The sequence below is a fragment of the Coffea arabica genome, chromosome 6e (assembly GCF_036785885.1).
Source record: "Coffea arabica cultivar ET-39 chromosome 6e, Coffea Arabica ET-39 HiFi, whole genome shotgun sequence".
NCBI classification, from domain to species: domain Eukaryota; kingdom Viridiplantae; phylum Streptophyta; class Magnoliopsida; order Gentianales; family Rubiaceae; genus Coffea; species Coffea arabica.
This window is the reverse complement of record NC_092321.1, coordinates 16,002,443-16,074,531: the sequence shown is the minus strand read 5'-3', so window position 1 is coordinate 16,074,531 and position 72,089 is coordinate 16,002,443. Positions and strand designations below refer to the sequence as shown.

At 36.1% G+C, this 72,089-nt stretch overlaps 4 protein-coding genes and 2 long non-coding RNA genes across 7 annotated transcripts; 3 read left to right on the top strand and 3 right to left on the bottom strand.

The window, feature by feature from the left end:
• Nucleotides 1-1,800: 1,800 nt before the first annotated feature.
• Nucleotides 1,801-2,097, bottom strand: LOC140009548 (uncharacterized). Its single transcript, XR_011816994.1, has 2 exons — nt 2,046-2,097; nt 1,801-1,941 (listed from the first exon to the last, which is right to left on the bottom strand). It is a non-coding gene; the product is annotated as an uncharacterized lncRNA (long non-coding RNA).
• Nucleotides 2,098-2,235: 138 nt separating this feature from the next.
• On the bottom strand, nt 2,236-5,560 carry LOC113694844 (uncharacterized). 2 transcript variants are annotated; one of them, XR_003449488.2, is made up of 5 exons: nt 4,942-5,560; nt 3,212-3,328; nt 2,791-3,004; nt 2,417-2,529; nt 2,236-2,325 (listed from the first exon to the last, which is right to left on the bottom strand). It is a non-coding gene; the product is annotated as an uncharacterized lncRNA (long non-coding RNA). The 2 variants fall into 2 exon arrangements; XR_011816993.1 differs by lacking the exon at nt 4,942-5,560 and having other exon boundaries at nt 3,212-3,640.
• A 9,893-nt stretch (nt 5,561-15,453) lies between these two features.
• LOC113696452 (uncharacterized) lies at nt 15,454-17,802 on the top strand. Its single transcript, XM_027215863.1, has 2 exons — nt 15,454-16,292; nt 17,589-17,802. Exons 1-2 carry the CDS (start codon nt 15,454-15,456, stop codon nt 17,800-17,802), a joined length of 1,053 nt encoding a protein of 350 aa, XP_027071664.1.
• Nucleotides 17,803-24,103: 6,301 nt separating this feature from the next.
• On the top strand, nt 24,104-30,107 carry LOC113694841 (magnesium-chelatase subunit ChlH, chloroplastic-like). The gene is made up of 5 exons (XM_027213734.2): nt 24,104-25,927; nt 26,243-26,325; nt 26,885-28,687; nt 28,894-29,370; nt 29,483-30,107. Exons 1-5 carry the CDS (start codon nt 24,520-24,522, stop codon nt 29,858-29,860), a joined length of 4,149 nt encoding a protein of 1,382 aa, XP_027069535.1. The 5' UTR covers nt 24,104-24,519; the 3' UTR covers nt 29,861-30,107.
• A 664-nt stretch (nt 30,108-30,771) lies between these two features.
• On the bottom strand, nt 30,772-35,746 carry LOC113696074 (probable glycosyltransferase STELLO2). The gene is made up of 3 exons (XM_027215405.2): nt 33,689-35,746; nt 31,782-31,908; nt 30,772-31,567 (listed from the first exon to the last, which is right to left on the bottom strand). The coding sequence occupies exons 1-3, from the start codon at nt 35,401-35,403 to the stop codon at nt 31,100-31,102; spliced, it is 2,310 nt and encodes a 769-aa protein (XP_027071206.1). The 5' UTR covers nt 35,404-35,746; the 3' UTR covers nt 30,772-31,099.
• A 9,407-nt stretch (nt 35,747-45,153) lies between these two features.
• Nucleotides 45,154-52,258, top strand: LOC113696451 (uncharacterized). Its single transcript, XM_027215862.2, has 9 exons — nt 45,154-45,290; nt 45,399-45,582; nt 46,222-46,610; nt 47,156-47,222; nt 47,313-49,319; nt 50,931-51,047; nt 51,255-51,468; nt 51,730-51,842; nt 51,934-52,258. Exons 1-5 carry the CDS (start codon nt 45,154-45,156, stop codon nt 47,319-47,321), a joined length of 786 nt encoding a protein of 261 aa, XP_027071663.1. The 3' UTR covers nt 47,322-49,319; nt 50,931-51,047; nt 51,255-51,468; nt 51,730-51,842; nt 51,934-52,258.
• The last annotated feature ends 19,831 nt before the right edge of the window (nt 52,259-72,089 follow it).

The window sequence follows — 72,089 nt, the reverse complement described above, 5'->3', positions numbered from 1 at the left end:
AATCAAATATCTTTTCCTTTTGTATGCAATAGTTATGCTTAATAGAAAATTATTAAACCATTTTTACAGTACATAATTTCTCCTAAAATTTGTAACATTTACCATGACCTCTAACCTTGACATTGTTATTTAATTTACCTTCTAAATTTAATTTAATTTTCTTATATTAATTGTTATACTAAATTTATAATTTTTGTTATTATATTATTTCTCATTTTGTTTAGGCTTTTACTCTTATTATTTCTTGTGTCTCAGATGTAAATTTATTAAAACTTTATCATCTTATTATATTCATAGGTGTTAATTTATAAAAATTTTGATATATAAACAAGTAATATTCTATATATAACTAGGAAGATTTGTTGTTATTATTATCCAAACTTTCAAACTTTTCAAAAATTGAAAATAATTAAAAACTTATAATACGACAAAATTTTATTACATATTTTACGAGATTATGTGAAAAGTCAAACTTTTTTCCATAGTATTTTAAAATATGTAAATAAATTTTTTTAAATGTTAACTATAATCTTGTATTATACAGGTATATTATGAGTACTTACTAACTAAGGTACTAAAAATTAATCATTAATAAAACATCTTATCGTTATTTCAAATAAATTCCCTAACACTAGTTTGAAATATGTTTTAAAGTAAAATAGTACATGTGTCTCATAAATCAGTAAATTTTGATTATTAATCAATTTTACCATGTTATCAGTAAGAATTACTATTTATGTATTAAAACTTACTATTACATGAATTAAACTTACACTATAAAAAGTAAGTTTGGGATATAAAGTAGTAATTTATTTATTTAAAAAGTAAGTTTAATATTTATTCCAATTTACATTTTGAAGTATAAAAGTTACTAATTTATTACTGTCAACTTACTATTTTAGATGGAAAACTTACTTTCTTATTTTTAAGTGTTATCCTATTTAGGTGGATAGGCCTATCAAATAATCAAATGGCCGCTAAAAGTAAATAAAAAATAAATCGAAAATGGTCATATAAGTGTTATCCTATTTATGTTTCAAAAAGTAAATCGAAATAAAAATGAAAGTTACTTTTTTAAAAAATTAAATTACTACTCTACATTCGAAACTTAGTTTTGTGGGGAGTAAGTTTAGTTCAAGTAATAGTAAGTTTTTATAGATTAATAGTAAATCTTGTTGAAAGAATAATAATTTGGTTAATCATCAAAACTTACTAGTTTGTGGCATAAATTTACTATATTACTTAAAGAAACTTATATGAAACAAGTATTAAGAAGTTTATTTAAACTAGTGCTAAGATTTTTTTATTAATGGTTGAAACTTAATATTATAGTTAGTAGTTGTTGGTAACATAAATGTATAATAATGATTGTATGTTTCATTCATAAATGCTTTGTGTTTTAAGCATTTTAATAAATGTATGCATCATTTATAAATGTTATGTGTTTTAATAAATTTATTTTCTAGGTCACAAGTATAAAAGGTAAAGTGATCGTATCTAATGTAGCGTAATCTTTTAAAATTATAGTAAATTTACCCATATATTAAGTTTCGTGAGTTTCAAATATATTTCGTATCATTCACAATATGGATTTACATGCACATTTTTTATGAAACTTGCTTTTAATTGGCAAATAGTATGTAAATTATTATAAAATGTCATTTTATGATAATCATAATTTTTATAGGTGAATGGAATAGGTGCAAGATCTTGATACTGTACTACAACACAAATTTGGGGATAAGTACAAGTTTCAGGTATCGTCATTTCAATTTGACGAATCTCCTAACATTCCTAAACAACCGAATGGGTAACTTTCATTAATGACGTTTTAAAGCCTAAAAAACCGTGTGCTGAGTATTGTATAACATGAGTATTTGAGTTGCTTTTCGAGTTCTGCTCATCAAGTAAGCCAGTCCAATTTGAAGTAAACAGCAAAATCTACATGCACAAGACATTTGATATGAAATTGGTATTTCAAAATAGGAGAAAACGGCTCATTTTGAGCATCAGAATGAATCTAACTTTTAATAATTGATACTTACGCATCAAAATTAAGCTGGCAGGACACTAGATATAGCTATCTAAGCATGACAAAATTACATGGCCAAGAACTGAATTTAGAGCACAAAGACTTTGGCTTCAGAAATCTGAAGCAATCAAAAGGCAAGTAACTTGATTTGAGAATTTGATCACCAGCATCAAGGGCTCTGATATCACTATCAAAAGCTTCAGTTTGGATTGACATTTCTGGTTTACAAACCCAAGAGCACTTGGATGCTAACAATATCTGAAATTTGATCACCAAACTTTTTTCCAAGCAAGCTGAAATTATTCACATTAAAACAAGTAAACACCAGAAATTGCAAACTAAGGAGATTATGTTCAGATTTACAATCAAAACGCATTAAACTACCTTCGAAGAAACTTAAATCATCCTAAAAGCTTTGAGCAAAGACGTGCAAAAACATTTGTACTCTCTCAAGAATAAAATTCCTTAATGGTCTTGGCTGAAATCTGGTTCATTCACTACAAAACCATCACAAGATTTGTATTAAAAAAAGGCCACAACAACACATAATCATAGCAAATAAATAACATAAAACTTAGGCGTGAAGAAGGAAAAATGTACCTGAATACTTTTCATCTCCTAACAAGCTAGTGTTTTGTACATGACTTTGGATTAATGAAGGATTGCATGCCCACATTAATGCCTATACAAATGCAAATAGAGCACCATTATATTTCATGCCTTCACACAAAAATAAATAAAAGCAAGCTATACATTACCTGACCAGGAGGAATGATCTGAAACCAATTACTATCCATTAATTCCTTATTGCATCCATGCTGTGAATCTGATTGCAATAGGCCATCGGATGATCCTATCAGATTCAAATTTACATTCTCAACATTATTGGGTGCCCCAACATGATCATAATTGTGAGTTTCATATGCATCTGTGCACACTTTAGTACATTTTCGTCTATCATGTCCAAATGACCTGCGGGAAAAAAATTGCCAAGCACAATCCATAAACAATAAGATTGAATTTATAAAGGCGTATATGAAGTGTACATATATAACTAACATTTTTGGCCTTCTAACATAAAGCCAATGAGTGGATGAAATTTAGCATTGCTCATTCATATCTGGTTTTACAAAGCTATTCTAACCGTAGAATAAGTCAATTTTAAGAGTAGGTGATTACTTGCAATTTTTGCATCGTCTTCGCTTTCGCTTGTGAGTGGACTGTTTTGCCTTTTGTCCCTTTGTAGCAACAACAATTGGACCAAGAGAAAGTATGGACCAAAGTGGAAACCTTTGCCTGGGAATTCAATCGTATCGTTGGAATTGAGAACTAAATAAGAAGAAGACAGATGACTTTAAAGAGATAGGTGATACCCGAAAGTGTTTCAGGAACCCAAAACCGTTTTCAGCAACCCAAAATCATTTTTAGAAACCCGGTGATTTTTTCACTTAAATATGTAAATTTTTTACTTTTAGTATTAGTAAGTTTAGTTTAAACATAAGTAAATTTTGTCAAATAATAAGTAAATTAAATTACTCAAAGTGTAAATTTCTATTTCTGACTAAAACTTATCTTTCAGGCATATACTTACTAGTTTGAATTAAAAACTTACTTATCTTCTCGACTTGACAACCCGTTTCTTTTCTAGGTATTTTATGATTAGAACTCCATTCTCTCTATATTACAAACCATCATCAAACTAATTGAAAACCTCAATTCTCATATAAACCATTCATCTGAATTTTGTTCCAATCAACCCATTCAACAGATTTATGTTCCAGTCTAATCGTTATGATATAGCAATGGCATTAACAAGCTATTTTGACTCTCCCGGTAAGGGTTTACGTATTAGTAATTTTTTAGGAGGAAGATGAGTTATTCACATGTCCAAAATATCGAAACAACCAGCATAATCTAATCCTTAGTTCAATGAAAGTCACAAATTTGCGGGTAGGTAGATTAGATTATGTTGAATGCCTTTGGCTCTTTACAATGAAATTCAAAATTTTTTCTCATGACAGAGCAAAGACGGTGATATAATTGATTGTGTCTATATGTATCAACAACCAGCATTTGACAATCCTTTGCTCAAAGACCCCTGGATTCCGCAGGTTTGCCCCATGCAACACCATTCAAAAGAAAAATAAACAAAAAAATGCAAAAATATGAAGTATGTATAACACCATAATTGATTGATGGTCGGAAACTGTTCTATGAATTTTCTCTCATTTCCTGACTGAAGAAGAGGGAAGATGTGATTCTACAAAATCTACATGTATCATAGGATGGTAATAAGAATTGCTTCTGCAACACAGATTTACAAGAGTAATAATGGCCAAATTTCCGTGGCATTGCAGACGTTACAATGGAGTAAAAAATTCAAGAGGCTGATAATAAATTTCCATAGAAACAACAGATTCGCAACAATGATTCTAGATCAGTTCAGTTCAATAACATATGCTCCATCAAGCGTATCAACTTAGAATTCCAAAACGGGAGAAACCTCTCTTGCCTGAAGAATTCAAGTTATAAAGCTCATGTTGAGTTACTAATATATTAGTAATTCTCACCCGCACAGAGTAGCAATCACAACATACAAATTTCTCTTTGACATTTCACCAAACATCTTATATGCATTCACAAATTAATCACATTTAACTTAAACGTCTGGTCTCAAGTCCTTTCCTAGATGTTTCACATGGCTATTAAACATATTTTACCCGTAGACAATCAAAACTACAACCATTTCCTAGATGTTTCAACGGACATTTTCAGCCTCAAAATTGCAATAAAATCTTCAAATTCTCAGCCTTGATTTCCCAAGAAAATCTTGACAAACAAAACAAATGAAATATAAATAAATTACAGCAATATAATCAAACGATTTCAAGAGAACATGATGATCTAACCTCGTCACTGCTATTTTTCATATGCTCTTTGGCTGGCTACCACCGTCGCTAACCCTTTTGTTGTGTTTGCATATGGCAGCACTCAAACCCAACCGAACGATGAGAAAGGATAGAAGCAAAGTGTGAACTAAAGATGAAAATTTTGAAGTGAGAAGATTTATTCAATTGTAACAAAGAGAAAGTGTGGATCAAAGTGGAAACCTTTGCCTGGGAATTCAATCGTATCATTGGAACTGGGAACTGAATAAGAAGAAGGTAGATAACTTTAAAGAGAAAGGTGATACCCAAAACCGTTTTCAGGAACCCAAAACCGTTTTTTTACTTAAATATGTACATTTTTTACTTTCAGTATTGGTAAGTTTAATTTAAACATAAGTAAATTTTGTCAAATAATAAGTAAATTAAATTACTCAAAGTGTAAATTTCTATTTCTGACTAAATCTTATCTTTCAGGCATATACTTACTAGTTTTAATTAAAAACTTACTAAAGTTAATATTAATTATTTTAATATAATATTTAAAAAGTCACTAAAAGATTTGATCTGTCACTAAAGGTAATAGAAACCTATAATAGCAGGTTTCCCTAATATCGTTACCATAACTATAGGCACTGTAGCACTGTCCTACCTCTATAATGACAACAAAAAAGATTAAAAATCTAGCAATCTCATCTATCTCCCTCCTCGGAATCAAAGTAGTTGCCCAGGGTAAATACTTGGGACTCCCCCTTGTTATAGGACGGTCAAAAAATCAGATTATGAGTTTCATTCGGGAAAGTGTCAAAAAGAAAATTCAAGGTTGGGAAGGAAGATTGCTGAGCCAAGCAGGAAAAGAAGTCCTCCTGAAGTCAGTAGCAATGGCCATGCCAGCTCATGCTATGTCAGTCCTCAAATTGCCAAAGGGATTATGCAAGGAGTTAAGTTCCATCATGGCAAACTACTGGTGAGGTAGCGAAGGCAACAAGAGGAAAATCCATTGGATGAGCTGATCCCATTTGACAAATATCAAAGAAAGGGGAGGATTGGGTTTTAGGGACCTCGAGGATTTCAACATGGTCTTACTAGCAAAGCAAGTTTGGAAGTTCATCACAAAACCAAACTTGCTTGTTAGTAAGATCATGAAAGCTAAATATTTTCCAAATTCTTCTGTTTTACAGGCCACAAAGGCAGTCAGGGATTCATGGATTTGGCAAAGTATACACAGCTCTATAGGCCTTATAGAAGAGGGAAGTAGGAAGAATGTGGGAAACGGGGAAACAGTCAACATCCACTACAAGAAAACTGACTTTTCACGACGCCAGAATTGTGCTGCAAAAAGTCAAAAAACTGCCGCGAAAACCTTTTTGCGGCACAAATGCGACGGAATTAAATTGTGTCATAAAAGTAGCCGTTACAAAAGAAAACGACACAATTTTTAATATGTCGCATGCATTTGCATCGCTCTTTGCGACGCCAATTTGAGTGTCACCACTCTACTTGGGGCACAAAAATGCGCTACAAAATGTCCACAATGTCATGCGACAAAAACTTGCGTCGCAAAAAAGTCACCAATATAAAGGCCAGAAATCAATTTTTTCATAGTACAATAGTTATCATGCTCAAATATCCTAAAATCGAATATTATAACAAAATATAGTTCCATAATACACTAGAATAAAGTATCATACATTGTTTTAGTCAAATTCTACAAACTTTATCATTTAATATTGTTCGCTCCAATTACAAGATGTTTCATATATTCCAAAATGTGCTTGTCTTCAAAAGTACAACACTTCATCATACATCTCTCAAAAACATCTTCATATCTCCCAATCCGCGTGCTTCCAACATACCATCCATCCCCATTTGAACCAAACCATGAAACCAACTCCACATTTAACATCAAGTCCAGTACTGCAAAGTGTATTCTATTAGTCCCCTGCTCATATAACCCCAGCCCATTAAGCATGAAGAAAACGTTAATATAACAATAGACACTGAAACGGAATTTGTAATTCAATTCTAACATCAAGAAAACCACCAAAAAAAAAGGAAAAAAAGGGGAAAAAAACCCCTACTTCAATCTTTTCACAGACATTGAAAATTAAGACCACTTCTACTACATTATGTCTCACAAATAGCTTGACAGAATAGAGTTATTTCCAGAAACTTTTCCAATACCTCAAGCAAGTCGTTTGCAAGTAGTCCTGCTCCTTTTCTTCTTTGTATGGTGGTTTTGGTATAACAAAAGACTAGTCAATTAAATATCAACAAGGAGCTCATGCACAAATAGTCATCAACAAGGAACTCATGCACAATTCAATATCAACAAGGAACTCAGCAAAATTGGTCTTCTATAGAAGGACCAACTCAAAGTACGCATATTATACCTCAAGAATATCAGCAATTGAAGAAACTTTTTTATTCATTTCACACTTGTTTATTTCTGCATCATTTGTTCCAACTTCCCTGTTCATTCTATCGCCAACCTGTTACATTATCAACAAAGTGTGAAGAAAAGAAAATCAGGCCATAGCTGCTGATATTTCAGAGAGTTTGAACACAAAATCGAATTGTATGAATTAATATACAACCTCTAATGAGTCCAAAATTTGAGATTGTTTTGCTGCATTCATTTCTCTTCTTTGGAGTGATGCCAAGTCACATGTGGATGCCCCCTGGAAGAACAAAGATAAATAGTAACTAAAGCAATAAAAAATTAGAAAAACTATAATATTTAACCAAATAGTTATCCCAAACCATTCTTGCTTCAAATTGAGCAATCAACTCCTCCTTAAAATCTGCCAATTTCGAATTCATTTCTTCTCGTAGTTCACCACGTATGATTTCCACTTTCTCATTCACTGCATCCTCAAATGCTTTCTTTTGTCCAGCATTCATGTTATCTGACATCCTATACACGTCTTTTGGAGTTGCACCTACCCCATAAGTTTGAAGACGACCTGGTTTTTTAGGTCCAATAATATTTTCATAGAGTATATCGTTCACAAAATTATCATCCCTGGATGTCTCTGGCAGTTTTTGTATTTCCTCATTCATAGTTGCCTAAATTGAAAAACAGACAGAAGAAAGAATTATTTGTGAAGTAAAACCAATAAAAAGTGACTAAAAGCTATTCTTACAATTGTTTGTGAAGTCAACTCATCCATTTGTTTTCCTTGTCTTGAATGAATAAAAACGTCTAGTTTCGAAGGCTCCTTTCCAGTTTTAATCCGAAGCTACCACATATTTAATGTACAAACTAAAGTGTTAATATTTCTAAATAAGACTACTTTCCAGAAAAAATTGCTAGAAACATAAGCATTAGAATTTAATATACCTCTTCCTTGAGGTTCACATGATCTTTTCGCCCTGTTCGATGTGGCATCTTTTTTTTTTCGATTCTTGCTATTAATCTTGCTTTGCTTCTAATTATGTACAAAACAGAAAAAAATAGTTAACAACACATCAAAATCATAATAGCACTAGAATTTAATTCAAAAGCAAAAGAGATGTGACAATAAATACATGCCTTGACATCTTCTGAGCTCCAATAATCAACCAAAATAGGTCATTGATCCTCCTCAACTCTTGCAGGACAGTGTACTAATAGCCATGACCCGTGCCTCCTATAAGGTGTGAAATACATGCTCTTGACTTTTGATTTCTAATTTCTCCACAATTTGCTGACCCTCATCATTTGTACTTTCTTGCATGTATCATCAATATTTGTATTTCTCTATCAAAATTTACAAAACAAAAGTTTAAACATTCACAAGCTACAAGATTGTATGAAATAAAAAGAAAAAAATGTTGCTAACTTTGATAGTGAGTCAAAATACCTTAATATCTTCCCAAAATCTCTCCTTAGATCCTTCAGGCATGGCCCTCCAATCTGTGTACGTGAGTGGTAATTTATTACCATTCTTTACTAAGATTCCTACTTGACTTATATACTGTGTAGCATTAGGACCAATTACTTGGCCTCGTGCATTCCAAACTAACTCCAATTTCTTTCCACTACCCCAACTAGCACTTCGTCTGGCTAGTCCTCTACCACTATTGTCTCCTGTGTACAAAAAACACATACACATACAAAAGAAGAAATTGTGATTCATATAATTTTTTTTATGAATATTATACAAAGCTTATAATAAGGAATGCTAGACTCAAAACTGTTTGTGATAATCTTTTCTTTTCCAACCGACCTTCTTCACTAGAATCATCATCATCAAAAATACCATCAAAGACATCCTCTATGTCTTCTGAATCATATGAAGAACCTGATCCAGCTTCAGAATCATTGTTATCAAAGGAATCTGGTTGCTCACGATGGTCTACTAGTGGTTGAGAATGAAAGCCTTGACCGATATGTGAATTAGGATGGGAATTTAGTTGAGAATCAGCCTTGGAGTTCAACTGATGTGAATTGGCTTTAGAGTTGATCTGAGAAGCAGAAATAAAGCTAGAAGCTGAGTTTGAATTTGAATTAGGATGGGAATTAATGTGCTGGAGGCTTTGAATAATGATTGGGGTGAGTCTGATAAGATTGAGAGCTTGACTATGAAACAGGGTTCAAACTATTAGTGGACTCAATATGCGCTCCGGACATTGGCCCAACAACTTTGCGGGGCCCCTTCATACTTGGTGCCATAGAAAACCTATAAAAGCAGCTTCTGATTTTTGAAGGCAAAGTTAAGTAAGATGATTAATTTTACTGCATTTTTTCAGAAACTAATCACATAATTCAGCAAGAGAGTGTTGTATCATCTTACTTTTGGAGTTTAAATTTCTAAAATCTGCAAACACAAGGAATATATACATATTAAGGAACTATAACCCAATGAAACCAGCATTACCAACTTGCTAATATGAACATAAGGAATAATAAATTGAACATAAGGTAAATCCAGCATTACCAACCTACTAAAAAAAGAAGTAGAATGTAGGTTATCAAGGAGACTAATATGAACATAAGGAATTATAAATTGGCATCCAAGGCAGTGAAAATGATTCCACAATTAATATTTTTCATACTAATCAGTAACTTTATCTAATATTGGCATTCTAAACTTCATATAACAAAATGTTAGGATTATATTCCAAAATTAGAGTCAATCATCAGCCTTGTCTCCTTGTTGGGCTTTATCAAAAAAATCATCATCATCACTTGTATCATCAATCGTATTGCCAATCCCAAGATTATCCTCATCGGAGAAGAATCCATCATCAACTTCAACAACGTGTGCCTTGGATTTTGTAGTTTGTGCATCAAGTATAACTCCATCAACACCTTCCCTAACCCATGAAACATTACTATCCTCAGAATTATTGTTATTAACATGTTGCCAAGCAGAATGCTCATCCGGGATATCTTCACATATGTTAATTTCTGGATCAATAATGAAAAGATCTCGAGGGGTCATCTTGACAACTATATTCCATTCAGGTTCTAATGCATCTCGAACATACCAAGTTTGCTGTGCTTGAGAGCCAAGGATGAAAGGCTCATCATTCTTCGTGTTTTGCTTGTACAATATATGATCAAAGTTAACAAGTGTGAAGTTGTGTTCATCTTGTTTCATTCCAGTGACATCATCAACCCAATCACACTTGAACATCACAAAATTAATGTCATTTGAGTATCTCAACTCAACAATATCCACTAAGACCCCATAGTATTCTAAAATTCTAGATATAGAGTTCTTATCCTTTGTACTAGCGAAACTATTGGCACTAGCATTCACAAATACACCACTATTTTGAGTTTACCTTCTCATCTCACGCTTCTTAGTATGGAAACGAAAACCATTAACAATGTAACCAGAATAGCTTTTTGCCCATTTATCAGGACCAGCAACCAAATAAGCAATTTCTTTATAATAATCATGGCAACTATTAGATTTTTCCAAATCTTCAACCTACAAGTTTTGAACAAAAACTGTTATTGTATGTTAACTCTAGAGAATATTAAATATATGAAAATGAAGCTCAATTAAATTCATTACTGAATTTAAAACTTACATGCTTCTTAAACCACTTGTAAAATGTTTCACTATGAATTTTCTCCCTTTCATAGTTTGACATGCGTGGTTTTTCCAGTTTTAGCAAATGCTTATGCTCCCTACATTAGTCATTAAATACTTTAATGAAAGCAATAATTCATGAGTTTTTTATTAAGTTTGATAAACTGTGAACTTACCTGCGAAAAGGATCAACAGTTTCAAGATTTCCAAGAACATAACGATGAGCTTGAACCCAAGAGACATCATCTAAATAGATGACCTCTTCTTTTCCTAATGGACGGCCAATCTGTCTATTTAAATATTCACCTTCATAGGTCCTAGGTGGGCGATTCAACTTTGATTCAATATTGTCCAAGTACATGGAACAGAATGTCATACATTCTTCCGCCAAGAAGCCCTCTGCTATTGAACCTTCAGGGTGACTTCGACTCCGTACATAATTTTTCAAAGTACACAGATACCTATGCATAGAATTTATATTAATATCGGTGGTGATTTTTCAATGTACATAGATTAAGTTGATAATCTTTTACCTCTCAATGGGATACATAGACCGAAATTGAAATGTTCCACCAAGTTTCGCCTCTTCAGGCAAGTGAACAAGCAAATGCTCCATGATATTGAAAAGTAGAGGTGGAAACATCTTCTCAAGTTCACAAAGGGCCAGTGGAGTACGGTCCTCCAAAGTTTCACAATCTGCTACAGTAAGCACTTTCGAGTATAATTGCCTAAATATATCTCGTAACTCAATGATAATTCTGCAAACATGTTTAGGCAATATTCTTCTCACAGCAATGGATAACAATTGTTGCATTAATATGTGACAATCATGACTCTTTAACCCAGAGATTTGTCGTTCTTTAATATTCACACACCTCGAAATGTTTGATGCATAACCATCAAGGACCTTGACAGTTTTTAGCACATTACAAAAAATTTCTTTTTCATCTTTGCTCATTGTGAAGCATACAGGTGGAAGAAACACTTTGTCACCCTTAGATTGTGGGTGAAGTGCCTTTCTTATCCCCATTTCTTTCAGATCATATCGAGCATTAATGTCATCATTTGTCTTGCCCATCCCCAACAGTGTCCATAAGAGATTTCCAAGAAATTCTTCTCAATATGCATTATATCCAGATTATGTGGAAGCAAATTATCCACCCAATACGGTAACTGAAAGAATATATTCAATCTTTTCCAATTATACCTACATATGGGACTTTGTTCAGAGTCATTATTATCTTTAGTCCTCCTTTTCCTTTTCTTAGCTGAGGAAACTGGTTGATCCTTTCCAAATTCATTTCTAAAATCTCTTAGTTGTTCTAAAATCTCAAACCCATATAATCGAACAGGTCTAGAATGTTTCTCAATTGTCCCATCAAACTGTGCTCGATTTAAACGATAAGAATGATCAATAGCTAGAAATCGACGATGACCCAAATAGCAATGTTTTTTGCTATGCATCAACCATTGACTTTGAACATCTTTATTACAACAAGGGCATGCATACTTCCCTTTGGTACTCCAACTAGATAGATTTTAATAAGCTGAAAAATCATTGATAGTCCAAAGTAGTGCAGCACGTAAGTAAAACATTTGCTTACTAGCTGCATCATAAGTAGACACCCTTGGATCCCAAAACTCATTCAATTCATCAATTACTGGTTGAAGATATATGTGAATATCATTACCTGGAGCTTTAGGCCCATCAATTAGCAAACACAACATAAATGATGTTTGCTTCATGCACACCCATCAGGGTAAATTATATGGCACTAAAATCACTGGCCAGGTGCTGTATTTATTGTTCATTGCTTTGAATGGGTTAAATCCATCTGCTGCAAGTCCAAGACGAACATTGCGAGGATCACTAGCAAAGCTTGGGTGCCAGTCATTAAAATGCTTCCAAGCTAAAGAGTCTGTCGGATGCCTCAATTTTCTATCCTTGATGCGCTCCTCTTCATGCCATCTCATTAATGAAGCAGTTTTTTATGACATGAACAGCCTTTGGAGACGTGGTTTCAAAGAAAAATAGCGAACAAGCTTTGCTGGAACTTTGTTAGCTTGTTCACTTGAATCATCGGATTGTTTTACAATTTGCTTATACCTAGAAGTTCCACACTTTCTGCAAAAGGTTCATGTTCTGTCTCCTTCCAATAAATCAAGCAATTGTTGGGGCATGCATGAATTTTATGGTAGCTAAGACCCAAGTCTTTAACAATCTTCCAAGCATCACGATAAGAGCTTGGAAATAATTCATTCTCAGGAAAAACTTCCTTGAGAAGCTCCAGTAATATTGTCATTGAGTTGTTGCTCCATCGACAAAGAGACTTGACATGCAACAACTTGATGACAAATGACAGAAGAGTAAAATTTTTACATCCAAGATATAACTCTGTTTCGGCATGCTTCAGCAACTTAAAAAACTTATTAGTCTCTTCATCACAGGCTCCTCTAAGTTCTTCTAAATTTATGTTAGAATTCTCTTCAAGTGTTCTTCCAAGTGTTTTGTGTATCAATTCATTAATGTCATCATTTTCAGTGTGCCTAAACACTCCATTGCTCACATTTTCTTGATTGAAGTCCCATGGATCTTCACCATGATAAATCCAATTTGTATAAGTGGTCAAAAACCCCTTCATTGTTACATGTGCACGCACAGTTTCTTCCTTTCTTCGTTCTGAGTTTTTACATCGCCTACATGGGCAATATATTCTACTCCCAACCTCCTTCTTTTTTATAGGCAAATTTAAGGAAGTCACTCAGACACTTTTCAAAGTATGGATTATTGATTCGATTTTCAATAAAGATCCAAGACCTATCATCCATTCTACAAGAAACAAGATTGAGAAGGCAAGAAAAGAGACCTTATAAACAGAATTGAAAAATAGCAAACTCATTAACATGCCAAAAAATAAAAAATAAAGTGCAGCATGTGCATCCCAATTTGCTATGCTTATAGTGGAAGTATAAGTTCATGAAAAATGGATAAACTGATTAAGAAAGAAATTAATGTACTGTAATGGCCAAATTTTTTAAAAGATTCAATCAATCTCATGAGGAACAAAATAGCAAAGATTCAATCTGTTTAAACCATAGTAAACTACAGCTTGTAAGCAAGGAGTTTATCTCTGAAACTTCTCATCATAAAAGATGAAAGAAAAGGAAAAGAAGAACAACTTTCAGCTTTTTAATCCATGGAGGTATTTTAGCCATGATTAAGGGCCCAATGGTGGTGCACAATTCACAACAATGAAAAGGCTAATGGTGGACCTCATCATATTAGACTTAACTTTTAGATACATTTCTAAGCAGTCAGAGAAAGAGAAGTATTTTGATTCATCAGCTATCCAGATTGTCACTGAGAGTTGGAAGCTTTGCCAAACTTTTAGGTTCCAACTTAGAATTCTATATTAACTCAACTGGATGGATAATCAATCGAGACTTCAAAATTTACTGATGACTGAATATTGGTATGGCTAAGGCAAACGACTGGAGATGGATATAGGTATTATAGCAAAATTATCATGATAAGAAAGCTTTCAAAGTTTCCAAACGATAATCAAGCACTAGCATGTGCAGTAGTATAACGCACAAGCAACTAGTAACATATTGGTCAAACAGCCACTAAAGATCAGATCATAACCAGAATGACGCATAAGGAAGGACAATGAAGATGTGGTATTATTAGAACAACATCTTAGCTTGTAACAAAAAACAAAAAGTAGTCACTGAAGCGAAACGGCATATGCATACGATGCGGCATATCCAAAGTAGGTAAGAGAAGAGGATAAAAAAGCAAGAAAATTTAGTATGAGACCGGATAGCCCCAGAAATTTAGAAGGAGACAAACAAAGGATTGTCAAAGAGCAATTTAATCAGCAATATCGATAGCAAATACCACAAGTTGAAATGAGTAAAGTGAAAATATCACAAAGAAATTGAACTTAATTACCTTGCCTTTGAACCAGAAGAGCTCGTAGAATTGTTGATTGAGTTGTCTCAAAGCTACAATTGGTTTATCGATAGAGAACCAAATCCAACCGAGGATACCAATTTATTCACCTTTCAAAAGACGACCTAAAACTGAAAGAAAATTCGGTTTGATATTTCTATTGCAGATATAAAACTAAGAAACAAACACAAAAATTAATTGACCAGGAATTAGGAACCGAAGGTATTTCTACTGCATCATTAGAAATCAAAGGGAATTGAGAGATAAGAGAGAGAGAGAGACGTGGAATTAGGTTGTTTGCTTTCAGACTTTGGAAAGAATCAGATTTTTACGTATTTAGGTATTTAGGTATCTTTAAAACATCGTTTTTCCCCCCTTTTTTTGGACTTTATTTTCTTTTCTTTTATGGATTTTTATTAAAACTATGTCATTTTTATGCAAAAATTATGAACCGCTGTGAAATTTGCAGCACAAATTGAAATTTGTTGCTTATTTGCCCCACTTTCTCCTTGTGCCGCAGCAAAAGCGTTGCAAAAAGCCCGTTTTCTTGTAATGATCTGGGAGGGTAGATGGGTTTCAAACTTGACAGGAGGTAAAATTCAATCAGCCAAACCTACCAACTGTGAAATCATCAAGGTGAAGCAGCTGATCAAGGGACAACAGTGGGATCCAGGTATCATAAATAGGCTATTTTCTGAAGAAGAGAGTGTAGCTACTCAAAGCATCCCTTTAAGCCTCTATGATGGCCGAGACAGAATAAGATGGAATCTCACAAGGTCGGGGATCTACTCAGTCAAGACAGGCTACTCTCTTTTAAAGGAAATGACAAAGAACCATAGACCAAGCAAGTTTGATCAGAATGGACAAAGCACAGAGCCAAGTAAAGAAATGATCTGGAAAAGACTTTGGGGACTCAACTTGAAGCATAGGATTAAGCACTTCATCTGGAAATACCTCAATCAGACCCTCCCAACAAATGAAACAATTGCCACACGGATAGGGAAAGGATGCAACGTTTGCCGAAGATGTGGAGAAGAAGTAGAAACAATTGAGCACTTATTCTTTTTTTGCAGGAATGTCCAGGATAGCTGGAAGCTATTCCCAATTCAGTGGGATGGATGCCTCGAGCACCAGTGGAACTTCGGAAGATGGTGGGGCAAATTACAAGAGGCTGCTCACAGGAACCAGGGATCAGATCATATTGCCCTGACAGCAAACTTCCTGTGGCACTTATGGAAGAGCAGGAACGAAGTCTGTTTCAATTCTAAGGTTCAAGAAAGCCACCTGATAGTCACCAGAGCTCAACAAGAATGGCTTGAATATGAAGAGATAGGGAAAGAAGAAAGGAGTCAAATCTCGGATTCAAGCCCCACAAGTCTGACCAGTGACAGGTTGTCAGGCCTGTGCAATAATAAAAACCTGCTCAACTAAAAGTAATTTCTGTAGATAGTGGTAAGCATGGTCGAATCCACAGGGATTGGGTGTAATTGTTTCTTTTCAAATTCACAATAATCAGGGGGCATTTTTGTGCAGAAGACGACAAACAAAGAAATTCAAATAAAATCTAAGAAACTACTAAAAATTAAATAACAATTTACGAAAATCAAATGAATGATAACTAATGATCTAGCCAAGGAATAATTTCAGCAATGGTTCACCTAATTGATCATCGATGCAAAGTCAATTCCAATTATTTACTAATAAATAGGTTATAACTGCCAAACAAGCGATGACAGTCAACCCCTCCTTACTGTGTGGGTGATTAAGGTACGCCCGTTAACCACTGTTCTAATTGAGAAATAATCCTAGATACGCCCGTAAGATTTAATTCCCCAATTGCCTTACGTATTAGAGGAGTCCTATTCTAATCAAATAACGCACTACCAGGGTTATTTTAGATTAGCTCGCGTATTCTCCTGGCACAAATCCAATCATGCCAGTTGTCACTATATCAAGTCAATTAAATAATTACGGATTTAATGCCCTAATTGACAATAGATTACCAAATTAACTAATTATCCGGATCCAATACAATCAATTAATTAAATAACCATAAGTAATGAAATCAAGAATATGCGAATACCAATAAATAAAAGAAAAATATAAAATTAAATCGATCTCACAATTTTTAGGCGAATCAAAGCCTCCGTTGTTCCTTGACTAGACAAAGGGATTTAACTTATCCCTTGTCTACTCCTACGGAAAAGAAAAGAAAAGCAACTAAAGATGAAAGGAAAAGTCAAAGGCTCTACCCTTTCTCCTGCCGTGCGTAAGAATCAAAAAGCAAAAAGAGATCCCATGGAAAAAGTCAACAAAAGCTAAGCTAAAGAAGAAAAAGAAGTCCCCTGCTCCTAATTCTAATTCCTATCTAATCGCTAACTCTACTGTGCGGCGCCCCTTTTATTGCTATCCTTTGCGGCGGCTCTCCCCTTCCAGGAAGACTTCGGCCAAAATGACTAAAAAGGCCTCGCGTCTCTTTTGTTCCAAAAATGTCCCTGAGTGTCTTCTTTTTTAATTCTTTCCCGATGACTGTCAAATTGGCATTGGTTGTGGCATTTTCATTCTACTCCCTGAAATAAATGTAAATTACGAAAAGTGAGTAGAATCTAATAATTAATTCACATCAGGTCAGGTAATAGGAAAAATTAATAATAAAATAAATAATGAAATTGTAACCGATCAACCAGGTTACCCACGGTGGAAGTCCCAGGAGCAATGTGTGTGGCCACCTGTGGAGCTGTAGATAGAACAAGGAAAAAGGCAGGAATGGGAATAGTAGTCAGAGATAACAGTAGGAAGCTAACAGCAACAAAGGCGATCCCTTTAACTTTCAGTGGAGATAGGATCTTAACAGAAGCTCTAGCAATTCGTATAGGATTGTTATTTGCAATGGAACAATAGTGGGCTTCTTTAGAGATCCAATCTGAATGTAAAGCCTTGATAGTTAGACTAAGGTTGTGTTTGGATTGCATTTTCCGTCATTTTTCATGGAAAAATTACTGTAGCGATTTGATATATGTGAAAAAAAAAGGTGATAGGGAAATGTGATCACGGAAAACGACAATATTTTCGACGGAAACAAGCAATCCAAGCATGGCCTAAATAAAGAAGCTGAAGATGAATCCCAGCTTGCAGTCATCATCAGAGATATAAAGCAACTCAAAGCATCCTTTTGGAAGTGTAATTTCTACTTAGTTAGTCAGTCCGAAGAGAGAGTTAGTTTTAAGCTTGCAAAATTTGCAACCAAACTGATAAATGATGTTAAGTGGGAAAGATCTTTCCCCCTGTGGCTCAAACGAGCATCACAATCCTGACGGAGCAATTGCTCTCTTTTGTACAATGCTGTATAGGTACAAAATTAATTAGGGATAATATCAGAAACCTCCCCTGAGGTTTCTTCAAATATCACTTAGCTCCCCTCACATTTTAGAAATCTCTCTTACCACCCCTCAAGTGATAATAGGTCAGCAGTCAACAAGAAATCTAATCAATTGTCAATAATACCCTTTGCTCTGCTGTTAACTTATTCAGCTGATAAAATGCAAAAAATGTCTGAGAGAGCAAGCATGAAACTGTATAAAGCCCGGGACAGCTTTGCCGCCTAGAAGCATGGGTTCCGTACGAGTTGCATGGCGCCATTTTGCTGTGATAAGACGTCTAATTGCCCGGGAAATGAAGAGGAATGAAATACTACTTATAACTGTGATTGTTATTTGATAGTATCTTTCTGGAAATCTCTCGCTGGACATTGCAGAGGAGGAGAAATATTGCAAAGTATTGAATTGCATGCATTCGGTTGGAGGGAAAATGATTTTGTCAAAACTGAGATGCACAACAGGTAAAAATCTTCCATTGCTAGTTGATATGATATGATCAACATGTAGAAGGAGAACTTGTCGAGTGTCATGAAGTGTTCTGAGTTTAACATTGCCGAAATGATCTCTGTTTTGTTGTGTTTTTCTGTTTTGTTGGACTTGCTGTGGCTGAATTCCATTGGTAGTTGATATGATGAACATGTAATAGGAGAAAATGCAGGTGTCATGAACTCTTGGTCATGATTTGCCTATAATGTCTCTGTTTTCCTTGTGTTTTTGTGGTTTGTTGGACTTGATGACCAAGTTTAACATCCAACCAGAGTGAATGCAACAGGGGACCTTATATTAAGTATTGCACATGATGGATGCTTAAAGAATGTCTGATTTGATGAACTATGCTTGACCTTTATTTTATTGGTTCAAAAAAGTTGATGAATATTGAGTTGAAACTAAGCTGTAATACATAACAACAGCTTAGCTTTGTAGCTTAACTTTGTAGCTTAGCTTTGCAACTTGAGTTTGACTTTGATTAAGCATGCGTGTGTTATACTATGTCCCTTGTGAGAATATGTGAAATTAGAGCTACTGATTCAAACTTTTCTTGCAAACACACTGATATATAGGATGGGAAGAATTATTGCACATGATATTCTAGTCCATTACATGGAAAACACTGTCAGAATTCCTAATGTTGATCCAAAGAACTACCAATATATTGACCTTCTTGGTGATGTTACTGATAAGGCAATGAATGATTTGCCTGGAAATTTGAACATGTTTGTGCATATGAAATGTGCGATTCCTAGGACAACAAGCTTTATGGACATCAGTAGTGACAAATCAGTCCTTGATATGTTCAAACTTCATGAAAATGATCTTGTTATAAACCTGTACTTGCTGCACCTGGATATTATTCCTACTACAGAGGAGAATATGGTAGAGGACAGGAATAACCAACTTATTGTGGCACAGAAAGACATAGGAATTGAAAATGCTCCTATTCCTGTAGTTGACAGTGAGGGTGATGATGAGATTTATGCTTCTAGTTCTGATGACTCTTGGAAGGATGACATAGATAGTGACTTGGAAGATGTCATAGCTGAAGATAGGGCCTTAATTTCTAGTAGTGATAAGGACGAAAATGGCTTGTCTGATTATGAGGAGATTGAGGATGCACAAGTTGTGCCTGATTCAGAATCTGACAGAGAGCCTGATCCTATGAGAGCAATTATGCAGTCAAAAATGTGGACTTACAATCCAAGAGAGGACATTGAGTTTGAAAAAGGGATGCTATTTACCAATGTGGGTGCATTTAGAGCAGTATTGAAGGACTATGCTATTCAGAAAGGATTTCCATTGGTGAGGTTGAAAAATGAAAAGAGCAGGTGCACTGCCAAATGTGGTGCTGAGGGGTGTAACTGGAGGATTCATGCATCCCCGGTTGGTGATACAACCACATTCATGGTTAAGACATATACACCTGAGCATACGTGTGTCATGAATAGGAAAAATTCAGAAGCTACATCAGATTGGATTGCAAAGAAGTTAATTTCTGTTATGAGAGATCACCCGGAATTGACAAGTAAGGGAGTAAAGGCTGAAATGCAGAAGCATGGAGTCTTGCCAAGTAGAATGCAAATTTACAGGGCAAAAAAAAAAGCCTTAGAACAGATAGAAGGATCACATAGTGAGGCCTATGGAAAAATACCAAAATATGCTGAACTGTTGAGGATGCACAACCCAGGAAGCATCATGAAAATTCACTATGACAGGCCAAACGTTCTGGTAGAGCCTAAATTTCTGAGATTGTTTATCTCTTTCAAGGCACAAAGAGATGGTTTCCTGGCAGGTTGCAGGCCATTTATTGGTTTTGATGGCTGCCATTTGAAAGGTGCATTTGGGGGCATTCTGTTGACTGCTGTTGCTCTTGATGGGAACAATAGTTTGTTTCCATTAGCTTTTGCTGTGGTAGAGTGTGAAAACAAGGAAGCCTGGAGTTGGTTTTTTTACTATTTTCAGGAATTCTTTGGACCATTTTCAGCCAATATTCCACTCACCTTCATGAGTGATAGACAGAAGGTATGTTTCTTCATTTCTGTGATTAAGCATGTTTCAGATTTCCTCCATGACTGTTATAGTGGCTGAATCAAGTGCCTGAAGGAAAGAGCTACTGAAACTTCTGTATAGGGACTGATGACCTTGTACTTATATTTTATAGGGACTCAACCTTGCTTATGAGGAACAAGTGCCTGAAGCTGCTGCACGATATTGCTGTTGGCATATCTACTGCAACTTCAAAGTCAAATTTCCAGGATTGCTGCTGAGGAGATATTTTTGGCAAGCAGCTAAAAGTTATGATTTGATAGGACACAATGAGGCTATGGAAAGAATAAAAAATATTAATATAGATGCTTGGAGATACTTAGCAAACATTCCTAAGTGTAATTGGGCAAGACATGCATTTTCTGTTGAAATTAAGTGTGATCATGTCACCAATAATTTCACAGAATCTTTTAATGCATGGGTTGGAGAATTGAGAGGAAAGAATATACTTGCTCTGGCTGAAGGACTGAGGCAAAAATTCATGAAAAAACTGCATAAGAGGTATCAAAAAGGCTGCACATGGACATCTAGTGTTACTCCACATGTGATTGGCAAGCTGAAGGATATTGCAGCTGAATCAAGAAGGTGTTCACTGATAATGGCAAGTGACAACACGTTTGAAGTAGCAGACTATGATAAGTCCTATATAGTCAAGTTGACTGATAGGACATGTGAATGCGGGGCTTTCCAGTTGACAGGCATTCCTTGCAAGCATGCTGCACTAGGAGCTCTTTATAGAAGGGAGAAACTGGAAAGCTACTGTGATGCAGCCTTTTCCATTGATCAATACTTGAAAACGTATGCATTCATGATCAATCCAATTCCACATATGAATAGGTGGCCTCCAATGGAAGATGTGACACCAGTAGTAGTTTTGCCACCACCACTTAGAAGAAGAGCTGGTAGACCAAGAAGAAATAGGAGAAGAGCAGCTAATGAAGGAGCTCCTGCACCTCAACACAAGAGATCAATCAGTTTCAGGTGCTCAAAGTGTGGCAGATTTGGACATAATAGGAGAACTTGTCAAGGAGCTCCTGTTGCTGAAAAAAGAGGGAGCAGTACTTCTACAAATCAGGCAGCAAGTCGAAGAGGAAAACCAGGAAGAGGCATTGCTAATACTAGATTAGCAGGATCTGTTCTATGGGTAATTGAAACAATGTCAAATTATAGTATCTGATTGTGTATTAATTCTGTTCAAATGAGCTTAGCTTTGTGATCTGATTTGTCAGGAACATGCACAAGGAAATGTCCCAGTCATTGTATCAAGTCAAGGCAGTAATGGAAGCACTCAAAATCGTGTTGCTGGAGCTCATGTTCAACTTAATCATTCTGCCTGCACTAGTACTAATACCAGAAAGGTTTAGTTCAAATATCATTCTGCCTGCTAACTATTCTAACTGTCGACCAGCCATTAGTTTAATAAGATTTGTTGCATGGCTTCAGAGAGGAGGGCCAAATGCAGGAACTGAGAGGACTACAGTTGCTAACAACAACAAGAGAGCCAGACCTTCCATTGCTGTTGGCTCAGAACAAACTCCAGCAGTCACTGCATCTTCAATATCCACTTCTGCTGGTATGGGATCTCACATTGACAATAGCAGCACCAGTATGAGGTTCTAGTTAGTGCTAGTATTATGAGTTTTGCTTTGGGAAGCTAATCTGGTACATTTGTATACGTAGCAATCCTCATCATCTAGAATGATGTTCTTAGATGATGTTGCAAATGAGATTCTTGTTGATTGCTACATATTTTTGTTTAGTTGTATATGTAACGTTTGCCAAGTGGTTAATTGCATTCCCAGTCCTAGTGAACAACTTCAAATACTGATGTTTTGGTACTTATGTTTGGGAATTGTAATTTACTCTTGCCAAGTATGCTCTGCTGCTTCCCAGTCCCATGCTCTTGCAAAAATGTCATGCTGTGTTTTTTCGTTTAACTTTATGACTCTGATTCCTTAGGATTATGTGTGAAACTAGTACTGTTGTTTTCCAATGAACTTAGCTGGGGAGTATTGTTATACCTAAGGAACTACACCTGATAGCTTAATGCATTTTCTGTCTAGCTTAACTTTGGTATAACACTGATAGGCAACAAATATGGGGGCATACGTATGAAGTAAAACATTCCTTCAACTCTTTTTCACATAGCTTAACACCATCTCCAAGTTACACATGCCTTCTGGTTCTTTCATGCATGGCCAGTAAGGGCCAAACAGCTTGGAACACATCTACTATTACTGGAACAAGAAACTGTGATTGCTTTAACAATTTGAATGAAAAGATAAATTGCTAAGAGTACAAGATTGATGATGAACAAGAAAGTGATGCATGCATTCTGTTGAGGCACAAAGTTACATTCCTGATTTGCTTTCCTCAATGGAAGCACTGCAGAATCAGCACCATTTCTTGTACGCTGCACTTCTTCAACTTCATTTCTTTGCCTCTGCAACTCTTCACCTTCATTTCCTTCATACCACTGGAAGTAGTTGCACTTTGAACAACTAAAATATAGCTTATCCGGATTTCTTTCACTCTCTGAGATTCGTAATGTAGCCTTCCGGTTGCATTTGCAATACCGGTTCTTCATGCTTAGTGATGAAGGTGAATTGTATGACTGACCTTGGAAGGATGAACTAGCCATTTCTTTGCTTGCTTTCCTCTTTAAGTTTTGCAGCTACTTCATGCGATTCCGTCACCTTTTAATACCACTGGAAGCAATGTCAAATTAGCCGTTGCATGTCCAACGGCATGCAACAGTGCTCATACCACAAAATTTTTCTCCAATTCACATTCCACCCACTGCAACTTTCTTAATCACAGGATTCAGTCAAACTAAGGGTATGAAGGGAATTAAAATACTCTCCCTCCTCCAAAACCAATATTCTAATGTTACTTTAGATACCAGGGGCTGACATTGTTGAGAAAATGTCAATTCAAATGGTGGTAAGAGAGATTTCTAAAATGTGAGGGGAGCTAAGTGATATTTGAAGAAACCTCAGGGGAGGTTTCTGATATTATCCGAATTAATTAATACTAAAGCTAGTGACATTTTGATAAAAAAAATCTATCTCCCTCCTCTCTCTCCTCATCATAAACAATCCAATCTACCCGTCTCATAGACCTGTACTTCTTCCTTAGGAAATCCAAACTGGCCAATAGGAAGCCAAGAAATTCATCAGAACAAGCCCAAGAGATAGACAGAGACCACATTACATGCAGACAATGTCCACTCGCTAGTACTAGGTCGATCTCCCTAAATTGGCCTGACTGAATTGAACCTCAACCTCAGAACACGCACTCCCAAGTGGCCTACACTGTTTTCCACGTGTCCTATTGTCTGACCACTAACAGAAAATAACCAACTTTATTTCCTTTCATTTCTTCATAAACTCACTTCTCTCCACATGAAGGATATAAGCTCGAAGCCTTCTAATTTATTCAAGAAAACAGAAAGAAGAAGCAGAAGCAGAAGCAGAAACCTTCTTCACTGAATAATGAAAACGCTCTCATATCTGACAGAGGGGGCAAGGTACATTTATTGATTCCTCCCCCGATTTCTGTTTCATTCTTTTTCTTTCTGTTTGCTATTTTAGCATAGTTGTGCTTGTGCACGCATTTAGAGCTACAGTGTTTCCATTAAAATTCGTGGGCTGCTCTGTTTTCCTCTGTGCATTCAAGAAAATTAGGGAGCTTGAGCAAAATGGCTTCTCTGATTTCTTCACCTTTTCAAATTCCTAGCTCAACAGTTGACCAACTTTCATCAATTTCGCAAAAGCGTTACTTTCTTCACTCATTTCTTCCCAAGAAATCCAGCCCAACCAACTCAAACTCAGCTTTGAAATTCAAATGTGCTGCAATTGGCAATGGATTATTCACTCAAACCACCCCTGAGGTTAGAAGAATTGTACCTGAGAATAACAAGGGCCTCCCCACCGTTAAGGTTGTGTATGTAGTTTTAGAAGCTCAGTATCAGTCAACCCTTACAGCTGCAGTTCAAACCCTGAACCAGAATGGAAAGTTTGCTTCTTTTGAAGTTGTAGGATACTTAGTAGAGGAGCTTAGAGATGAAAATACTTACAAAACTTTCTGTAAGGACCTCGAGGATGCGAATATTTTTATAGGATCATTGATCTTTGTTGAGGAATTAGCCTTGAAGGTAAAGGCTGCGGTGGAGAAAGAGAGGAATAGGCTTGATGCAGTTTTGGTGTTTCCATCAATGCCTGAGGTTATGAGACTCAACAAGTTGGGGTCTTTCAGTATGTCCCAACTCGGGCAGTCAAAAAGTCCCTTTTTTCAGCTGTTTAAGAAGAAGAACAAGTCCTCCGCAGGATTTGCTGACAGCATGTTGAAGCTTGTGAGGACATTGCCCAAGGTTTTGAAGTACTTGCCCAGTGATAAGGCTCAGGATGCTAGGATGTATATACTTAGTTTGCAGTTTTGGCTTGGTGGTTCCCCTGATAATTTGGTGAATTTCTTGAAAATGATTTCTGGTTCATATGTGCCTGCACTAAAAGGGACAAAAATTGAGTATTCTGATCCAGTTCTGTACTTGGACAGTGGAATTTGGCACCCATTGGCTCCTTGTATGTACGATGATGTTAAGGAGTATCTGAATTGGTATGGTACTAGGAGGGATGCTAACGAAAAGCTTAAGAGTCCAACTGCACCTATCATCGGGTTGGTTTTGCAGAGGAGTCACATTGTCACCGGTGATGAGAGTCACTATGTGGCTGTGATTATGGAACTGGAAGCAAGAGGGGCTAAAGTCATACCAATATTTGCTGGTGGACTTGACTTTTCAGGCCCAGTTGAGAAATATTTCATTGATCCAGTCACCAAGAGGCCCTTTGTGAATTCAGTGGTTTCATTGACTGGTTTCGCTCTCGTGGGAGGACCTGCAAGGCAAGATCATCCCAGGGCAGTTGAGGCGTTGAGAAAGCTTGATGTGCCTTACATTGTTGCGTTGCCTTTGGTGTTCCAGACTACGGAGGAATGGTTGAACAGCACTCTTGGACTGCATCCAATCCAGGTAGCTCTGCAGGTTGCACTTCCAGAACTAGATGGAGGCATGGAGCCTATAGTGTTTGCAGGCCGAGATCCCAGAACAGGCAAGTGACTTCTCTTCTTTATCATCATATCTTTATGTTTTGGTTTCAGCTCGAACGCCAAGACCTTGAAATTTGAATTCTCAAGCATTTTGGTTTATGAATTAGTTAATCCTGTTTTTGGTTCTTTATGCTTGCAAGTCAAGGATTGCTAGGCGCTTATAGTTCTTACCTGAACCTTAATTATTGAAGTCCCTCTCTGAATCTCCATCTGCAAATGTTTAGGCTTGTATTGGTTTACGGTAGTACTATATACTTTAAGCAAATGATGTATTAGCGTACTTATCTTTGTTTGCACTTGTCACAATACCATTGCAGGGAAATCACATGCTTTACACAAAAGAGTGGAGCAGCTCTGCACTAGAGCAATCAAATGGGCTGAGCTTAAGAAGAAATCAAAGGTATGGTCACCCTTGCTTCTGAGTTTTATGCGAGTATTTTTTTTTCTTTACAGAGACTTTGAAGAAAAGTAACTGTCGTAGGCCTAATGGCACCTGAATTTTTGCTTCAAGCTCCCACATCTGAAATGTTACTGCACTCTTCTCTATAATCAATTATTTGCGACAAGAGAATTTTAGGTTAGATTTCTGGTTTAAATATTACATTATGTCTGTCAAATTAGTGCAGGCCATAAAACATTTTACCTTTTCGGTAAGAGTGAGAAATGGACTGACAATCACAAATGCATTTTTTTTTCCTTTTTCCTCTTTGGTAAGAGTGACTAAAAGTAGTAAATTCGAATCTTATGTGCCTTGTCTTTGTTTTTTCTGAAATTACGCCAAAATAGGAAGACAAAAATCTAATTTTAGTACAACTAAGAACAGTGTATCCATGATTCCTGATTAGCAGCTCGCTTAGTTGGCCTACTAGTTCCTATTAATGTCATTATATGCATAAAGAGCAATGGGAGAGTTGCAGCGTATGCTAGATAATCTCATATTGCTTCTTGAATATGTACAGACAGAGAAGAAACTAGCCATAACCGTCTTCAGCTTCCCCCCCGACAAAGGCAATGTTGGAACTGCTGCGTACCTGAATGTCTTTGCTTCCATTTATTCTGTTCTCAAAGACCTTCAAAAAGATGGCTACAATGTTGAGGGCCTTCCAGAGACCGGTGAGGCCTTGATTGAAGACATAATTCATGACAAAGAGGCTCAATTCAACAGTCCAAATCTTAATATTGCTTACAAAATGAATGTTCGCGAGTACCAGAAGTTAACTCCTTATGCAACTGCTCTGGAGGAGAACTGGGGTAAGCCACCTGGCAATCTGAACTCTGATGGAGAAAACCTTCTGGTGTATGGAAAGCAGTATGGAAATGTCTTTATTGGAGTTCAGCCGACTTTCGGCTATGAGGGTGATCCAATGCGGCTTCTATTTTCTAAATCAGCAAGCCCACACCATGGATTTGCAGCTTACTACTCATTTGTCGAGAAGATATTCCAGGCTGATGCAGTTCTTCACTTTGGCACTCATGGCTCCCTTGAGTTCATGCCCGGAAAACAGGTGGGCATGAGTGATGTTTGTTACCCTGATAGTCTCATTGGGAACATCCCCAATGTCTATTACTATGCGGCAAACAACCCATCTGAGGCCACCATTGCCAAACGTCGGAGTTATGCTAATACAATTAGCTACTTGACTCCACCAGCAGAATATGCAGGGCTCTACAAGGGACTCAAGCAGCTCAGTGAGCTGATTTCCTCTTATCAATCCCTAAAAGACACTGGCCGTGGTTCTCAAATTGTAAGCTCTATTATCAGCACAGCAAGGCAATGTAACCTTGACAAAGATGTAGATCTTCCTGAAGAAGGGGAAGAAATATCAGCCACAGAGCGTGACCTTGTGGTGGGAAAGGTATATTCAAAAATCATGGAGATTGAATCCCGGCTTTTACCCTGTGGGCTTCATGTCATTGGTGAGCCTCCATCTGCAATGGAGGCAGTAGCGACGCTAGTTAATATTGCTGCATTGGATCGCCCTGAAGATGGAATTTCCTCTCTTCCATCCATATTGGCTCAGACGGTGGGAAGAGATATGGAGGATGTATATAGAGGAAGTGACAAGGGTATCTTGCGTGATGTGGAACTGCTTCGACAAATAACTGAGGCATCACGAGGAGCAATAACTGCATTTGTTGAACGAACCACTAACAAGAAGGGTCAAGTTGTTGATGTTGCTGACAAGCTCAGCGCAATTCTTGGCTTTGGCATAAATGAACCATGGGCCCAATATTTATCAACTACCAAATTCTATAGAGCTGACAGGGAAAAGCTTAGGGTGTTGTTCCAATTCCTAGGCGAGTGTCTGAAGCTTGTTGTGGCTGATAATGAGTTGGGAAGTTTGAAACAGGCTCTGGAAGGTAAATATGTTGAACCAGGTCCTGGCGGGGATCCAATTAGAAACCCAAAAGTTCTCCCAACTGGAAAGAACATACATGCTTTGGATCCCCAAGCTATTCCAACTACTGCAGCAATGCAAAGTGCAAAGGTTGTCGTTGATAGGTTGCTTGAGAGGCAGAAGGCTGATAATGGGGGAAAGTACCCTGAGACTGTTGCACTTGTACTCTGGGGTACAGATAACATCAAGACATATGGTGAGTCATTGGCTCAGGTATTGTGGATGATTGGAGTTCAGCCAGTGGCTGACACCTTTGGACGAGTGAATCGGGTTGAGCCTGTCAGCCTTGAAGAGATTGGAAGACCAAGGATTGATGTTGTTGTGAATTGCTCTGGAGTGTTCAGAGATCTCTTCATCAATCAGGTATCAGATCTTGGTTCTTAATTTCATCTTAAAAATTAAGTTTTATTCTCTAATATTCTATTTTGAACTGAAGCAGTATCTCAATTTAATAGAGTAGGGTCAACTTCAGAAGCATCTTTGCTTTTCTTGTGCATTTTCTTTTGTTTTATGTCCTTTTAGTTCCTGCAGTGAAATGCTAATTATGATTTCCTCTTTTTCCTTCACAGATGAACCTCCTTGACCGAGCAGTGAAGATGGTTGCTGAGCTAGATGAGCCAGAAGACCAAAATTATGTGAGGAAGCATGCACTAGAACAAGCTAAAGAACTTGGGATTGATGTTCGCGAAGCTGCAACTCGTGTCTTCTCAAATGCCTCAGGCTCCTATTCCTCCAATGTAAACCTTGCAGTCGAGAACTCTTCTTGGAATGACGAGAAGCAACTTCAAGATATGTACTTGAGCCGAAAGTCATTTGCATTTGACTGTGATGCTCCTGGTGCAGGCATGACTGAGAAACGGAAAGTCTTCGAGATGGCTCTTAGTACAGCGGATGCCACATTCCAGAATCTGGACTCTTCTGAAATTTCACTAACAGATGTCAGTCACTACTTTGATTCTGACCCAACCAACCTTGTACAGAACCTCAGGACGGATGGGAAGAAGCCCAATGCATATATTGCTGACACAACTACAGCTAATGCACAGGTAACCATCTGACTTGTTAACCTGGTGTATTTCTTACCTGCGAGGCATCATTCAAGCTGCACAAGATTTCTTGATCTCTATGTATTAACAGCCCCCATTTGCATCTGTTCAGGTACGTACACTGTCTGAGACTGTACGGCTTGATGCAAGAACCAAGTTACTGAACCCCAAGTGGTATGAAGGCATGCTGTCCAGTGGATATGAGGGTGTTCGTGAAATTGAGAAACGCCTGACAAACACTGTCGGATGGAGTGCAACATCGGGCCAAGTAGACAATTGGGTGTATGAAGAGGCTAATACCACGTTTATCGAAGATCAGGAGATGTTGAACAGGCTAATGAGCACAAACCCGAACTCTTTCAGGAAGTTGGTTCAGACATTTTTGGAGGCCAATGGACGTGGATACTGGGAAACTTCCGAAGAAAATATTGAGAGATTGAGGCAGTTGTACTCCGAGGTTGAGGACAAGATTGAGGGCATTGATCGATAAACATTCAAGCAAAGCAAATGACTCTTGATTGCACATAACTCTGTCAATCCTTTACCTCTCAATATCTGCCACTGGTTCTCTGACTCTCCAAGGGATTTGCTTATGGACTACACAACATCTTGTGATGCGAATGTTCACCAATTCCCCACTGTATTTTACATTCATTTTTTGGGGTTTTGTTGTCATTGTATCGAGTGATGAGATACTGGTTTCGTAAATGGAAATTTCAACCTTGCCATTCGCTTGATCTTTGTTATTGGGACTTGGCTAGTGTGATCATACATCTGATACCCCTTTTCCCCCCTCAAATTTTAGGCTTCATATTAAACTAAGGAAGAGTAAAGTTCTTTCACTAGTCACCGACAAAAGAATTATGCACCCTGAGCAAACAAGTTCTTTGACTAGTCACCAACAAAAGAAATTCTGTACTCTTTAAGAAAATCCAATATTCTGGTGACTTGGGGTAAAGCAGTTTTAGGGGGAACTTTTTAAAGAACAAAATTATAATTTTGCTGCTAATTTGGGTAAGTAGATTTGGGGGGATTTTTTTGTTTTTTTGGGGGTAAAAGAAAAACACCTAGAAAGAGGGGAAGAAAAAAGAAAAGATATTCCAGAAAAGCGGAAGAAAAACTTGTAAAGAAAGGGAAATAAACCAAAACATCAGGAAGAATTGAACAAGAAGATCTGCTAATCAAAATAGAGATCCTTTCTAGGCAATAGGCATAGGTCCCCTTCAAGCTGATGCTAGAAGTGCACTGGCGAAACTGTGTGCCTCTTCTTCTAATTTTGGCACCAAGAAGATTCAATTTGCGGTATATCTCCCTACAAGTGTCAAATGCAGAAACGACGAGGAAATACTTCAAAAATAACCATTTAAACACAACCTTGATCAAGGGTAAAAGCCTAAAAGGTGCCAAACAATGTAAGGAAGTTTCATTTCTATGAATGTTAAGTACATGATTTACAAATTGGGCTGTTGAAGGAACCATGCTACTTTCCGGAGAAGAGGAAAAAGACGGGTAAAAAAAAGAAGCACGGCCACTCTCCATGACTTGGTTTTTTGTGTCAGTATATCTATCGCACAGGTAAACAATAATACATGAAAATCTACAAAAAGAACCCTTCACCCCTCCAAAGAATGGTACAAAAAAATTGCAGAAATTGGTGTCTGACATACTTATACATGTTTATGTATCTCTCCCTCTCGCAAGGGATTCGAACAATAGCAACTGCTTTCCGTTAGACTAGTTCCATTAACAAAGGGTCACCAGCTGCCATAATTCTTATCAATTTAATGAACTCTTGCTCACTTGATATAGTCCATGGATGAACTGCAGCTACTTCAGAGGAATAGAGCATTGTCAAATTACTAGGTGGCTTTTGCTGATATTTCATTGTGTCAAACACGGGGTCAAAATTTTGCTGAGAGTCCATTGCCATAAAGAACATGGGTATTGCAACCTTGTGATGGATATCTAGATCACCAACGAGATTAACGAGATCCACGAAGTCGGCAACAAAATGGTGAGGGACATAGAATAACTCAGAATTGCATATTGTCAGACTCTGCTCACTCTTCACAGATTCTTTGTAATTGACTTGAAGATGAACTGGCATGTTGGCAACTACTTTCTTTACCATGTCTGCTTGCTTTGCAAACCAATCATTGTCCCCAGTAGCTGAAACTGTGGTCCAAGACTTGGAAACCTATATGCAGTAAGTTATGGACATGGAAAAGGTGAGAAACCTACATTTACATTTAGTGGTTAAAAAAATAAAACTTCCCCCTCCCACCTAACATAGATTACACCTTGCAGCTCATCATAAGAAAAAGAATCACAGTAAGCTCATTCTTTCTTGGTGAGGAATTACAGAATGTAAGCATCAATTGATTGATATAAGATCTTTACATCTCATATACCTTATTTGTAATCCACAGCTTAGTCTTGTCTGCTTGCAGCAAGTTCCAATAGTTAAGGATTGTATCATCCTGAAGGAACAGAAAACCATCTGTGCTACTATATCTTTCAAACAATTTTGGCAAATACCTGGAGAGGAAGCAGGAGTATTATCAGAACACAATACAGAACTGGAATCGTCTTAAAAGAAAATGATTAGCAGTAACAGCAAAATCAGACGCACATCAACCTGAAAGTGCAAAAGGTTAGCTTTAAGAGAATACTTATTTGAAAAGCAAGTCTTGTCCCAGTGGAATTATAGATTCGGCATGCGAGGAAAAGGGAAGGGGGAAAAAGGCCATATTGACCAAGCACAAGTACCAGCGGAAATAGAAGTTCTTCCAAACAAAATATGCCAAAACAGCGCTTTCATCAGGTCTAAATGTCAGATAAGACATGGAACCACTAATAATACCCTACACCCTGGGTGTGTGTACGAACATCATATGTTCTGCAATATTATTTCAGAGAAATAAGAACTTTATCTATACATACTCAATGCATGTCCAGTATGTATGTATGTTGTGGTATAGGTTAAAGGAAATAGATGGTGAATTTTACAAGCCAAGATATCCACAAGGAGAAAATTTTCCCAATATTCTATGCGCTACTCAATATTCATTCTCAAGATTTTTTCCTTTTCTACTTTTTCTGCTAGGAGCTATTAATTGTCCAAAAACCAGTATAAAGTAAGAAACAATTGACATATCCTCACAGCTTTGTAGCAAAAATAAGATAAAAGGATATTCTTGCCACAAAGAAGGTCATTGCTCAAAAATGTAGCACAAACAATTACAACCCCAAATTTGAAGGGCCAAAAATTTAGAAGTCTAATCATGCCACATTAGCCGATGTCCTGTCAAGACAAGCTATATTATCACTGTATGGTTGTCCTTCCACATTAAAGGTCCATAAGTAGAAGCAAAAGAAGACTATAGTGAGTTGCTCAGACTTTTTTTTCACTTTTGCAGTGAACCTGAAGGACGTATTGTCTGTTAAGCCACAACTTATCATCTGATGATTACGACATTCTAACTTATGTAGACTCTTGCTCCAGCTTTACCAGTCACGATGTCAATATAAATATCATTATAACAAGAAGTACATGTGAAAATATCTCTAAAAGCAGGGTACTCCATACAACTTTAAATGTCTCCAAACTATTTTAAGGTCCCCTGACTTTATGTTGCAGTGGGTGCTACTTTAACATCTATATGACGATTCCAAAAGTAAATACACTTACCTATCCTGAAACTTGTCATGATCAGCAACCTTCCTAAGATTTTTGCAATTAAACAGAAACCTTGTTTCTTGCAATCTACTAACCTGGCCACTCAGTTATTCTCCTTTTTCCATTGAAAAACAATTACCTTCTCCTAATTATTCCTAATGCTTGACAAAAGACCACTTCCTCTATCTATATTATCAGTTGAAGAAGACAACTTGAGTGCATGATAATAATGTTCTCTAGCTTAATGGCATATCATTTCAGATAAGGCAATTGTTCATGGCACTCCACTTTGCATAACGGCTCTCCCACTATCTTCTCATATGCCATGGAAAAAAAGACAGTTGGAGTGCAATCATAAAAAAGTCTAGCGCCATTAACATCTCCTATTCAGATAAACCTCTTTATTTCTTGTAGTAAATCTTTCCAAAATTGCATTGCTCACAAAAGGTAGATATTAAGGCATCTAAAATTTTACCATATGTCTGACAAATCTTCTAAAAAAAGTATGTATTATTCTCCAGTCAGCTTGGAGATGCTGATAACCTGGAGTGCTCTAACCAAAATTGTATTGATGCAGCAGAACATGGTACAACCACAGGCGAAAAATGAAACCCTGGCAATGGAAGATAGCAGACTTACTTGTAAATATGGTCCAACTGGCCTTGTTCAACAGCAAGATCTACATTCTTCCGCTCTGACAATATAATAACCGTCTTAAATATCCTACCATACAGCAATCTCCACTCCAAGGCAGTACGCTCAACAGGTCCACTGCAGAACATAATAAGAACAGTATTCCCAAAATTTTTCCTCCACCTAATTAAGTTCCCAATTTCATAATTTACAGTCCCTATTTCCTCGACTCCAAGATGAACAGATGGTAACTTGTGAGGCACAAATTCCTTCCTATCACCATGACCAATATTTGCCCTTGGCCGATCCAATTCATGGGACATCAGCCTAGGCTGTTGGTACCCAGCAGCAAGCAAATCCTGAAGCCACGCAGCAGTGAATTTGACATCTTTTTCGGTCCAAAATCCTTCCTCTGCCATTACATAACTCAACTGCAAAACTTTCTCAAACAAGTTGTGTTTATCGGATCTCCAACTTACCAGGAACTTAATCAACCGACCCACATTCACGTGAAGATCTTTCTCCTCAGAAAAGGGATATGCTTCAATTCTATCATACCGATGAATTGTAGGAGGATATACCACCACATACCCACCAATCTCCCACAACAGCCTCTGTGCCCAGTAACCCCTCAACACATCCGAAGCCATTGAACTAACCGAAACAGGAAGCATCAAAGCCCAAAATGCAGACGAATGGAAAATTGTATTAAAAGAATTAACTGGTACCATCATCCCCTGCGGCAGTGCCACTTTCGGGGCATGCTCATCAAACCTTATATCGAATGCTTCCAGCCCGGTTTTCCTAGTAAAATAAAAAACCGAATCCACATCCGGCAGCCCATTCGAAATCCCTTGCTGAATAAACTGCCTCCCACCAAATACCTCAGTGTAATACTCCTCATGACCAATCTCACCCACATTTTCCAACGGCAATCCCCTCGGCCAAACCGACCGTTGCCCAAAATGGACATACGGGTTGACAACAGTCCTATTGAGATTCTCGTGACTATATTGCAAAATAACTTCCTGCTTAGCCTCTTCCCCAATTAATTCCACATCAAAATGTTTCCCAATATCATCATCCATCACCTCCCCTCGATCATCCACATCGAATATTTTCTTAGCACCATGCTGAATAGCAAATAAATATCCAACAGATTTTCTAACATACGAATCATAAGGCAAGTAATCAACAACTCGAAAACCCAACTGAGCTTGCATTTCCAAAGACAAGTAAATCGTACCTTTGAGCGCCCAATCTTTCGGTGTATTCGAATTCCCAACTGCCAGCAGCTGCCAGCCCTTAATCTTCCCCAATTTCCGAAGCGAGTCGGAGGGGTAATCAGAAACGGAGACAACAATCCACTTCTCCGATCGGAAATTTGCAAAAGCACTGGACTTGTCGGCAATTGGAGGGATTGAATTCCAGCGGATTTGGGGCAGCTGGGGATGGATGGCATGGGACTGCGTGGACTGGATGCAGAGCAAGGCGGAGGTGTCGCTGCCGTAGGCGCCGTTGCGGAGGAAGAAGAGGGCGGCGACGGTGGTAACTAGGATGAAAAGAATGATGATTCTATACAGATTTTCGCAAACACATGTGGAGAAATCAAGATTCTTGGTGGGCTTGGAGAATTTAGCTGAGGTTGGAAGGAGCTGCCCATCTGATTCTTGGTGGGGTGGTTTTGGGGGTTTAGCAGAGGAACGATCTTGGACTTGCATTTGAACTCCCTTAGACTTTGCTCAAAGCTCCAGCCTTTACTATCAGTACACTCACAACATGCACAAAAAACACACACACTCACGCACAACACAGAGTGAGAGTGTAGAATGTAGATGGGGGTGTTTCTCCTTTTTCTGGGTTCAATTCAATGTTGACTGTAGTCTTCAGTGTGTGCCGTGTGTGTTTTTCCGGAGAGAGTGTCTGCCTTTGCCGACAGAGGCGAGTGATGTGGACCGGTGGTTTTGGCCCTTTTCCTTGGGGCCTGGGATGGGGTACTTGGTTTCCTTCCTTATTTTTTTTTTTCGGTGTCGGTTTGAGGTTTTCTTACGCTTGGATGCAACTACAAGTAGGTGGCTTGATGGATGGGGCAAAGAGGGGAACGGGGCATGAGTATGAGGTCTGTTTTCATTGTCATGTAGTGTTAGAGGTTATTAGTAGCAATTTTCAATGATTAGTTTTGATTAAGTTTTGTGATGGATCTGGAATTTGGTGGGGATTTGATTGGGATTGGGGGAATTTGGATTTGGATGGATTAACTAACTAAATAATTAAGTTGTGGAAATTGGATGGCAAGGATTTTGATCTGTACAAGTAATACCCTCATGGGATGAAACTGTTAAAAAAATGGAGTATCCGTATTTAGACTCATTCGGCAGCTCAGCTGGCTGCAGACTCCAATTGCGTCCAGGCACAAGAATGCATTTCATTTTTCACCCCTTTTTGTTCTCTTTGAACTTTGTACTGCTAGTTTATGCAGATAATGTAATAGTAGAAAAGTAGGAAATTAGGAGAATTGTGGGTGTGGGTATTAAAGAAGACGGGTATACTAATAACTAACAAGAAAAAAGAGGAGAGAAATCTGGTTTCAGAAAATGGGGACATGATAACTTCTGGTAGAAAGAAAAATGTTAGCGGAACTTGCAAGGCAGAAGAAAATGGGAATGGGATACAATTATCATCACTGCCGCCCCACAACAACAGCTCAAAACTGGGGCTTTGGAGTTGGAATTGGATCCTCTTCCTTATCTATGATTCTGAATGGATGATGTTACTACTGCAATTGAGAAAGTCAGAGAGACCTTTAAAGGCTTGAAATTTGTTGTTCTGCTAAACAATCTTGTTCATGGATTCTGAACTGTGGAGCTGTTTTTAACTCTCCTAAATCAACGTTTCCCTTTCTTTGAATTATATAATAGTTTCCAAACTCACATGCAGAAAGAGTCATTGAAGACTGTGAGCTGATTGTGCTGTATACTGACTGCTTAGCTTACCCTCAGCTAGTTTCAACATTTCTATTCAATACTACTAGTACTTGCTTTTGTTACAGATAATTCAATAATTATTACTAATACTTTATGAGCACTCGGCCAGGATTTTAATTAAACATAAGGGTTGCTTTTGAATTGTTATATTTTTTGGAGTTTTTGTAGAATGACTTCAACTTTGCTTTCAACTCCAGTCTGGATTGTTGGGATGTCATTGACGGTGGTTATGAAGTCATCAGCCAACAACTTATGCTGCTGGTTAGTAGTTATAGCATTTAGCCAATTACAGAGCACATATGAGTCAGAGCCTTAAATTTACATTTGATTATCTCCTCGACAATACAACCTTATTACTACTAGGGGGGAAAAAAATTTTTCTTACCTCAATTGATCCAGGACACGTCCTTGCAAATAGCAGGTTATAAAAACTGAGGAAAAGGGAGTTTGATCCAATATACTTTGGAACGAAAAATCAAATTTGGAACATTTTTCATCGTCAACCTCATGAATTACGTTTTTACTGAAACGGTAGATTTTATTGATTGAAAATTAAACTGTACAATTCTTGAGCAAAGGCTCATGTTGAGTTTTACAAACGTGTACTAAGACACGGAGGAAACCTACATTCCTCATCTTGTACTCCCTCCGTTCCATTTTGATAGTCCTGTTTCTTTTTTCACACAGTTTAAGAAAAAGTAGTTAACTTTGTTGGAAAAGTAAATTTAGATTGCTATTTTCCTAAAATATCCTCACATTAAATAGAGTACAACTTTATGGGAATTTGAATTGATGGTAATAAAAGAGTCAACTCTCATTAAATGTGGTAGGTTTATAGTAACAACAACTTACATTGAATAAGGGTATTTTAGGAAAATTAAAATACAACTACATGCTTCAATTGAAAAGTGAACTACAATTTGGGACAGATGAAAAAGGAAAACAGGACTATCAAAGTGGGACGGAGGGAGTATTAAACTAACAGCATGATTGTTAATCATTCTACTTCTTTTACTACTCTCATTTGAGGACAAAATAAATGAGCATTTCAAAAACAGCAAACTTAATGTATGGATGTCCTCCATTTGAACAAAAAGTCTTAACATCCATAGTTTTCTTGGTCTTCAAAAGTTGTAGAAGCTCATGTGATGAAATTTCCAGTTTAATTGCTTGCCGGTGTTGCTCCATTGCTTTGCTCAGAGCCAGTTTAATGGCTTGTGCATAGTCCAGCAGCTTCTCGCCTATACTTCCTTCTCGTAAGGCCCACACAACTTGTGTATTATCTGCCTTCGAGGCTATTATGCCTATTCCTAGCGCTTTGTTTGCCTTCTAGCTGTTGATTTCAATGCTTATGGACATGCAATTGTCCTCATCAATGTTTATCTGTGCTTCCTATTCGCTGTTGTTGTTTTCTGGATGCTCACTCATTTATCCCTTTCCTGAGCTGCTACAAACTCCATCCATTCTGATTGCGCGTTCTGTACAATTTCAAAAGGATGTTGATGTTTACCATTAAAAATACTGTCATTTCTTGCTTTCCACGGCTGCCAAAGAATGTTGACTGTAAGCACTATATGGTCAGCACCTCCCATTCTGCTTTTAGCTTCTAATAGTCTACTCCACCATCTACTGAAGTTTCCTCTGTAGTGTGTTAAGCCTTCCCACTGTAATGGTGCCACCCTCCAAACCTGCTATGCTTGGTTGCAAAAGAAAAAAAAATGTTCTGCAGTTTCCACGTCTTCTCCACAGATGCTACATACTGGCTCTCCCTTCCTAGTTCTACTGTATATAAGTTCATTCACTGGCAATGCCTTATTCAGGCATCTCCAAATGAATGTCTTTAGCTTGCTTTTGATCTCCAGTTTCCACAACTGCTTCTACTCCTTTTCATCTTGGCCATTTGAGCTTGGCTCACCTTTTCCATTTGGACTCACCTTGTTAGCTTCTTCTCCCCTACTCAGAGCTTTATATGCTGAGCTCACAGAGTACTATCCATTGCTACTTAATGTCCAGAAGCTGCCATCTTCTCTTCCTGCTAGGCTAATTGGGATTTTCAAATTCTCCGAGACACCCTTGCTATTGAAGCTCCTGAACACTAGTGGTTTGTTCCATCTACATTTAATGATTAGTTCCTCCATTTTCTGGATGTTGTAGGTGTGAGGCTTCCTGGTCATTGGTTTGCCATTGTAACTGCCAGGTAGCCAGTTATCCTCCCATATTCTGGTGGTTTTTCCATTCCCAATCTTCCTTCTAATATCTCTCTGCACCTCCTCTCTTACACTCATCAGGCTTTGCCAAAACCATAAGGCAGTTTTAGGCACTTTGCAATTGAACAAGGAGTTAGTTGGGTAGTACTTAGCCTTGAGCATTTTATTCACTAACAAATTTGGAAGTGTAAGTAGTCTCGAAACCTGTTTCCCAAGCAGGGCTTTATTGAGTTTTGTAAGTCTTTAAACTCCAATCCCCCTTTCCACTTGTCCCTAGTTAGCTTCTACCAAGAGTACCAGTGCATCCTGCCTTTTCCACTTTCTTCTCCCCACGAAAACTTAGCTATCATTAAGTTAATTTCATTGCAAAGCTTCCCTAGAAATCTGAAGCAAAACATTGCATACGTTGGTAGAGCCATTATAATGGCATTTAGCAGCACTTCCTTTCCTGCTGCACTTAGCAACTTGTTTTTCTAGTCCCCCATCCTCTTCTGACAGTTATTCCTAATAGAACCAAAGACTTGTTTCCTTTGATCTAGTTATAACCATTGTAGGCCCAAATATTTCCCTTGACTCATCTTCTGTATGCTCCCTAATTTGATGCATACCTTATCCTGCTTATCCTCAGTAACATTTTTGCTGAAAAAGACTGAGGATTTCTCAAAGTTAAACATCTGTCCAAAGCCTCTTCCATATTCTTCCAGGATTCTCATAAGTTCCTTAACTTGGCTTAGGTTTGCATTTCAAAAAATTAGTGTGTCATTTGCAAAAAATAAGTGACTTATAGATGGCCCCCGTCTGCTTATTCTAATCCTAGAAATTTGTCTGTTCTCTTCAGCTCTCTTTAAAAGATTAGATAGGCCTTTTGAGTACAACAAAAATAGATAAGGAGATAGAGGATCTCCTTGTCTAATTACTTTTCGTGGGATAACAAAGCCTTTCTGTTCACCACTGATTTTGAAAGAGTAGGAGACAGTGGAGATGCACCCCCAAATCCAGTTCACCCAGGTTTCAAAGAAGCTCATTTTTTGCATTATAGCTTTCAAGAATTTCTACTCTACCCTGTCATATGCTTTTGACATGTCTAATTTTAAAGTCATACTTCCTACTGAGCCTTGTCTTTTATTTTTCAAAAATAAAGATACTCATGGAAGATAATGACATTGTCTATAATTTGCCTTTCAGGAACAAAAGCAGCTTGATTCTTACTAATGCAATGATCTAGAACACGTTTAAGCCTGTTGGCTAAAACTTTAGAGATGATTTTATACACCACATTGCATAAACTTATGGGCCTATTGTGTCTAAGATTGAAAGGCACTTCAATTTTGGGAATAAAAAAGATAATAGTATGATTAATATATTTGAGCATGAATCCTGAGTGAAAGAAGCTTCTAATAGCTTGAACTATATCAGCTTTTACAATGTCCTAGAGCTTTTGAAAAAAAAGGGGTGTCATTCCATCAGGACCAGAGGATTTGTTAGGATTCATGGAGAATAATGCAGTTTTGATCTCCTCCTCAGTTACTACTCTAGTCAAGTTCTCATTCATCTAGTCATTAATTGTGTGTGGTATACTGCTTAGTATTCCTTCCAGATTCATCTCTCCCTGACTAGCAAATAACTGTTGGTAATAATCAGTCACCTCTTTCCCCAACTCCTGTTCAGATGTTGTCCAAGGCCCATCCTCTTTCTGGAGGTTCATCATTCTATTCCTCTTTCTTTTTTCTCTTACACTTGCATGAAAAAACTGTGTTTTTGTCCCCTTCTTTGAGCCAAGTGATTCTTGACTTCTGGCACCATTATTTTTCCTCCTCTTAGTAAGCTTTCTTTAGTTGTTGCTTCAGATCAACCATTTCTTTCTTATTATACTCAGCAGCTTCTTTAAGGTCCTCCATTTTAGCTTTTATACGGGTGATTTTCTTCCTCGAGTTTGATTGAAAGCTATTTCTCCATTTTAGTAAAGCCACCCTGCACTAAGAGATTTTTTTGGTGACTCTATGCATATTAGACCCTTCTATATCCAACTTCCAAGCTTCTACAATGACATGCTCAATACCTTTCCTTTGAACCCATCTCTTGTCGAAAATGAAGTTTCTCTTTCTTTCCTCAGGGTTACTATCAATCAAAATCATACTATAATCAGAACTATAGTTATCCATATGAATGCATCTTGTCTTATCATAGCTTTGAAACCAAGGGGTACTACATAGTGCTTTATCCAGTCTTTGCTTAACTTCCCTTTCATTGTCCTATTACACCATGTCCATGGATTCCCATCAAAACCAATATCAACTTAGCTCATTTTTTGTGATAAAAGCCTTGAACTCCTTGAATGTTCGTTCCGCTCTCATTCTGCCTCCCCATTTTTTCTCATTATACACAATATCATTAAAGTCTCCTGCTATAATCCATCTTGTCCCCCAAAGCCTTTTCCTTTCCTTTATCACCTTCTATTGATTCCTTCTTACCTGAGCTTCATAGCTAGCATATATGCCAACAAACCACCAATCCATCTATTTATTCTGATCAATTAAATGTGCTTCAATAGTGAAGGCTGTTTGAAGAACCTCTATTGCTTTTATATCCTTGTTCCACATCAAGGCAATTCCACCAGATCTATTAATTGATTCCACAATAGAACTATTCTCAAAATTCAATTTTTTCCTAATGTTTTCCACCACTTTTTCTCTATTCTTTGTTTCACATGAGAACAGCATGCTAGGAGAGAGGTGGTTGCAGGCCTCTCTCAACTGGAAAATTGTCAAGGGGTTCCCTGCTCCTTGACAATTCCATACCAGTGCTCTTATTGGGAGTGTGGAGACTAGGGAAGGCTGGTCTCCTCCCCTTCATTGAGCTCTGATCTCTCTTTAGATGAGTCTGTCACTTTATTCTTCTTGGGCACCAGTTCAGTTATAACCACATCCACCATCTTAGTATCAGTCTAGTAACTTTTCCTTTTCCCTCTTAGTTCTGATTTCCTAGCATTCCCATCAATCTCCGTCAAAGGTAGTCTCTTCATGACAGATGATTTTAACTGTCTTTTGATCCTTTTATTCATTTTTTGGACTGCTTCCTGCTTATTCTCTAGGCTTAATTTCTCAACCTCCATCGCCTTTTCTATTTCTGTAGTGTTATCCACTCTACTCTCTGCAATATTTTGCTAGTTGTTAGTCATCTTCCTCTAACATTTGCTGATCTTGAATTTCAGTCTGTTTTCCATAGACACTGCAGTAGGTCTTATCATGCTCTAGAGCATGATCTTACTTATTTCCCCCAATGCTCAGTTTGTCCATGCTGAATTTTTGACTTACTGGGGTTGGGGAGTTCACATTGCTAGTGCCCTCATTATTCTTCCTTGTCAACCTTTCAAATCTACTTGATCCTCCAACCTTACCTCTTCCTGTTTTTTCCTGTTCTAGTTTTGGAGTAGGCTCCACTATTTTCTTTGGCACCAGTTCCCTATCTTTGAAACCCCAAACAACTTTATCCTGCTTACCTTTACCTGTATATTGCTCTTTTTGTGGTGATCCCTTTCCCCAGTTGGCTCTAAGCCAAGGCCCATATTGGTTATCAGATAATCCTTTCTTTACTGTAATAGAAGCCTTACAATTCCTTTCACTATGGCCAATTACTCCACATTTGTAGCAGAAATCTAGTATCTTTCATACTTGAAGCTTATTCATTTCATTGTTCCTTACATCTTAACCGTAGTACCTCTCAGTAGGGAGGATGTTATATCCACTAAAGCCAACAGTTTCAGGTGTCTGCCTTCTTTCCCTCCCACTTGAGGAACTATTACCACTTTAATTTCCTGAAAGATGGATCCTATCTTCCATCCTACTTCTTTAGAAATCCAGTGCATGGGTAGATTCCATGCCTGTACCCATAAAGGGGCTAATATGAAGGCTAATTTCTTAGATTATAGATGAAAAAAAGAAAAATTGGACAATTGTAGGTCTGATAAGGAAGCTTAGATTATTGGCCAAAAAGTGGCCCGCTGCACAACAATTGTAGGTCTGCACATGAAGCTTAGTGCTACAAGATCAAAATGAATTAAATAATTCATAAAAAAGAAGTCTAAGCAACTCAATGACTTCATCTCAATGTCGTAGCAATACTTCTTTTAAATAAAAGATCGAAATGCATAATGTAATTACATTTAAATGCATTTAGCAAATATTAAAGAAATAGCTATTTATTATGTTACAATTATTATATGTGTTTAAGAATTAATCGGGGATATTTTGGTTGTAAAAACTATTATTTCATCTTAACCCCATCAAAGAGTTGACCACAAGAGATAAAGGGTATATGTTTGGAGTTTAAGGGGATAAAGTGTTACAAAACTTTAAGTTGAAAGGGGCAAAGTATAATTAATCTTTTTTTTTTTTATAAAACAAACACCCCCTGTTGGGCTTACTCAGCCCGGCAAAAGGCAACTTTCTATTACATATATATATTTATATATAAAAGCTTTAGGTTGCCTTTTTTTTTTTAAGGATCACCCTTGTAGGGCCAAATCAGCCCGGTAGGGGACAAGATTTGCAGGCTTTTTTTTTTTTTTTCCAGCATCTAACTTTATAAAAAAAAAATTTACGTCTTTCAACCGTGTTGAGTCAGCACGGCAGTTATAGTTTTGCAAAACCCCCTTGTCAGACCTACAATTGTCCGATTTTTCTTTTTTTTCATCTATAATCTAAGGAATTAGCCTAATTTGAAAGCTTTTTTTATCCTCTTCCACTCCTTCATACCACTCTTCCATCACCAGCACCTGAGTATCAATTATCCACAGTCCTCATTCTAGAATTCTCTCTCTATCCTCAGTGGAGGGAATGAAAAATTGAAACATATTTGGTCCCAGTTCCATTACTACCAACCCTCTGGGGTAACCCTTGCCAGGTTAGCAAAATCTTTCACTCCAACAAAGTTGACAATTTTCTCTTCAACTATTTTCCCTACTAAGCTGTGGTGACACTTTTTGATACCTGTACCTACATCATCCAGCTCTAAAGCAGTCGCTTCTAACTCTTTTTCACACAGTGCAAACTTCTGCATAATATCTGCTAGCTCCTCCGCCATGGTATTCCAACAGAAATACACTAGTATACCGCACACGATTCTTAATCAGATGAATATAACTTTACTAGAGGGTATGAGGGGGAGGTGAAAACCACACACCCTTAGAGAGAAATAACAGCTAACTGGGTTTTTGAGCTAAAGTCAGCAACAAAGTTAAGAATATAAACTAGAAAAAACTACAACTACAAAGAAGCTCAATATGAAATTAAGCTTTCACCATACCTATCATAGCACTGACAAAGTCAAGTAGTGAATGTTAATGTTCTGGTGCACCAGTAAGCTTTTCCACATGATACTTAATGAAGCCAAAGGTCTTTCTGTTGCATAGATATTAATGTATATTGGAGTTGAACATATGCGCATTACAAGACCCAACACTTTAATTGCTTTTATAATTTTCTCCAGATTCATTGATAGAAGGTTTATGGTTGGCAAGGATTGGGAAATTCAGGTGTGAGTTTTTGAAAGTTTTTGAAAGTTTGAACTACCACACTTGGGAAGACAAGTGCAACTCTTAAGAGAGAGAAGTTTTTCCTAGTTTTTTTCGGACAATGTGCCTCATGAATTACTCAATATTCGATAAATCGTATTATTGCTCAATTTTTCTTGATTTGGTAAAAGTTCAAGAAAATTGAATAACTAGACATAAAATTCAGAAAGAGGAGGGATGTGATCAAATGAATACCGAGACTCTCAACATTAAATTAGGCTAAATATTTTAACTTCTTCATTTCCAATTTTTGTTTGACATTTATAAAACAGTTATTTTATTTTATGTTTTTCCATTCAGATATTTTTGTAAGTAGAAGGTTCTCGACTTCTCGTTCAACACGTTCTACCTACCAAAAATAAAAAAAAAAACTTTTAGACGGGTAATTAATAAACACAGCAAAAAGTCCACTGAACATGTGCAGTGGCCCACAACAATGAAATGTTCAGCCTAAGCTTCATGTTCCTAGCCCAGCCCATGTAAACAGACCTCCATAGTCCGTTCCAGCATTACCATTTAGCCCAAATCAAAATGACTCTCTCAAAGCCGAAAAGAATTAAGCACTACTCTATAAATACAGAAACTGTTCTTCAGTTACTTGAAAGAAAGAAAAATAGATTAAAAAATTACAAAAAAAGTTTAGCAACGATTCCCCGAAAATTTAAAAAAACACCGTTTCAATCTCCCGCCTTTTTCAAAAACCAAAAAATGGCAGCTGCAGAAGCAACAAAAGAAGAAGCATTTGAATTTCCAAATGCAGTTGAACGTGAAGTCGCCTCAGCTCTTCTCCTTCTCTCCGTCGCCATCACCACCCCGCCTCCTTCTCTCCCTCTCTCGCCGCCGCTGTACGAATCCGAATAATAATCTCAGAGCTTCAAATTTCATTTTATTTACCTGAATTTGAATTGAGTTTTCCGGAAAATCGTAATTGTTATTCTCATTGATTTGTGCAGTGAGAGAAGTTGTACTGGTAAGATGAAGAAGAATAAGTTGAGGTTTAAGCTTTCCAAGTCGCAGCAGTCGCATTGGACCTGTTCGTCTTCGTCTTCGTCGACGGTGACGACCAGCGAGAATGATGATCGGCGAGTGAAGGTGATCGCCGTGGTTTCCAAGTTTCACGACACGATGAAGCTGAAGGTGATCGTCTTATTAACTTTCCTAGCACGTTTCTGCTGAATTCTGGTTTCGCATGAATTTAGATTCAAACTGCGTCTTTGTACGAGCTTAGAAATATGATCACCTCTCAATATGTGTTCGTCAAATCTGGTTAAAAATGAGTAGACGTATGACGAAGCTAAAGTTTATGGAAGAATATTCTGCTTTATGATCCTAATTCTCTGAATTCAATGTGTTATCCGTTGTTCTTCGATATTGTTGAATTCGTTTTGAATATGATTTGAATTTGCATCTGGATTCATTTCGTTTCAATATAATTTGAATTTGCGTCGCGATTCATGTCAGTTCATATATTCAAAGTTCTAAAGCCATTGTTCGACTGAAGTTTGAATTTGGAATTGAACATTGGTCTATTATTGGTTTACAATGCATGCGACGATCGTCTTAAACTGTGAACTGCTATTTGTTTCGTTATTCTCGTGAACAGCGATGCTTGAATTATGGCTTGAATTATAATAGGTATCATTTTCGATATCATAATAGGTATCATTTACTTAGAAAAGAATTATAGAGCTTAAGAAAATTCGGTGGAGATTTCTACGTAGTTTTGCTCTGTTTCACCCTGTTTTCGAGCTTATTTGCGTTGTGACGAATGTACAGGTGGTTCGAAAGCGGCGATCGAAGAATTTGTCCATCTCCGACTGCCAGAAACGCAGCAGCTCAAGGAAGCAGGCGGCGAAGGTTGAATCATCGGCTTCTGTTTCAGCTTCGGCGTCGTCGTGCCTGTCCAGTGGCTCCAGCAGCGTAATTTCCAGTGCAGGAAGCAGCGGCAATGTGATCATGAACAGGCGCGGTGGTGGACGTGGAAGTTATCTGTTTGTTACTCCACCCGCTAAGGATCTGAAGAGGAAGCCGATCCTAGGCTCGACTCACATGCGGCGCCGAGCCGAAGCTATTCTGAAAGTTCTGTCATCTCACGGCCGCGCTTCCGAAGTTAAGATTCGTGAGTTGCTCGGCGACAGCCCCAGCACCAGCAAGGCCTTGAGAATGTGAGCCCAAACAATTCTCTCTCTCTCACACAGACACACACTTGACACGTATGAAGGTAGCAGCCACGTGGTCTAGTGGGACCTACTTGAACTATACCTCATATGTGGCCCGTTGTTTTGTGACCCGTCCCTAATTCAATTTGTTAAGGCAATCAGCGTGGTACTTCATGCATTGTTGGTTATACCTCTGACATGTTGCCTATTTAGTGACTCATTTTTTACAATTTATCTATGCTGGTATGGTATAAGAGATTGGTTTGAAGTAAAATTTTATTTAGTTAAGCTTGATTTTCAGAGCTAATAATATTTTGTTTAGTAATCAGTTATGGTAATCCATTACGCATTACTAGTTGTTGTGCCTTCTCTCTGAATCGGGCTATCAATCGCATAGCTACTTGCGAGCTGGTTTTGTTTCGTACAGTTTACTCGGTAATCTGGTTTGTTGTTTTAACAGTCTAAGAATTTGATTTAATTAAGCTTGACTTTGGAAGGCTAATAATGGTATAATTAATTTCAGGATAATCTAATTAAGTTCAGTTTTGCAGATTGCTGAATCTAGAGCAGGTTAAGAGGTCTGGAGCAGGAGGCCGTACTGATCCCTATGTTTATATGGTAAATATTGCACCTTAGTATGCTACCATTCTTAAGTTTTTGGACATCTTGGACTGGTTAAATGATTGTTTCGCTTACCTTTGTTTGCAGATTGCATGAGATCTTATTTAGTAGAAAGCTCTGTAGATTTATGGCTGGACCAAATTGACATACTTGGTAAAAGAAAGAAGGCAATAATGTTGGCTTGATAAAAGGGTTTAACTGTAAATTTGATTATATTTTCCCCAGCAAGTACAGGATTACACTAGGAATACTTAATACGGCCTAGGAATTTGATGGCCAATTTTGTCTAGATTCTACAAACATGAGCCAAAAAAGGGCCAAAGTATATACATATATATATGTATGTATTGTTCTTGAAACTTCTATGCTTATGGTAGGTAATACAGCAGTAGTTATTATTGAAACCAAGCTGGAGGTTTCTTGTCCCGCTATTTTTTGCTTCTGAATTACTACACTTCATATGTTGTCACTGATAAATGAAGGACCTGATAATTTGTGCTTCAAAGATTGACTGTTCATAGGTAGCTTTTTACCTGAAAGGATTCGCAAGTAGTAGAAGTTTTATATATTGTAAACATGATGGCTAGTAGGGTACTCCATTGAAAAAAAAATGTTGCTGGTTGATTGAGACCAGAGGAACAGATTATGCTAATAGAAATTTTTGGATGGTAAGATCTTTAACTATAACGGTTAGACTATGGCGGTGGGATTTGTCATTGCTGAGATCTTGAACTGCTCCAAAGATTTCAAAATTTGTAACATGGAATTTTGAAAAGACTGGCAAAACAAGAGTTGTATTGGAAGTGATTCAAAAGAAAAAATTATTATTGCACTGCATAAGCTTATTAGAATTGTATTCCCCTGGTTTAGTTTGACCACAATAATTATGGCACCGGCTACTCGACATGTAGAAAAGCTCTCCACTAACACCAAAGTCTAAATCTAATCTTTAGGAAGCATGAAAATGCAAGTTCGTGTGTGAGCCATCCAATTTCATGTAAATATCCCCCAACCGATCAACTAAAAGTTTCTGGCTTTAACAAGCGCTAACAGCCAATTCAGTACAGTTTCTTTCTTGAGGGGGTCAGTTGCCTAATGTAATATATTGGTATTATTTCGCAGTATTAAATTCAGCCGACAGCTCATGATAGAGTGTATGATAGCTTAATAGTACTAGTGCATTACCCAGTAATGTCAACTGTCAAGCGATGCGCCAAAGGATGGTGTGTGTGTGGGATTGAGAGTTATTTGAAATTTTTTTAAATTGTATATGTTTTCTAATTATTTTTATTTGTATAATCATATTTTTTTCTCTCATACATCATACTACAAAGAGTAATCCAGTATTATTTTATAAACAAAATCAAATAATCTTCAATTCAAAAAGAGATTGGGCTTTATGTTTCTAATTTGGGGGTACTTTAATCCGAAAAATGGTTTTACATGTTAACTGTACATGTAACTTTTAATATATATATATATATATATAGGACAGTGCTACAGTGCCTATAGTTATGGTAACGATATTAGGGAAACCTGCTATTATAGGTTTCTATTACCTTTAGTGACAGATCAAATCTTTTAGTGACTTTTTAAATATTATATTAAAATAATTAATATTAACTTTAGTAAGTTTTTAATTAAAACTAGTAAGTATATGCCTGAAAGATAAGATTTAGTCAGAAATAGAAATTTACACTTTGAGTAATTTAATTTACTTATTATTTGACAAAATTTACTTATGTTTAAATTAAACTTACCAATACTGAAAGTAAAAAATGTACATATTTAAGTAAAAAAACGGTTTTGGGTATCACCTTTCTTTTTAAAGTTATCTACCTTCTTCTTATTCAGTTCCCAGTTCCAATGATACGATTGAATTCCCAGGCAAAGGTTTCCACTTTGATCCACACTTTCTCTTTGTTACAATTGAATAAATCTTCTCACTTCAAAATTTTCATCTTTAGTTCACACTTTGCTTCTATCCTTTCTCATCGTTCGGTTGGGTTTGAGTGCTGCCATATGCAAACACAACAAAAGGGTTAGCGACGGTGGTAGCCAGCCAAAGAGCATATGAAAAATAGCAGTGACGAGGTTAGATCATCATGTTCTCTTGAAATCGTTTGATTATATTGCTGTAATTTATTTATATTTCATTTGTTTTGTTTGTCAAGATTTTCTTGGGAAATCAAGGCTGAGAATTTGAAGATTTTATTGCAATTTTGGGGCCGAAAATGTCCGTTGAAACATCTAGGAAATGGTTGTAGTTTTGATTGTCTACGGGTAAAATATGTTTAATAGCCATGTGAAACATCTAGGAAAGGACTTGAGACCAGGCGTTTAAGTTAAATGTGATTAATTTGTGAATGCATATAAGATGTTTGGTGAAATGTCAAAGAGAAATTTGTATGTTGTGATTGCTACTCTGTGCGGGTGAGAATTACTAATATATTAGTAACTCAACATGAGCTTTATAACTTGAATTCTTCAGGCAAGAGAGGTTTCTCCCGTTTTGGAATTCTAAGTTGATACGCTTGATGGAGCATATGTTATTGAACTGAACTGATCTAGAATCATTGTTGCGAATCTGTTGTTTCTATGGAAATTTATTATCAGCCTCTTGAATTTTTTACTCCATTGTAACGTCTGCAATGCCACGGAAATTTGGCCATTGTTACTCTTGTAAATCTGTGTTGCAGAAGCAATTCTTATTACCATCCTATGATACATGTAGATTTTGTAGAATCACATCTTCCCTCTTCTTCAGTCAGGAAAGGAGAGAAAATTCATAGAACAGTTTCCGACCATCAATCAATTATGGTGTTATACATACTTCATATTTTTGCATTTTTTGTTTATTTTTCTTTTGAATGGTGTTGCATGGGGCAAACCTGCGGAATCCAGTGGTCTTTGAGCAAAGGATTGTCAAATGCTGGTTGTTGATACATATAGACACAATCAATTATATCACCGTCTTTGCTCTGTCATGAGAAAAAATTTTGAATTTCATTGTAAAGAGCCAAAGGCATTCAACATAATCTAATCTACCTACCCGCAAATTTGTGACCTTCATTGAACTAAGGATTAGATTATGCTGGTTGTTTCGATATTTTGGACATGTGAATAACTCATCTTCCTCCTAAAAAATTACTAATACGTAACCCTTACCGGGAGAGTCAAAATAGCTTGTTAATGCCATTGCTATATCATAACGATTAGACTGGAACATAAATCTGTTGAATGGGTTGATTGGAACAAAATTCAGATGAATGGTTTATATAAGAATTGAGGTTTTCAATTAGTTTGATGATGGTTTGTAATATAGAGAGAATGGAGTTCTAATCATAAAATACCTAGAAAAGAAACGGGTTGCCAAGTCGAGAAGATAAGTAAGTTTTTAATTCAAACTAGTAAGTATATGCCTGAAAGATAAGTTTTAGTCAGAAATAGAAATTTACACTTTGAGTAATTTAATTTACTTATTATTTGACAAAATTTACTTATGTTTAAACTAAACTTACTAATACTAAAAGTAAAAAATTTACATATTTAAGTGAAAAAATCACCGGGTTTCTAAAAATGATTTTGGGTTGCTGAAAACGGTTTTGGGTTCCTGAAACACTTTCGGGTATCACCTATCTCTTTAAAGTCATCTGTCTTCTTCTTATTTAGTTCTCAATTCCAACGATACGATTGAATTCCCAGGCAAAGGTTTCCACTTTGGTCCATACTTTCTCTTGGTCCAATTGTTGTTGCTACAAAGGGACAAAAGGCAAAACAGTCCACTCACAAGCGAAAGCGAAGACGATGCAAAAATTGCAAGTAATCACCTACTCTTAAAATTGACTTATTCTACGGTTAGAATAGCTTTGCAAAACCAGATATGAATGAGCAATGCTAAATTTCATCCACTCATTGGCTTTATGTTAGAAGGCCAAAAATGTTAGTTATATATGTACACTTCATATACGCCTTTATAAATTCAATCTTATTGTTTATGGATTGTGCTTGGCAATTTTTTTCCCGCAGGTCATTTGGACATGATAGACGAAAATGTACTAAAGTGTGCACAGATGCATATGAAACTCACAATTATGATCATGTTGGGGCACCCAATAATGTTGAGAATGTAAATTTGAATCTGATAGGATCATCCGATGGCCTATTGCAATCAGATTCACAGCATGGATGCAATAAGGAATTAATGGATAGTAATTGGTTTCAGATCATTCCTCCTGGTCAGGTAATGTATAGCTTGCTTTTATTTATTTTTGTGTGAAGGCATGAAATATAATGGTGCTCTATTTGCATTTGTATAGGCATTAATGTGGGCATGCAATCCTTCATTAATCCAAAGTCATGTACAAAACACTAGCTTGTTAGGAGATGAAAAGTATTCAGGTACATTTTTCCTTCTTCACGCCTAAGTTTTATGTTATTTATTTGCTATGATTACGTGTTGTTGTGGCCTTTTTTTAATACAAATCTTGTGATGGTTTTGTAGTGAATGAACCAGATTTCAGCCAAGACCATTAAGGAATTTTATTCTTGAGAGAGTACAAATGTTTTTGCACGTCTTTGCTCAAAGCTTTTAGGATGATTTAAGTTTCTTCGAAGGTAGTTTAATGCGTTTTGATTTTAAATCTGAACATAATCTCCTTAGTTTGCAATTTCTGGTGTTTACTTGTTTTAATGTGAATAATTTCAGCTTGCTTGGAAAAAAGTTTGGTGATCAAATTTCAGATATTGTTAGCATCCAAGTGCTCTTGGGTTTGTAAACCAGAAATGTCAATCCAAACTGAAGCTTTTGATAGTGATATCAGAGCCCTTGATGCTGGTGATCAAATTCTCAAATCAAGTTACTAGCCTTTTGATTGCTTCAGATTTCTGAAGCCAAAGTCTTTGTGCTCTAAATTCAGTTCTTGGCCATGTAATCTTGTCATGCTTAGATAGCTATATCTAGTGTCCTGCCAGCTTAATTTTGATGCGTAAGTATCAATTATTAAAAGTTAGATTCATTCTGATGCTCAAAATGAGCCGTTTTCTCCTATTTTGAAATACCAATTTCATATCAAATGTCTTGTGCATGTAGATTTTGCTGTTTACTTCAAATTGGACTGGCTTACTTGATGAGCAGAACTCGAAAAGCAACTCAAATACTCATGTTATACAATACTCAGCACACGGTTTTTTAGGCTTTAAAACGTCATTAATGAAAGTTACCCATTCGGTTGTTTAGGAATGTTAGGAGATTCGTCAAATTCAAATGACGATGCCTGAAACTTGTACTTATCCCCAAATTTGTGTTGTAGTACAGTATCAAGATCTTGCACCTATTCCATTCACCTATAAAAATTATGATTATCATAAAATGACATTTTATAATAATTTACATACTATTTGCCAATTAAAAGCAAGTTTCATAAAAAATGTGCATGTAAATCCATATTGTGAATGATACGAAATATATTTGAAACTCACGAAACTTAATATATGGGTAAATTTACTATAATTTTAAAAGATTACGCTACATTAGATACGATCACTTTACCTTTTATACTTGTGACCTAGAAAATAAATTTATTAAAACACATAACATTTATAAATGATGCATACATTTATTAAAATGCTTAAAACGCAAAACATTTATGAATGAAACATACAATCATTATTATACATTTATGTTACCAACAACTACTAACTATAATATTAAGTTTCAACCATTAATAAAAAAATCTTAGCACTAGTTTAAATAAACTTCTTAATACTTGTTTCATATAAGTTTCTTTAAGTAATATAGTAAATTTATGCCACAAACTAGTAAGTTTTGATGATTAACCAAATTATTATTCTTTCAACAAGATTTACTATTAATCTATAAAAACTTACTATTACTTGAACTAAACTTACTCCCCACAAAACTAAGTTTCGAATGTAGAGTAGTAATTTAATTTTTAAAAAAAGTAACTTTCATTTTTATTTCGATTTACTTTTTGAAACATAAATAGGATAACACTTATATGACCATTTTCGATTTATTTTTTATTTACTTTTAGCGGCCATTTGATTATTTGATAGGCCTATCCACCTAAATAGGATAACACTTAAAAATAAGAAAGTAAGTTTTCCATCTAAAATAGTAAGTTAACAGTAATAAATTAGTAACTTTTATACTTCAAAATGTAAATTGGAATAAATATTAAACTTACTTTTTAAATAAATAAATTACTACTTTATATCCCAAACTTACTTTTTATAGTGTAAGTTTAATTCATGTAATAGTAAGTTTTAATACATAAATAGTAATTCTTACTGATAACATGGTAAAATTGATTAATAATCAAAATTTACTGATTTATGAGACACATGTACTATTTTACTTTAAAACATATTTCAAACTAGTGTTAGGGAATTTATTTGAAATAACGATAAGATGTTTTATTAATGATTAATTTTTAGTACCTTAGTTAGTAAGTACTCATAATATACCTGTATAATACAAGATTATAGTTAACATTTAAAAAAATTTATTTACATATTTTAAAATACTATGGAAAAAAGTTTGACTTTTCACATAATCTCGTAAAATATGTAATAAAATTTTGTCGTATTATAAGTTTTTAATTATTTTCAATTTTTGAAAAGTTTGAAAGTTTGGATAATAATAACAACAAATCTTCCTAGTTATATATAGAATATTACTTGTTTATATATCAAAATTTTTATAAATTAACACCTATGAATATAATAAGATGATAAAGTTTTAATAAATTTACATCTGAGACACAAGAAATAATAAGAGTAAAAGCCTAAACAAAATGAGAAATAATATAATAACAAAAATTATAAATTTAGTATAACAATTAATATAAGAAAATTAAATTAAATTTAGAAGGTAAATTAAATAACAATGTCAAGGTTAGAGGTCATGGTAAATGTTACAAATTTTAGGAGAAATTATGTACTGTAAAAATGGTTTAATAATTTTCTATTAAGCATAACTATTGCATACAAAAGGAAAAGATATTTGATTTTATTTTGCTTTGATTAGAAGAACTTGTACTAGTAATAAAAGAAATTTCAATTCAACAATCAACGTGTACATGATTACAGTAATTTTTTAGTCATTTAGACTAATATGTGTCATAAAGTAGTCAGATTTAGTCGTTTGTGAATTCATAATTTTAACAGTTTACATAAAATTCATCTATTAAAAATTATGATTATTATAAAATGCCCTTTTATAATAATTTACTTACCATTTGCCAATAAAAAAAGAGTTTGATAGAAAACATATGGATACAAATCCATAATGTAAATGATACAAAGTATGTTTGAAAGTCACAAAACTTAACATATGGGTAATTTTACTATAATTTTCAAAGATTATTCTATGTTAATACAACTTTAATTTTTATACTTGTGACCCAGAAAATAAATTTATTAAGATTTTACCATTTTATTAAATTCATAGGCATTAATATATGAAAATTGCGTACCATTTTATTATATTCATCGGTGTCCATATATGGGAATTGTGATGTATAGATAAGTGCAATTCTATATATAACTCAAAAGATTTTTTTTTACTGTCATCCAAACTTTTTAACCTTTTACAAATTCAAAAATAATTCAAAATTTATAATATGACAAATTATTCTTACATATTTTATAAGGTCATATGCAAAAAAAAAGTTTTCATAGTTTATTTAAAATGCTTAAAACATATAACATTTATAAATGATACGTACAATTGTGTATCATACATTTACATTACGAGTAATTACTAACTATAATACTAAGTTTCAATTATTAATAAAAAATCTTAGCATTATTTCAAATAAACTTCCTAATACTTGTTCCATATAAGTTTCTTTAAGTAAAATAGTAAATTTATGCCATAAACTAGTAAGTTTTGATGATTAACCCAAATTTACTATTCTATCAACAATATTTACTATTAGTCTATAAAAACTTACTATTATTTGAACTAAACTTACTCTCCAAAAAGTAAGTTTTAGATATAAAGTAGTTATCTACTTCAAAAAAAAAATAAGTTCCATATTTCTTCAAATTTACTTTTTGAGACATAAAAGTTACTAATTTCTTGAGTTAACTTACTATTTTTAATGTAAAACTTACTAACCATATTTTTAGGTACTATTTTATTTAGATGACCAGTATAACAGGTAATCAAATGGTCGCTAAAAGTGTTTTTACCTGTTATATCAGGTAAAAACAGTTTCGTTATCATAACGCTCGTTACTTCAGACTTTTCCTATATATATATATATATATATTCCGGCCTAGACAAAAAATAAAAAGAAGAAGAAGAAAGGCATAATAGTCTCTGTACTCTGTAGTGTTCTTGGTTTTTCTTTTGTTTGGATTGAAATGATTTCAAATAAAATTATTTACTTCACAAATTTCAATCACCTTTTTATTTTTTCAATTACTTTTTTATCTCATATACATCACATCACACAAAGTACTACAATCATTATTTCAAACAAATCATTCAAATAAACTCCTATCCAAACAAACTTTAGTCACGTTTGAACATTATTCACGTTTTCCTTTTTGGAACAATTTTAACTAGTACTTGATGGTGGGTGGATCCTTCGAATCTTTCACGGGAAGAAGTAAGAAGTCATTCATGTTCCACGGTCGTCTGACTGTCTCTAGGTGTTTCAGAAAAGGCGAATACAGGCATAGTTGTCAACCGTTTCAGTTTTGAGGTCATCTATTCCAACTGGACTGGTCTCACTTGGAAAGCGCCTGAGCCAGATTTACAAGTCAAATGTGTGAAAGGAATGAATGACTGAAAAAGCTCGTAAAGAAAGAACTGGGCAGAAAGCTGAGATGGTTATTTTATTTATGGGTTGGGGATGACTTGTGAGTTGTCTTTTTCTATGAACCACTAGAAGTCTTCCTCTTACCACATATTGGGATCTTCTTTAAAAGGGTCTCAAGTCTCAACTCCTATCTCAGTTAATCCCGATTGTTCACAATTTGATCAAACAAAATTGTAGGTAGAAAACACAGCATCACATACTATATTGTTTTCTCAAGGGGAGGAAGAAAGGCACTAATGGGGAAGTATTTGGAGATGTTGGATGTAGGGGTGAGAATAGTAGCCAGGTTTCATTCTCACTGTCCTCAGACTGCCCGGATGTACTACCATCCGCCCTCCAACACGGAGGAGCAAAACCATCGCCACCACCCTCTGTTCCACCATATTCATGGGGTCGATAGCAGCAGAAGCAGCAACATGGCAAGTCATGGTAGAACCTCTATGGCCAGCTGTGGTTTCGAGACTTTCATGGATTTTGATACGGGTGATTTCAATTCTTTATTCATTGACCAAGATACGTACAGAGCAATGAACTAAGAAATTCTGATTATCAATGGGTTCAAGATAGTGATTAGTTCCTTTGCATTATTACTGATCTTATACTCTGAACGATCTAGGTGTCATTCTTAATCTCATAGGTAACATTCAGGAAGCCTCTTTGTTTCAGTTTATTCTTCAAGACTAATGGAAACAGTTGCGGAGAAAAATTTTGGTCATGTGAAAAGAATATCAAAGAAGAAAAATAGTGTGTCTGGTCGATCTGATTGAAGCAATGAAAGTGGCCTTGTAGTTTTATATTATTGTGTAGTGTATGTTGCATTTCTTTGGATAGTTTTTATTTGTCAAAGAATCAACCTCTTCGCATCACAAAACATATTTTTCAATGTATCATAATCACTTTTTTATTTTACATACATCACATTATAAAAAAGTATTACAGTAATTATTTTAAATAGTCTAATATCCAAACACACAATATGCTTTTGCCATAGCAATGGGCCACCAAAAATTTCCACATAATGTCGTAATTTTGGGCGTAATAAGCAGTACAATGATTATTGGTTAAATTGATTTGATTTCTAACAGGAAAGAAAGAATAGGAGGTAAACAATTGACTTGAAATTATCACATCTTTAACTAAAGAAGCAATTTCTTCATCACTTTTTGATTAGTTTCCGAAGGTTGATTTCAACTTATCATCGGACCTTCAAGATTCGCGGAAGTATATTTTGTCTTTTAAATTTTTTTTAATTTGGAACGATCAGAGACAATAAAGAGAAATTATCTGGTAAGGAGGTGAACTACAAGCCTGCGTTAATTCCTAATATGGAAAACATACATAAATCTCATCATTTTCTAACCGATGTACTGATTTTCTTTCCATTCTACGTATTTTCTTAGATACTGGGATTGACACGACACAACCTATTTGACTAAATCATTTCCGTGATTAATTGCTTCTTGTAACATGAATTACTTGTTTACCCATGAATCTATTTGACCAAAATCCAACCAAAAAATTTACGTGTAATCATCTTCTTTTTATTTTACATATATCGAATCACTACAATGCATTTTTCTATAAAAACTTCTAAAAACAGCAATCTAAACGGACCTATTCAAAGTCTTTTTATACACTTTCCCAAAAAACGCATTTGATAAAAATGCGTTTGATAAAAAGTGAGCCGATGTTTAATTATATCACAAAAGTGTAAGTAGTATGATACTACATGTTTTATGTGAACCACATAACATGCCATACAGTGTATTAGTATTAACAATTAATTACCAAGTAATGATGGTGAGATATATCATGTCTACTTCTTATTAGATGAGACATGCACATAGTCCACCATCCCTACTTGGTAATATGTTATCAATGCAAGTGTACCAAGTGAGAAATTCAAGGGGTGAACATGAAGCATTTTCCCTCTGAGTTATAACACCAACAAAAACGACTTAGACATTTAGCGTTGCAAAACTTTTGGTAATAAGTATTTTTAGGTACTAAAAGCACTTTTAAAGTGCTTGGTGAACATTATTCCATAAAATCATGAGTGAAACTTTTGGTGTTAAAAACACTTTTAGCAAAAGCTAAAATTTAGTGCTTTTAGAATAATTTTTGTACTTTTAAAATATAAAATATAAAATATAATCATTTTATCATGTATTATAAAGGGCAAAAAACCTGGGCGGCCATTAAACTTTTTCCAGGATCATGTTTTGGCCATCGAACTATTTTTTGTTAATGATTGACCACTAAACAACTTAATCAGTCCACCCGTGCCCATTTCGTCGGTAATGGCTCTTAATTTCTGAAATTAGCATTACACGTGGCAAACCACAGGGGCAATTTTGTCCGTCAATCCACTGACCGTTCACTTACATTAATACATCAACTGAAAAGAAAAAAAGAGCGGTAGAAACAAGCCAATTAAACAAACTGAAGTTCTCAAAATCGTTGTAGGAAGATCGAAGAGAAGGGTTTTGAAGATCGAAGAGAAGGGAAAATCGTGGTGAATCTATGGAGTGGAAAATCAGGAGAAGAGACGTCGACATTGATCCATATGAAATTTACGGTAAGTTATTTTTTGGGGAAAATCATGTGAATGAATTGAAACTATACTTTAAACTAAATGTAATGGGTGTATTACTCAAGTTTGTGTCTGAAATTGAAGGTGCTTATTTGTGGGTTGTGAATATGTAGCAGCATTATGGGGTTTAAATGTTAGGGTTTTCATCCAACTGCCGGTTGTAAAAGTGGGAAATTTTGAAATAAACAAGTGGTTTTTTCAACCTTTTTTTTTCAAATGAAGTGATTCCTTTTTTTTTTCCCATTTCATTGCAGTGCCTAATTCTGAACTATTCAATATTAGAATGTTTCATGGTGCTAGATTTAGTGGGCGTCAGTATAAAACATACGTTGGTGGTGAAATAGATTATGTTGATGCGTGTGATGCGGAGAGAATGTCTGTTCATGAAATAAATGACATGGTTGATAAATTAGGACATAATGGTACAATGCTTTACTATTACTTAGAACCTGGGAGTGATTTGAATAAGGGATTAAGAAAGTTACAAGGAGATGCAGATATAGTGGCAATGGGCGTACGAGCACAAACTGATAGATGTTTACTGTGACTATAGGCCTTTACATGAAATTCTTGACATCCAGTCACATTTCCCGCTGTTAGGTAGTAAGAAAAAAACAGGGGTTGTAATTGAAGAAATTGATGAACATGGTAGTGTAGTTGTAGATGAACATGCAGTGGAGTTGTAAAACTTGATAAACAATTGGTGGTTAGAAAAAATCTTTTTGGTAGCTCTTTTGTTAGTCCAAATATGACTGCCCCTGGACCAGCAATGGGAGGTACAAGTAGAGGTGAATGTGTAAGAGTAAGTGTTGTCATTGAGGGAGAAACTAGTGGGACTGGTGTAAAGAGTAGGAGTCAAGGAGATAAAACTGATGTGAATGCAAGGGCAGGTGAAGAAGATGATAAAGATGACAGCAGCTCTGAAGGGGAGCATTTCACTGATGACGAAGAGTTTTGCAAAGATGATCAAATGCTTGGGAGTGAAAAACTAACTCCCATAGTTGAAATTCCCCTTCCTGTTATGAGGAGAACTACTGAATCTATACTCCATGAGAGCCAGGATGTAAATGGCTTGAAAAGTGGTGCACATGGAGATGGTCAACATGATGCCCAAGCTGAAAAACAATCACAGGCAACTGATGGATCATCTGGTGGCAGCAAGAGAGCAAAGAAAAAGTATCCTAGAAAAACAACAAGAGGAAAAAGAAAGTGGTCAGCAAGAAGGGAGAAGACATCATCAGCACAGGCTGACCATAACACATCATCACAGGAAGCTGCTGAGGAAATGGAAGAAGCTGATGATGAAGATGTGTTGCATGACAACATGATGGAGGATGACCTGCATAGCATTGATGCTTCTTCTGATGAAGATGATGAAGTGCAGAAGGGAATCAAATATGTTGACTTCAATGCTGAAAAGAACATGAGAAATTCACATTTCCAGGTTGAGATGCAATTTGCATCATCAGCTGAGTTTAAGGCCTCAATGCAGAATTATTCTATTGCTAATGATAGACCTGTTTGGTATTACACTAATGAGGAACTGAGAGTAAGGGCAAGGTGCAAGAATCCATGTAACTGGGAGTGTTATGCTTCTCAAGAGAAAGCACTTGGGCCGAATGATTTGGTGATTAAGACCCTTTATGATATACATGAAAACTGCAGTCATGCCTGGAAAAATAAAATGATGACTGCTAAATGGGTTGCTGAGAGATATGAGGACAGAATTAGGGCCAATATGAACATTCCAGTCCATTCTTTAAGGCAGACAGTGCATGAGGAGTACAAGATACAAATATCGAAAACAATAACCAGAAATGCTAGAGGTATAGCTGTTGACAGAATCAAAGGTTGTGCAGTCGAGCAGTATAAGCATATATGGGAATATTGTGAGGAGATTAAGAAGAATCATACTAATTCTACCATGGTAGTCGAGTTCACTCCATTTGGAGATCCAGGTTCGAATCCTAGGTTCATGAGATTGTACTGTTGTTTAGGGGCACTAAAAGAAGGATTCAAAATGTGTCGACCTGTGATTGGACTTGATGGTTGCCATATAAAAGGGCCTTACCCTGGTCAACTGTTATCAGCAGTGGCAGTTGATCCCAACAATGGTTGGTGGCCTATTGCTTGGGGCATAGTGGGGAAAGAAGCTACAATACAGTGGAAATGGTTCTTACAACTTCTCCAAGCAGATCTGGAAATAGATAATCAGTGTCACTACACTTTCATCTCTGATCAACAAAAGGTATGGATCTTATTATCCAACATTTGATGTGAGACTTGTGGCTGCTTGAACCAATAATTCATTTATTTTTTGTGCAGGGATTGGACAGAGCATTATCCGAGGTGCCACCCAACTCTGAGCATAGATACTGTGTGCAGCTCATGTATCAAAATTTCAAGAAGAAATATCCTGGAAAGGCACTTAAAGGGATGCTGTGGGCGATAACTAGGAGCAGCACAATTGAGATGTACAAGAAAGCTGCTGAGGACTTGAAAGAGTATGACAATGAAGCATACAAGTGGGTGGAGAAGGCTCCTCATCCGATGCATTGGTGTAAGGCTTACTTTTCTCCTCACACTAAATGTGACATGATTGTCAATAATCTGTGCGAATCTTTCAATTCACATTTACTAGAGGCCAGGGATAAACCAATTATATCTTGCTTGGAGAATATTAGAGAACTGATGATGGAAAGAATTCAAAAAAGAAAGGCTGCCATGACTAGATATCCACACTCAACTGGTCCTTTGATTAGAAAAATTATTGAGGACAGAATTGAAGAGTCTTTCCAGTGGTTCCCACAGTTCAATGGGATTGATGGTTATCAGGTAAAGGGCCAAGGAATTTCCAGTTTGCTGTGAATTTGAGAAAGAAGAGTTGCACTTGTCGAATCTGGGAATTATCTGGTTTACCTTGTACCCATGCCATTGCAGCAATTAAGCAAGCTGAGGATGATCCACATGAAATGATTGTGGAATGTTACTACAAGAGCTTATTTTTACAGATTTATAATAATGTCTTGCAACCCATCAGCAGCCAAGTACTGTGGCATGAGTCCAGCATGCTTCAACTTGATCCTCCAATTCCCACTGTCCAGCTTGGGAGGCCAAAAAAGGTAAGGAGAAGAGATGAGACAGAAGGGAAGAACCATGGAAGAAAACTTAGAAAAAATGTCACTATGCATTACAGAAAATGTGGTAAAACAGGGCACAATGTTGCAACATGCAAAGAGGTGACTGAGCACCAACAAGCTGGCCAGCCAAAGAAGAAAAAAATGTGAGTATACATACAGTTCAATGTATTTCAAATGTCATATAGTATACATACATATAGTCTCTAATCAACGTCCATTTGTACAAGGTTTCAAGAAGAAAACAGCAAGCAAAAGTAGTCCAGTCACAGGGTATAGAGACCCAAGGGCAACAGCAACAGGAAACTCCATCAGCTAGCCAACCAATCGCATCTGCAACTCAGCAATCAGATCTAATGTCCCAACACCCAACTCCACCACTTCAACAGCCAATACCAGTAGTTCAACAACCAGATCCAGTAGCTACAAGTTCTAGATCTGGCATGAAATTCAACAGAAATGGTAAACGACCCTTGACTGATGCTGACAAAGGGATGATTAATGCTAACTATGCCTACTTGGGAAAGGAACCATCCTTCAAGGTTGGTAAGTGGAGGGGTAGAAGAGGTGCAAATGCTGGTAGATCTAGATCTAGATCTACAAGAGGCAGAGGTGCAGGTGCAAGTTAGATGGAATTGGATACAGTTTTAGATGTGATCCGAGATGTTGATGATGGTGACTGATATGTACATAAGTCTTTTGACTTATAATAGTTTATTTAAGTTCAGTGGGCTGTTAAAATAGATGCATTAAAGTTTAACTGCAGGATCCACTTCATGTTGATAGTGGATGGCTTTTGTTTTGTTATGGTGGATGCCTTTTGTTTTTCATCCACTATCTTTTTGCATATTCAACAGAAAGCTGTGTACTTCTGCAAATTGGAAACTTTTGTAGTTGGTTTTATCTAATGGAAATACTCCTTTTGTCTTAATTTACTGTGTTATAATGCCGCATTCATAAGAAACTACAAAAAACTTGCATCCATTCATTCAGTAAAAAGTAACACAATTACAGCAAGGATTCCATTACATAAGAAAACAAACCAATGAAAAATTCACTATAAAATACAACATGGGAATCTTTGGTCTGCCATTGCTACGGACACTACCACCAAAAGCTGTATCCACTCAATCTTACTACTCCCATTTCTTCATAATCACCCAACAACATTAACTATCCCTTGATGGCCAACATATGGTCACTCTTAATAACAGTCTTCAGATAGCAGCAAAAACAATACAGCAATATAAAAGCCCATGTACCGAGAAGAGCTCTTTTGAGATAGTGCTCTCTGGTCTTGTGCTTTTTCACTTCACCCTCCAATTTTGCAACTTTAAGTTCCAATTTTTGAGCTTTATTTTTCTATCTTCTTGCTGAAGTTTCTAATTCCTCCATATTACTTTCCATTCTATTCATTCTTCGCAGCAAACCGGGAATCACTTGAGTTGATCTTTCGCACATTGTTGGATCATACCATTCCCAAAAACCACATCCCTCATCCTGCCATTTACATTTTCCAAGACTAAATCCTCTTGTTATAACATTTCTATTACAAATCTAACATCTTACCTCTCCTAAAGTGCAGACCACAAATCTTCTTGTTGGGTTCCAATTTGTCCATGAGGTCTTCACCATTGCCGTTAATCCACAGGAGCATCTAGGTATGGCTTCTTCGATTTCTGACACAGAATTTAGGACTGAAAATTGAGTCCCTATTTTTTCCTCCACAAGACCAGACACTTCAGTTTGTTTAATTGGCTTGTTTCTACCGCTCTTTTTTTCTTTTCAGTTGATGTATTAATGTAGGTGAACGGTCAGTGTATTGACGGACAAAATTGCCTCTGTGGTTTGCCACGTGTAATGCTAATTTCAAAAATTAAGAGCCATTACTGACGAAATGGGCACAGGTGGACTGATTAAGTTATTTAGTGGTCAATCATTAACAAAAAATAGTTCGATGACCAAAACATAATCCTGAAAAAAGTTTAATAGCCGCCCAGGTTTTTTGCCCTATTATAAACTAAATAAATAGATAAATACATTTAAATTTTTAAAATTACACATTTATCCAATATAAATCCAAACATCATTGAACTATGTATCCAAAAAATATATTTAAAAGTACTTGAACACTTAATAAGTGCTTTTATTAAAAGTTCTATTAGGTGAAGTACTTTTCAATAAACCATTTCAACCCCAAATAGACCCTTAGTCAATAATTTGACCATATCCTTCAAAATGGTATCTAGCAAATAGCCATAGATGCTTAAATTTTCTAAGAGAAGGAAAGTTAATTAATATAGCCCAAATTTAGAATAAACCAAACAGGATAACGGGCAAGTGAATGACTTCGTAGCGTAACAAGTGATGTGGAAAATCTAACATGCAGGCAGCTCAAACTTTACAGTTGACAGATGAGCTTTTAGCCTTATTATGATAAATTGATCCGTTTGTGATGCAATTTGTTTTGAGTCACTTTTTTTAAAAAAAAATTTTTTTAGGATGAGAATTCAAACTTTCAAGAAAAAAAGGGTAAGGGAGAATTTGAAAGTCGAATTAGGTGAGATCACCTAATTGAAATCTCTAGTAAGCTGGATTTGGGGACTATTCGAGTCACATTTTGAACTCGTCTATGGGCCTGCAAGTGGTTGAAGCAGAACCGAAAGTTACTGGAACTCGAATTGCCTAAAACTCGTATATAGTTGCAATTGGTGCAGGTTTTGTGAAATGGAATTAGAACATTTCTTCAACTTCAGATGTCCCTTTTCTCTTTTTGGTGAGCCACTCAAAGATTGCAAACAACCTTTAGTTTACTCATTCGGTAGTAACATGAAATTTTTAAGCTTTCATGTGGCCCAAGCCTCCTTTAAACGACCCATAAAGAGGGCGAGACCTCCTGAAGCTGCAGATATCCTCAATCTGGAGGAATTCTGGTGCAACAAGCTCACTTTTATCTGCTTCATACTCGGACAAATGTGAGTTTCCGTAGACAAACACACTTACTGCTTTCTTTCTAGGGGCACCGACTTTTATACGTTCATTAAAGAAATCAATGAATTGCTCTTGCGTCAGCTGCTTCAGTGCTGCAACCTGTTGTAGCAAAGATGAAATACCATCAAGAATGCGCTTTGAAAGTAGAATAGCATTGGAAGCAATGTCTTATTCTCAACTAGCGTGTTTCTGCTGGATTATTCTAACCGAATTCAAGTTAGGTTTTACATTACACAATTCTCAAGTAACAAAAACTAGAGCAGAATTGACTGCCAATCATGAGGAATAGCCCAACTAGGAAAAACTTCAAAACGTTAAATTCACATTGTCAGAATGCTCAAGTCAAAATAGGAATCAACATACATTTATGGAAACAAACTATAGCATCCTCATTGTAATGTGTAAGAATAGTACCTCGTGTTCAATCCTATCAAATTTGAGGGTACCACTGGCAATTTCGCACCAGTAGAATGCAGATTCCTCGTGTAAGTTCTTGAACTTCTCAAGCTTCATTTCTGTGAGTGCATTGACATTGCTCTGCACAAGAGACATCAAAGTTGCTTCTTAATGCAATAGATGTAAACAATGGACATGGCCCACTTGGTCAATAATTCTTCGAGTAATTCAATCAAAAGCAAGATACTACAGACAAATGAGCTAACATGTAGTTCACCACTCAACTACAATGAGGCATGTGATGGAGCACTTGTTTGACAATTTTTAACTGTATTCTCAACCGGACAAAGTTTTTCTGACCACCACTCCAGGTAAATTGCAATTTTAACACGGAACCAATTGAGGATGGCTGTACTGGAAGATAGAAGGCTGGATGCATTAAATAGTATTAATTTAACTGGATAGTGAAAGAACATGTGTCAATTTGGTGTCTACTATCCACGGGATTGAGATTAGACTAAGCCAAAAATTTTCATGCTTTAACAATTGCATGCACCTATATAGCTTCAACAATTCAGATGTGAGGAATAGAAAAATTGGTAGTAAGTAGCTATCTGATCATTAATTGGATAGTGAATTCTGCTTATGCACTAATCCAGAACATACTACCCCTGCTCATACATAAATTCATTGTTTGCTAGGCAAACAATGAATGAAGTAGATGCAACCAAAGAATGAGAAAGGCAAGGTAACAGCTCAGGAAATACTATGTGACAATATTAAACCCCTTAGGAGTCCTGCACACTCTCACCCCTTAAAGCAATGCATTAACATGTACAGAAATTAGATTATGTTTGCAACTAAAGCTCTAATTTTATAAACAACAGCTAGTTGAATTGCTCCTTGACAATCACACCAAACAACAAAGGTAAAGAAAAGAGATTTAAAGCAGCAAATGAAATAATTCAAGAAGCAGATAATGAATGCGTCTAAGCAGGATCAAAAAAATAAAATAAAATAATGCATAGCACCTTGAACAGATAAATGATCAAATACACAGGCTTCATTGTTTATATGAAAAAATTTGACAACTTTTCTCCAAATTCCATCTGATTACGTATGTCATACACTCTGCTTTTTCAATAGTGGTAATGTGAAAGTTTATAATCCACAGCTAGACATCTTATCATCCTTACATTATCAGCAATTTTGGTGGGTAAACACAATTAGTCCTCTAAAGTAGCTCTTCACCTGTGAGCTCTAATAGAGATTTGTTGCAGGTAGTGCAGCGTTACAATGACTAAGTTGTGATAAAAATTACTTAGATGTGCCCAGATGAGCTCACCTTGAATTCATGGCTGGACATTTCATATAATTTATTTTCAAACATCTTCAGAAAAGCTTTTGTTCTTGAATCAAGATGCCTGGGTCCCTGTAAATTTCAGAGAACTATGTTTAACAGTAAAACCACAAAATACTTTTTCTTCTCGATTTAATAGGGGGTAAAAGTTGTTATCTGACCTTGATAGTGGATTGAACAATAAATTGCACTCCATATACACCAGAGAAGTTCCTAAATGGATGTGAAAAAGCAACGTAGAACTTTTAGAAAATATAACCAATTTGTGGAGAGATATGAGCTCTAATGAAACAAAAGTTTTGACGTACCGTAGTGCAAGTGAAGTAATATAACCAAGTTGCTCAACAGTCCTGAGCTGATGGAAAGCAGGTTGCTTTGCGATTAAAGCAAAAAGCTGGAGCATTATGTTCATCACTGAATCATCTTGATGCACCTATTCCACAATTTTGATTCAAATATATAAATAAGTCCGCATATCAATGTATAATCAGTGTGCATATCTATCTATATGCCTTTATATAATTGTTGCAAGTGTCAAACTGCATGTCTAATGAGAAATTAGTAGTCATATTAGAGAGACTTAAACTATAAAACGAATTTCTTAACAAAATTGCTTTATTGGAGCAGGCTTAAAGTTCCATGAACTTTATATTTGTTGCAATTCCCCTATCAAACCTGTACCTGGATATAATGGACAAGGGCAGAATTTTCATCACTTGGATTTAGGCCCTCAGTAGCATAACAATAATTTATACCCTTTTTTAGCTTAACAACTCTGTGTGTCAGATGCTGAGATGTGAACAGAGCGTCAGATATAGGCCGAGTACCACTGAAGAAAATATCTTCTGTATACTGGACCATTTTTTCTGCTTCAGTTGGTTCCAGATTTCCTGAGAAGGATAGAAGTGAGATGGAAATTTTGATTGGCTGAAGCAGCCAAGAGTTGCAACCAGAATAATAGTTTACTGAAAGAATAAAAAACCTGCTATAAAGCATTCTAAAAAGACCCTGGATAGCATCAGAGGATAAAATTGCACAAGATCATCAGCTTCAAGATGATGAAGAACTTCAAGTTCATCTTTCCAAGGAAATGTTGGGTATTGTAGAGCTAATGAACAGTAGTATTTAGCCAGCTGATATGGCTGTTGGAATTTTAAGTTTTGGTAATCCTTGATGAGCAATTCCTATGAGAATGAAAAGAAAATTTGAAAGAATATACTTTCCATTAGTAAGTCTTTACTAGGAGCATCTTCAGGACACATATCTGGTTAATCATTAACTACCAAGGTAAACCAAAGCCAAAATCTCAAATATTAATTTTTTTTAATCTAGGGTACTCCTTTGAGACTTACATCTTGAAGTGGTCCAAGATCAATTAAGAAGTTATGCCAAAGCAAGAAAGTGGTAAAAAATAATTCAGCTTGCAACATTTTAATCTGAGTTTTTGCCAAACATTTAAACCAAACTGATCCAGAAAAGGACAAATAAAAGTATTCATGTATAGGAGTGTTACATTGAGGTTAAAAAGTTATCTATATCTTCTAATTAGATTCTATCACAAAACAAAATATCTCATTCAAATGACCTCTAATAAAAATATTATCACAAAATCTCCTTAACATTTTAGCTGAGTACCACTTATAAACCCAAAAACTTTTGTGCTCTTCTGTTTGACCAATATCAAATAAAACTACTATTAGATGCTGCACCATTGTATACATCAATCATTTAAAGTGAGTTTCAGCATCCCATCGAAGTTTTCAGAGGGACAGTCTGCTCCCCTTTATTCTGTTAATTCTCTTGATAATTCCCACGATCATAAGCAACAATCTTAAGTAGCAGCAATATAAGTACAAAGAACCTATCAGGTTTTACTTCGAACAGTTAAAGAACATAGAAAATCTTTGAAGCAACAAATGTTAATTGCACTCTTGCCATTGTTTTATATCCCAAAGAAAAACCAAGAAGACTAAAAAACAGAAGTTGATATTGTTCTGCAGTTCATGGTAATTATCAAACTCACCTTCATTACAGAGAATCTATCAGGTTTTACTTCAAATTTAGCTATTCCTTCTATGATTGTTTCCAGTAAGATCCTCATTTTGTGGTTATATCCAACCAAAGTCACCTGAGAAGGAAGAAAAGAATGGAATAAAAATGAAAAAATGTTTTGTAAGTTTATGCCTACACTAAGGGAACAAAAACAAGTAAAACTGCATGGAGAAGCTGCTAAACAAAATTTGATTCCAGTTCAGAAAGCTTTCAAGCTTCCTAGATGAAATTACGACATTCACCAGCCCCCCTGCATTTGCAGCTATTCCAGAGAATGAAATTCCTTTTCTGTTTGTTAGCATAGAGACTAACTTTAGTTTGTTTACGTGCAATAGTCTCCCAGAAAGAAGTAAAAATTGTCACTTTCACGAAAAATATTTGTTGACAAGACCAAGGCATTTAAAACTAATGTAACATAGACAAGAAGTGTTTATTTACCTGAAAACCTTCATAATAGTTGGAAACTCCATAGTAAAGACCAGCAACATCAGCATAATAAGCTGAAAGATAAATGCAGAAAAATGAATTTGCTAAGGAAGATAATGTATGTAAAAGGCATATGCCCTTTTTGTTTCTTTGTTGTTGCATAGTAAACTGAAAGACAGTGAGTAAATAAATACTGTAGTTCCTCTAAGAAGGTATCTACATATAAAGGCATATTTTTCCTGGTTTTTGTTTGGAGATTGATATATCGTTATACCTAAGACACCTTAATACTGCATCACCACAGGAAAACTACACAATCGTGAAGACTTACCATATTCATTCAAGTAGTCCATTACCAAACGTGAAAAAAGGCATGTAAGAACTACTGATTCAGGAGAAACTCTTGAATGTGGACAGTTGAAATCTATCTTGATATATGCCTTTGGAAAGCAAAATGCTGTGTCAGGCTTATACCATAACCTTGAATATCGTGATTTCCTCAATAGGAGTGGAACACCTGCCTGTTGCAATAAGACAGACATATCAGACAATTACAACGAAAAAAATACCAAACTATGCTAAAAATTGATACCTTATCTAGTATATTTTTCAGAGACAGATCAGAAGGGATGAACATATTTGGAGCTGGCAGTTGCAATTGTTTCTCACAAACACTTTCCTTCCATTGCTGAAAACAGATGTACACGAACCTTGAAAGATCATTTTCATTTTAGGCTTTATAAAGGATCTAAATCTTGAGAAAACAGGAAGTCTTCTATCACACAGCACCAACACTTACCTGAATCTGACTACTGGTTATTTTCTCCACAGAAAATGAGGTTCCATACCAGGGTTCAGACATGTCAGTATTCCCTTCAAATTTTTTAGATGCCCAGAAAATTCTGCAGCAAAAATATACTGTAAGCTTCAAAAGTTTATTCAAGAAAGTTTATTCAAGAATAACAATATGTTGAATACAGTAAGACGGCCCTCATATGCATCGAACGTGCAACCAGTAACTACATAGAATGGCCATAAGAAAGTTGAAAATACAATATTTTCCATCAATTTGTGATAATTTAAAGGCCGAACAGCGAGATAATCCTGATTGATACTTGAGGGTCAAATAAGAAGGTTTACTGAAAGGTTGGCCAATATCAAGAGGAGGAATGGGAATTCAGGTGGAGTGTTTTTCTCCAAATCTCTTAAGATTTTTATGGTTTAGTTTGTTATTCAAAAGAGTCAAATTATAGGAGGATTTCTGTAGAATCGGGTCCTAATACGAAGAAAAAAATGCACTAAAGAAGGAAAGTGACAATAAGATCCTAGGAACAAAGCCTCATAAGAAGTCTCTTCAAATGATCTTTAGATCTTCCCATAACTATTAGGTTGACTAACTGAAGACACTTCAGGAGCCATTCCAGGAGTATTAAGCATTACCAACTCCCATCCATCCTACGGATCATGATTGACGATTTTGGATTACAATGTTGTACGAGAATCAACTGAAGAACACGGCTTGGATTTAATAGAATTTTGGATGTTTAGACCAAGAGATGATATTTACAATGTATGCTGATTTACAGGAATCAAGGTTGTAGTCCTATCACGTATAATAAACACTGGATTTGTATAGAAAAGCATGGATGTGGTGAGAACTAAATTTCTTTTGGGCTTCACTTTCTTGCTAGATTAATCTGAAGTTTAAACTGAAACTGAAGGAAAGATGTTTTGTGTATTGTTCGCAATGAATATGGTTGAAGTAGATTTCCAAGGAAAGAAGAATTTAGTACACCATGAGTTTGTTCTCTATCGAGCAGCAAAACTTACCTTACATTGTTTGAATTGAGCTCATCCAATAGTACTTGAATAATGTCAGAATTAAATTTCTTAGGCAATGCTCCCACCAACCAGTCTTCCGGAGGATATAGCTAACAGAAATTTCTCACAAGACAAATTAATATGGCTGTTCAATAATCAACAGGTAATCATGCATAAGGAAAAGGCAAACTACTAGAGATGCTTAAAGACTTGATGGCGCTAAGAAACAATGAAAATCAATTGATGAGAAGATAAATTCCATGACCAAATTAGAAAGGAAAAACAGAGAGAATGGAAAAACTGGGGCAGAGAAAAATTCTTAAATGGAAACTACAAGCTGTTCCCAAAAAGTTGTTCTTATTTAGAACGACACAGAATGAGTTCACCAGTAAGTCAAAATACCAGCTTATCCCATATTCACCTGAGGAAATAGATTCACATATTACAAGGTCCAATATCCAAATCTTCACACAATGAATAAGGAAGCTTGCACTAAATTAATCTGATACAATGTGTTAATAACCATCAGCTCACCTATAGGCTACAACTAATCAGTGTCGATTACTTCATCCATCCAGAATTTCTCACCAAAAGGCTTATACCTTCCAAGAAATCTTTTCTTGTTTATGCTGCTGCAGTAAGAGCAGAAACATGCACTTTAAATAATGGAACAATAAATATTACCAGGCTGACCAAGGTCAACCTCAAAACTTGTTCGCTGCTGGTAGATTGGGTCAGAAATTCTTTGAACCATAGAAATAAACTATTTGCCGAAATCATCTTGCAACAAGTCCTTGTCATGCAAGCATGTCTAAGTAAGATGCAAGTTGCTTATCCATTTGCCTGGGAAGAGCTCTCTCTCTCTCTCTCTCTCTCTCTCTCCCCCTCTCTATCAAATCAGAACTAGTGAGGCTAAAACTGAGATTAGTGAGTCTTGATATGAGTATCATGGTTGGGCATACACTTACTAAGCTCAACTTCAGTAGACAGACTGCAAGAATTCCTAAAAGATTGACAAATGCCAAACAAAGAAATACCTTAAGACCACCATTTTAACATCCAATTTGACACACTCCTAAATGTTCAAATTGTCCTACATTGAATATGTGAGTAAAATTTCACTTCACATTGGATCCTAGATAGAATACTACCAGTAATTTGGCTTAAACTATTTTAGGGTGGTGCTTAGAGCCTCAAAATTTTCTTGGCTGCCCTTCCAGGTCATTATAATTG

Coding starts and splice junctions, on each gene's coding strand:
- LOC113696452 (XM_027215863.1), top strand. CDS start 15,454: ATGATCTGGGAGGGTAGATGGGTTTCAAACTTGACAGGAGGTAAAATT. Junction 16,293..17,588: donor ACAAGTCTGACCAGTGACAG/GTTGTCAGGCCT, acceptor CCGATCAACCAG/GTTACCCACGGTGGAAGTCC.
- LOC113694841 (XM_027213734.2), top strand. CDS start 24,520: ATGGCTTCTCTGATTTCTTCACCTTTTCAAATTCCTAGCTCAACAGTT. Junction 25,928..26,242: donor AGGCCGAGATCCCAGAACAG/GCAAGTGACTTC, acceptor ATACCATTGCAG/GGAAATCACATGCTTTACAC. Junction 29,371..29,482: donor CAACTACAGCTAATGCACAG/GTAACCATCTGA, acceptor GCATCTGTTCAG/GTACGTACACTGTCTGAGAC.
- LOC113696074 (XM_027215405.2), bottom strand. CDS start 35,403: ATGCAAGTCCAAGATCGTTCCTCTGCTAAACCCCCAAAACCACCCCAC. Junction 31,909..33,688: donor CAGTTGGACCATATTTACAA/GTAAGTCTGCTA, acceptor CTTCCTCTCCAG/GTATTTGCCAAAATTGTTTG. Junction 31,568..31,781: donor AGCTGTGGATTACAAATAAG/GTATATGAGATG, acceptor TACTGCATATAG/GTTTCCAAGTCTTGGACCAC.
- LOC113696451 (XM_027215862.2), top strand. CDS start 45,154: ATGGCAGCTGCAGAAGCAACAAAAGAAGAAGCATTTGAATTTCCAAAT. Junction 45,291..45,398: donor CTCCCTCTCTCGCCGCCGCT/GTACGAATCCGA, acceptor TGATTTGTGCAG/TGAGAGAAGTTGTACTGGTA. Junction 46,611..47,155: donor ACCAGCAAGGCCTTGAGAAT/GTGAGCCCAAAC, acceptor TCAGTTTTGCAG/ATTGCTGAATCTAGAGCAGG.